Source organism: Apium graveolens, chromosome 5 (assembly GCF_009905375.1).
Source record: "Apium graveolens cultivar Ventura chromosome 5, ASM990537v1, whole genome shotgun sequence".
In the NCBI taxonomy this organism is placed as follows: Eukaryota; Viridiplantae; Streptophyta; class Magnoliopsida; order Apiales; family Apiaceae; genus Apium; species Apium graveolens.
Genome location: NC_133651.1, coordinates 140,177,299 through 140,249,387, shown reverse-complemented (window position 1 = coordinate 140,249,387; position 72,089 = coordinate 140,177,299). Strand labels below are relative to the sequence as shown.

General features: G+C 37.4%; 2 protein-coding genes across 3 annotated transcripts; one reads left to right on the top strand and one right to left on the bottom strand.

The window, feature by feature from the left end:
* The first annotated feature begins 41,471 nt into the window (after nt 1-41,471).
* LOC141724541 (O-fucosyltransferase 35-like) lies at nt 41,472-47,419 on the top strand. Its single transcript, XM_074526713.1, has 9 exons — nt 41,472-42,204; nt 43,104-43,271; nt 43,378-43,450; nt 43,534-43,604; nt 43,706-43,794; nt 45,219-45,351; nt 45,677-45,909; nt 46,239-46,715; nt 46,856-47,419. Exons 1-9 carry the CDS (start codon nt 41,761-41,763, stop codon nt 47,046-47,048), a joined length of 1,881 nt encoding a protein of 626 aa, XP_074382814.1. The 5' UTR covers nt 41,472-41,760; the 3' UTR covers nt 47,049-47,419.
* Nucleotides 47,420-47,654: 235 nt separating this feature from the next.
* LOC141724542 (MOB kinase activator-like 1A) lies at nt 47,655-52,735 on the bottom strand. Of its 2 annotated transcripts, XM_074526715.1 has the most exons (7): nt 51,622-52,735; nt 51,427-51,535; nt 50,006-50,099; nt 48,986-49,119; nt 48,731-48,894; nt 47,852-47,964; nt 47,655-47,755 (listed from the first exon to the last, which is right to left on the bottom strand). In XM_074526715.1, exons 1-6 carry the CDS (start codon nt 51,676-51,678, stop codon nt 47,893-47,895), a joined length of 630 nt encoding a protein of 209 aa, XP_074382816.1. In that variant the 5' UTR covers nt 51,679-52,735; the 3' UTR covers nt 47,655-47,755; nt 47,852-47,892. The 2 variants fall into 2 exon arrangements, with proteins under 2 accessions (XP_074382816.1, XP_074382815.1); XM_074526714.1 differs by having other exon boundaries at nt 47,655-47,964; nt 51,622-52,734.
* Nucleotides 52,736-72,089: the final 19,354 nt, after the last annotated feature.

The following is a 72,089-nucleotide window of genomic DNA, read 5'->3' as shown; positions in this document are numbered from 1 at the left end:
TGAAAAACAGCTAAAGTCAAGTCAGGCTGAAGAACAAAAAGAAATTGAAGACAAAAGTGAAGATGAAGCTATGGGGGACATGGTTGATACTGATATGGAAGAGAGAAGTAAGGAAAGAGAAGAATGGCAGAAAGGGAACAGAAAGAAGGCCAATGCAAAGAGAAAGATGGTAGATAAGACTGAAGAAACCCAATCAAAATCAAAACCACTACCCTCTATTCCTGAACCCATTGTGCCTAACCCCTTCATGAATATTCATGGTGAAACAATCATTCCCAAGGAGGAACCAATTGATTGGGACACCATCAAATTGCCTACCTTCCTAACCTCTTCTCCGCCATCAAAGAAGCAGAAAAGAAGAATCAAATCAACACCCTCTAAAGCCTCAATCAAATTCACACAGAAGCCTAAGCCTAAGCCTCAAGCCTCTAAGGATGATTATGTTCACATCTGTGACATAAAAGAATTTTCAGATATTAAACTCTATCTGGATGAGCTGGAGGAAGTAAGGGGAATAGGTGCCTACAGACAGCTACCAGAAAGACTAGTGTTCAAATACAAAGGAAGTGGGGAAAGAACTTGGCCTCTCTACAGGATTCTGAATGAAGGCTACTCTATCTTGAGTAGAGTCTACTTAGCCATACAAAGGGATTCTGGCTTTACCAGGACTGCCAAGACTGAGATTCTCAACAAGATTGCCAACATAAGGAAAACTTGGAGGGAGCCCAATGCCTTGCCTAGAACATTACTCATTCAAGAAAGAGGAATTACAGTTCATAAATCTCCTCATCTATTGATGGAGTTCAAAGATAACAAAGGAGTCAGAAGATTTTTCAGAATTGAAGATCAGCTCAAGATTGCCAGTAATGAAACTCTCAAGGATATGCAATCTAAGTTGGACATCAATGAAGAAGATGAAGTTGAATTCTACAGACAACTTCAACTTCAAATAGAGGAGAATGACAGGAGGCTAGAAAAGAAAACAAGGAATCAAAGGAAAAGAAACTAATCTGCTCAGGCTAAAGGAGCACCCTTGGAAACAATGTAATTCTTCAATTCCATCTCAGCAAACACATTTTTGCAGCACTTTTGAATTTCTGCTTTATTACAGTTTATATATTTGTCAAGTGTTTTGTTATCATCAAGCTAAACCCAAATTTATGCCTACAGTTCTAGTAGACATAAATAGGGGGAGATTGTTAGGAATATGTGTATTAGTTTGATGATAAGTTAAACAAAACACTTAAGTAGAAATCTAGTGTTCGTAGCCTCAACGGATAAGACCATCTTGGCTATCCGTTGAAGGAGTAGCTTTACTTAGCAATAAGTTTAGTATTGTAGCACATTTCATTCTCTGGATTCAAGTTGTAATTCTTAGATCTTGTAGGAAATTATCAGTCATGTTGACTACTAGTGGATATGCAAATAGGATGGCTAATTATAAATATTTCATGCCTTGTAATTTTGTATAAGTGAAGAAGTATCAACGGATATTGAAGACCTTCAACGGATAAGAAACAAAGCTTCAACGGATGTCTCTAATGCTTCAACGGATAATATCCATCAACGGATAAGTGCTTCAACGGATAAAGACTTCAACTGATAATGCATCAACGGATAAAGCTTCAACGAATAAAGCCTCAACGGATAAGGCATCAACGGATGAAAGCTTCAACGAATGCTTAGTTCATTAGCAGTTGATAGTGACAATTTACAAGCTGATAGAGGCACATGGGTTGACAGATACAAACTGGAATGTGGAAGCCTCTAGGAGGAATCAAGAAAATGCAGCATTTCCATTCTGATGCAAACAAGGAAGTATTCAAAGATCTACAGCCAAGCCTAAATTGCATTTGATAGAGAAATGAAGAAGAAACATGTGAAGAATCTTTTTAATTGTATTTTATAGTTTTGTCTTCACTTGTAAACTTGGTGATATATAAACCAAGTAGCAGCTAGTAATTAGACATGAATTTTCCTGAGCTGTTTAGAAATATCCAGAGAGAAAATCATCTAGTTTGTACTAGGAAGCAGCTGTGATTTAATTCTTTGAATCACAGATTTTCTGAAATAACACATCTCTGGTGGAACAACAAATCCACCAGAAAAGTTTTTAAGTTCTTTGTGTTCTTTACATTTGTGTTTGAATATATATCTGTCTGTATTAGCTTCAAGCAATTCACACACTTGTTCTCAAAAACACTTAGCCTTAGAAACTGCTCAAAACTTGAAAAAGTTTTGAGATTTACATTCAACCCCCTACTGTAAATCTCATTGTTAGTCCACTGGGAATAACAACTAGTGACTATTCCCCATGCAAGTACTCAAGAATATTAGTTTATTTTAAAGAGTAACTATTCCCCATGCAAATAAGCGTGTACTCCCTACACGAAAAAGTAACTCTCTCTATCAGCAAGCAATCAGATAAAATTATCACTATCAGCATACGCAAAGCAACATAAATAATGTACTAGTCTACTAATAATGGACTAACATATTTCCACGTAAGCAAGAAATCATATAAGCATGTAAATGTGTCAATAAGTCAGAGAAATTTAGAGACTAAGTATGTCAAAAGTATTTTTATGAACAGAATTTTATGAATTAAATTTGTTCAGTTTTTCATACTTTTTGCTTCTTTTGATATGTTATTTATTAAGTTCACATACTGAAGATATGACGTAATAAATATTCCGTTTACTTAAAATTTTGAGAAATTCCAAGTTAATATTAATGGAGAAGTCTGGGTATTTATAGAAAAAGTAAAATACTTATCGAGAAGTCAAATAAACATTTGATATTAAACTTATCGAGAAGTAATTTTAAATATGAAAAAGGTACATTCGAGAAGTCAAGTGACTTATCGAGAACTCTGATAAATGCCCAGTTTGTCCAAAAAGGACTGAAATAATTCTAATTTATTTGAATTGAATCAAATTAAAATCAGAATAAATTTTCCAAAAGTATTTGTCTAAAATAATTCATTGAATTAAATTATTTTAGTTCTGAGTTATTGATAAGTCTCAAAATATCCTTGTCGAGAACTCTGTGAATTAACACTATTAGAGAACTCTACATGGTCTTATCAATAAGTCATAATAGAGCTTATCGAGAAGTCATTCGAGAAGTCTGTAAATTGACTTCTCGAGCACTCACTCGAGAACTCCAAAATGACTTGTCTATAAGTAATTTTGACCTATCGAGAACTCAGTTCTCTATACCTTTGAGTACTATTTATCTGCCTTGTACTAATTTTTACACATTTAAGATGTAAATTAACAACTAAGCAGTCTACTTAGAATTTGAAATATTCTAAGTTAATTTTTGAGTTTTTAAAGAAAAATAAATATACAGAGCTTCTGAAATATTTATAATTCATATTTCAGTTAATTTCCAATTAAATCAAACTGGGTTGATTTATTAGAAATTAATCTGCTACAAAACATTAGCTGAGTTCTTGCCTTAGGATGAAGAATTGAGCATTCCAATTTCACTCACAAGTCTAGTGAAGGTTGCTTCATCCAAAGGTTTAGTAAAAATATCAGCTAATTGTTTTTCTGTTGGAACAAAAATGAGCTCAATGGTACCATTTGCAGCATATTCCCTGATAAAATGGTACCTAACATCAATGTGCTTTGTTCTAGAATGATTAACTGGATTAGCTACTATAGATATGGCACTAGTATTATCACACATAATAGGATTTTTGTGTAACACTAGACCATAGTCCATCAGCTGATTTCTAATCCAAAGCACTTGAGCACAACAACTTCCAGCAGCTATATATTTAGCCTCAGCTGTGGAAGTTGACACAGATTGCTGTTTCTTACTGTACCAGGACACAAGTCTTTGACCAAGAAATTGACAGCTTCCACTAGTACTTTTCCTATTAACCCTGCATCCAGCAAAATCTGCATCTGTGTATCCAACAGCTTCAAAGCCAGTTCCCTTAGGATACCATAATCCCAAGTTTGGAGTTTCCTTTAAGTATCTGAAAATCCTTTTGACAGCCATCAAATGTGATTCCTTTGGATTGGCTTGAAATCTGGCACATAGACAAGTAGCAAACATGATGTCTGGTCTACTAGCAGTCAAATACAGCAATGATCAAATCATCCCTCTATAGCTTGAAATATCCACACTCTTGCCTTTCTTGTTTTCATCCAACTTGGTTGCAATAGACATTGGTGTAGATGCAGGTGAGCTATCCACCATACCAAATTTCTTCAATAAGTCATTCACATATTTGGTTTGGCTGATAAAAATACCATCACTTCTTTGACTAACTTGAAGGCCAAGGAAGTAACTCAATTATCCCATCATGCTCATTTCATACTCACTCTGCATTATCCTAGAGAATCTTTGACAAAGCTTTTCATTTGTAGATCCAAAGATGATATCATCCACATAGATTTGAACTAGGATCATATCTTCACCATGCTTCTTGTAGAAGAGAGTCTTATCAATAGTACCTCTAGTAAAACCATGTTTGAGTAGAAATTCTGACAGTGTGTCATACCAGGCTCTTGGTGCCTGTTTCAATCCATATAAAGCCTTAAGTAATTTGTAAACAAATTTAGGAAATTCAGGATCTTCAAAGCCAGGTGGCTGTTGCACATAAACTTCTTCTTCTAATTCACCATTGAGAAAAGCACTCTTGACATCCATTTGATACACCTTGAAATTTGAGTGTGCAGCAAATGCCAGAAAGATTCTTATTGCTTCTAGTCTTGCAACAGGAGCAAAAGTCTCATCATAGTCAATTCCCTCTTCTTGTGAGTAGCCTTTAGCAACCAGCCTTGCTTTGTTTCTAGTAACAATTCCATTTTCATCCATTTTGTTCCTATACACCCACTTAGTTCCAATTATGCTTCTATTCTTTGGTGCAGGGACTAATTTTCAAACTTTGTTTCTCTCAAACTGATTCAGCTCCTCCTGCATATCACATATCCAGTCAGGATCCAATAGGGCTTATTCAGTTTTCTTGGGCTCTATTTGAGATAGAAAATATGCATGTAGGCATTCATTAGCAGTTGCACTTCTAGTTCTCACACCAGTTGAGGGATCACCAATAATAGCTTCTACTGTATGACTCATATCCCACTTTCTGGTGTGTGTCTGTTGACTAGTGCCTTCATCATTTTCTTCAGTATTACCATGACTGTCATTTCCATTTTCTCCTTCTCCCCCTGAGTTTGTGCTATCAAATTCAGGTGTCTGAAGAGAGCTTTCATTTCCATGATTTTGTTCAGAGGTTTCTTCATTTGTCACTTGTTGTGTCACAACTTCATCTTCCTCATCAAAATCACTATCAATGGTTAGGTTTTCAAATGCAAGGGCTTCAGCATCATTTACATCAAGGCATTTTAAGCCTGGACACTTGTCATCATCAAAAGTCACATCTGTGCTTTCCATAATTTTCTTTTAATCAATCACATAAACTTTGTAGGTTGTTCTTTCCAATGAATATCCCAGAAAAATTGCTTCAAAAGCTTTAGAGTCAAATTTTCCCACATATTCAGAGTTGTCTTTTAGAATATAACACTTGCTTCCAAACACATGTAGATGCTTCACTGTAGGCTTCATGTTAGACATGATTGAGTAGGGTGATTTGCCATGAGCTTTGTTGATGAGATATTTGTTTTGAGTGTAGCATGCAGTATTAACAGCCTCTTCCCAAAAACTAGTTAGCAACTGAGCATCTTGTAGCAAAGTTCTAGCAGCTTCTACCAATGTTCTATTTTTCCTCTCAACTACTCCATTCTGTTGAGGTGTTCTAGCTGCTGAAAATTCTTGAACAATGCCTTTGCTTTTGCAGAATTCACTTAATGTTGAGTTTCTGAATTCTGTTCCATTATCACTCCTCAATCTTTTCACACTTACTTTTCCTTCAGCTTGCTTCTCAATTTTCTTGATGTGCTCAATTATAATGTTTGGAATTTCATCTTTAGAGTACATGAACTCAACCCAAGTGTATCTTGAAAAATCATCAACCATGACAAGGGCATATTTGTTCCTTGAAATGGATAAGACATTTACTGGCCCAAACAAGTCCATGTGAATAAGTTGCAGAGGTGCACTTATGGAATTCACAGATTCTGACTTGTGACTTGATCTTTTCATCTTTCCTTTCTGACAAGCTTCACAAACTTCCAGTTGAGTAAATTCCAGACTGGGCATGTCTCTCACAAGCTCCTTCTTGACTAAGGTGTTGATTGCTTTGAAATTCAAGTGAGATAGCTTTTTATGCCACAGTTTGCTTTGCTATTCTGATGCCTTGGTATAGAAACAACACACTCCTTCCTTATTTGTTGAGTCTAAGTCTGCAACAAATAAGCTTCCCTTTCTTACTCCCTTAAGAGCAATTTCACCAGTCTTTTTGCTAATAAAAGCACAATCTTCTTTGTTGAAAACAACTTGAAAACCTCTGTCTGCAAATTGACTAACACTTAAAAGATTTACTTCTAATCCAGCAACTAGTGCTACATCTTCAATGACAATATTTCCAGAAATAATCTTGCCATATCCCATTGTGAATCCTTTGCTGTTGTCTCCAAAGGTCACCAAAGGGCCAACCATCTCCTCAAATTATGATAGCAGGGCCTTATCACCTGTCATATGCCTGGAACATCCACTATCAATGATCCATATGACCTTCTTCCCTTTGCCCTGCACACAATGAGGATTAATTGTGTTTAGCTACCCAAGCTGTGTTGGGCACTTTCTTCTTGTTAACTGATTTGGCAGAAGTAGAATGAGAATTTTGAGATAAAATGGAATTCATAGACTGTTGAGCATTTTCCCTTTCAGATATAGAACCAAATTTTGATTCTATGAGATCAATTCTCAACTTGTAGCAACTCTTCATCACTTTCATGTTGCAGGGAATGCAGTCAAACTTGTCACAGAATGAATAGGGATCATTTGCCTTAGCTTCATTGTACTTGCAGACTCCTTCAGGTGAATTGCTAACAATCTTTTTACAAAGATGAGTTAGGTGATTCATTGATCCACAATTCTCACACCTCTTTCTAGGAGCATCTGCAACATAAGCAAAATTATTCTTTTGTTTATCCCAATCTTTCCATTTTTATTCTTCTTTTTCTTTTTGACCTGTTTAGCTTTAATCTCCTTCACTGGCTCCTTAGTTCCTTGATTGGCTTTTGGTGTTTCAACAGAGATGGAAGACTGAGTTGTCTCATCATTTTTCTTTTCCTTGTCCTCATCAGCTATCTCATGTTTGATGATCAACTCTTCTTCACTGAAGTTCACTTCACATGCCTTGAACAAAGGTGATTAAACTTTTTTCAAAATAATTGGAACATCTTCAGTTTCAGTTGATTTCCCTTTGTCACTGACAGACTTCCTCTTGTTGTTCAAATCCTCATAATCAAGACCAATGGCAATGTTTGCACATGGCTTGTTCTTTTCATGATATTGGCCAGTCAAATCAGAAGCATTTTTGAAGGATTTCAGCTTCACTTCATTCTTCTCCAGCTTTTCTCTCAATACTGCTTCAATTTCACTTGCACACTTTAATTTGTTCTTTTAGTATGCATTTTCTTCCTTAGCAGTATCAAGCTCAACGAGCAACAATTCAGTCTCTTATTTTTCACTCTCAAGTTTTTCATTGATCTTTTTCAATCTGCTAACTTCCTCATTTGCAGCAACCATGCTTGTATGAATGTGGAATATTTATGTGCTCATCTTTTCAACAGTTTCCTTATATTGACTCACATTTAAATTAATTGTGGTAAGAGTTGGTACCTGTGATTTAGATGATGAAGAATCTCCTTGCTCCAAGGCCATGAATACATAGTTTCCAACTTCTTCATCTTCATCATTATCTGAATCATCCCAGCTCTTGCCCTCTGCAATATAAGCTTTCCCTTGTTGCTTCTTTAGAAGAGCATCATACTTTGCTTCCAATTGAAGATAGGCTTTGTCTTTCTTTGCCTTCTTGGGTTTTCTACATTCTGTAGCAAAATGGCCCAACTCATCACAGTTAAAGCACTTTATTTTTTGTCTATCAACAGATCCAGTTTTGTAGCCAGTTTTGCTATCAGGAGTGTACTTCCCTTTTCCTTTCCAGCTGTTGTCTTTGTTGAAGGACTGTCCTTTGCTCTTGAAAAATCTTGGTTTCTTTACTCTAATATTAGAGAATTTTCTATCCAAGTAAGCCATTGATTTGTCTAGCTCATCAAGCTCATCAAGAGTGTAGAACTCATCTTCTTCATCCAATTCCAGTATGACTTGCTCTTCAGTGTCATTGACTCTTTTCTCACTTGTAGAAGTTGCTGGAGTTGGGAATCTTTGCTCATCATTAGAAGTTTGGCCATCATTCACAATCAATGCACTTGAGCCATCCATTACATATCCTTGACCAGCCCTTAATGACTTCTTTTGAATCATTTCAAGTTCATAAGTTTTCAGAACCCCATAGAGCACTTCCAGTGTGATTTCACTCAGATCACTTCCTTCTCTGATTGCAGAGATCTTTTGTTCCAAATGGTCAGGGAGAGTGAGCAAGAACTTCAAATTCACTTCTTCAATATCATAAAATTTATCATGAAGCTGCAAGTCATTTATCAGCTTATTAAACCTTTCAAACACATCAGTAATACCCTCCTTTGGTTTAGCCAAAAAACCCTCATACTGAGAAATTAATATCCTTCTTTGATTTGACCTAACCTCCTCAGTTCCTTCACAAAGTATTTCAATCTTTTCCCAGATCTGTTTAGCAGTGTCACTGTAACACCCCCAGATCCGGGGTCGGGGATCCGGGTCGTCACGGTCTTTCTTTCCACAATATCACTTCACTTAATTAATAATAATTAACCTTATACTGTGACCCCACACTAACACACACCACAACCTGTTATAGTCTCAGAGATCAAATTGAAATAAGTACAAGTCTTTGAATCCACAATTTAAAAGTTATTACAACCCAAAATGATTACTTAATAAGTTTACACTTAATTGCCATTATCTGCCACAAGTTATAATTATACATAATTGATTCTCAAAAGTAGAAGATCTGATCTACCAATAGATCTACCTCTGCAGCTGTAGCAGCTATGATCTCAACGGGAAGGCGCGGGGCGCTTCCCACGCTCTTGCGTTGGGTCTGCTTGAGTCTGACCATCCTTCCTAACTGTTGTTGTGTGATGAAGAAATAAAGCAAGAGTGAGCATTACAGCTCGCAAGATAATATATAGTGTAAACAATAATGCAAGCATCTAAATGGATAACTTGCTGGAAACCTTTATCAGGTGAAAGATAATTACTTACTGGATATAAGCAAAAACAAGGGATGAAGTTACCAATTACTTCACTATACTTATATAATTTATAAGGCTACTTGAACTACCACTGTTCAAAGTATTATAGGTTTAAAAAGGTCATCCCATAGATGAGACCACAAGTTAAGACTTGAATAGATTCAATCTTTGAAATATTATTGAATGAAATAAAGTTACGAGATACTTTATTTAGTCCCGATATATATCCACATATATATCTCTTAAACATTTCCTGGAACCTCTGTTATGTAAAGTATGAACAGAGTTTGTAACATCCAATGAATTTTGGAAAGGAAACGAATTTTGGCATAAACCCGATATCTTGCTGATCAGGCAAAGATACCAATAAGTAACCTTTTCTACTAGTAGATGGATGAATCCCCCACCGGTCATCACCCTGGTCGTATTAAGACCTTGTGCTGGACCGCCACCCGGCCTCTTACACGTTGATGGACTGCCACCCAGCCACTTACACTTTGATAGACCGTACCCCGGCCTGTCGCTTATGCCGACTCAATTAGATGGGCTTACTTCCCAAACGTTGGGTAAGTAATCAATTCATTTGTTTTCTCAAAACAGCAACCACGTTGCGAATGTAAAATACACCACAGAGCTGGATCCCCCAGGTTTTGAGCGAGTATTTAAATCCCCTTTGAAAGGAAGATCTTAAATATAAAAATGAGTTTTGGGGTCCACTCTAACTTTAAGAATCATTCTGAAGACTCGAAAACATTTTTAAGAATGTTTGGAGTACTGCTGATTTATTAAAATAAATCAGTCCCGATATATTCGAAATATCTGAATATTATTATTTAAATAATATTCTCATAAAGATAATCCTTATTAAAAATATTCGAAGTAGAAGTTTTAAAACTCATACTTGAAATGAATATTAAATAACAAAAGATATACTTATACGAAAGTACTATCTTTATTTGAATAATCGAAAATAAGTTTGATTATCGAAACATTATTCCTTGATAAAATAAAGAATATTATTAAATAATAAGCGGAGTCATAATACCTCGAATGAATATTATAAATAATATTCATTAAATAAAATAAACGGAGTCATACATCCTCAAATGAATATTCAAATAGTATTCATTAAATAATATAAACTGAGTCATAAGCCCTCGAATGAATATTCAAAATAATATTCATTTAATAAAATAAAAGTTATCAAGTAAACCTTATTCGATTAATAGTTTTGAAAACTATATCAACACATATATATATATATATTTAATATATATATATATATATATAATATACTCGGGAACATCGACTCCCGGTTTAGAAATATGTTCACCTTTTGATCCCCTATACTAAGGGTAAACTCAAATACCGCTTATCTCTAGCATAGGTATTATGCAACTATAAGCATTGAACCAACAGATATATTAATCAAGAATATGAAACAGGCATACATATATACCATATCACATGCTACAATATATCGTAAGAATTTTCTAATAACAAATATGCATTTATCGCAAGATCATGCATATACACATATACATCACAACAACAGTTATACGGGTAGAAAACTTGCCTGAGCGACTGGGGGTTATAAATGGCTCGGGACGAGTCTGGTAACCTATAAACAACATGTGAGTTGGAATTAAACCAAAGTCACTTGTAAATCTATACTTTAACCAAATTAGACTCTCACGCTCGCTTTGCGCTTACTGATTCTCTTAAGTCACTCGAGTACCCTCGGCTCCACCATTTTTAATAAATTAACCATTACGAGTTTTAAGGCGATTCTTTCGCGAGTGTCTTACTAACTTCCTAACACACTTAACATAATTGTTTCATACACTAATTAACCCTATTTAGGTCTTTAACCTATGTTTCAAAGTAAGGTGAGGGGTAATGTTTCGTTCGCGAAACGTCGTTACTTAAAACGGCCGTTTCTCCTAAACCGTACATCGGAATCAAACGAACCACATATCAAAACGAAGCTCGTAACATGAACTATCTAAAAATGGCAATGGTCAAAACCTAGCAGGGAGTTCTCGGGTCCTAATGTTATGAACAAAAGCAGTCTAAAGTAAATCGGACATTACGACGACTATGTTTACGCGATTTCCCAATTTTATACCATTCCAATTCAATCACTAATCAATCCCAATTCATTCATACAACCAACATCCATCCACAATACATCATAATAGCGCCAATCAACTCAAGTTCTTCCAATTTATGTTGTTCTCATCATGAATTTAAACTATACTTAATTCCTTTAACAAATCAACAAGATTCAACATTCATTTCACCACTATTTCAACCCAAACTCTAAACCAACAAGCATTAAGCTACTATATTACCATAACAACCAAAATCATCCTAATATACAAAGTAAAGCTAGGGTTTGGAGATGATATACCTTCCTTAAAGTGATGTGAGTAGCTAGGAAGCCTTAAGAAGCCTTGAGATGTCTTAGGGATGCTAGGATCTTAAAGGAAAACAAGAAAAAATCAAGTTAAAAATCTTGAAATCACTATTCATTATCTTCTTCATTGATTTCTTGAAGAAGATTGTGAATGATTTGGAGGCTTAAACTCATAGGATAGCCATAACTATGCATAAGGAGTACTAGAGAATTATCTTACCAATTTAGGAAGCTTGGAACTTGAATTTTGAAAATTCCTCTTCTTAAAAATGGAAAAAGCCGTGAGGAAGCTTCTTGGTGAAGAGAAATAAAATTTTTGTTTTGATGAAATGATTTTTTTTGGCTTGGTGGATGTAGTTTTGTTTGGAGTTTTGGTTAATTACCTTATTAACCTTGTCTTTGTGTGGTTTTAATTCAACCACATCTCCTTCCCCTTATGTCATGCTTATGTCATACTTATGATGTCATCATCCCTTACTTGCCCTCTTCTTATTGGTTGGATGACCTCATCATCCCTAACCTCCTTGATTAACTCCCTAATTGTTTGCCTAATGACCGATCTGTTATATGGTTCGCTTAACTTTCGTTCTCGTTTCTCGTTTGAGGGATCATACCCGGGATCTTATTACTTGGGTTTCCTTAACCTTTCTCAATACATTATATTCCTTTTATGATCCTCTCTGATAATCCTTTAATTTAAATCCTTTTTATCCTGTTACCTTATACTCAATTCTTTCTGTATCTAGTGGATTTCCGGGAAAAATCAAAGTGTTCGGAATTAGATTCTGACGATCTTTACATACACTTATATACCATATAGAGTACTAATAAAATCTCAGAATATCCATAAAAGAAACCCTACACAGTGTGGCATGAACAGTTTTCTTATTCAGCAATATCAGCAAAAACACTATTCATAAGGGTTACAAAGAGTTCAAAATTTTGGGGTTATTACAGTCTCCCCTCCTTAAAAGGATTCCGTCCCGGAATCAAATAGAAAACAATTGGGGGTACTTTTCTAGCATTGCGCTCTCTAGTTCCCAGGTTGATTCTTCCACATTATAATTCTGCCATAGCACTCTGACTAGCTTGATCACTTTGTTCCGAAGCACCTGCTCCTTCTTATCCACAATCTTTACTGGTTTCTCCACGTAAGTCAGATCTGGTTGCATATCCACATGCTCATACTCCACTATGTGTCTGGCATCCCGATGATACTTCCTTAGCATTGACACATGGAACACATTATGAACTTGTTGTAGGTTCGGGGGTAAGGCTAGCTCGTAAACCAACTTCCCAATCCATCTTAGTATCTCAAAAGGTCCAATATATCTTGGGCTTAGTTTTCCTTTCTTTCCAAATCTCATTAATCCCTTCCAAGGGGATACCTTCAGCAGTACTAAGTCCCCTACTTCATATTCCTTGTCCTTTCGGGCTAGGTCTGCATATTTCTTCTGTCTGTCTTGGGCTACTACAAGCCGCCCTCTGATAAGATCCACTATGTCTTTGGTCCTTTGGACCACTTCGGGTCCGAGCATCTTCCGCTCCCCTACTTCATCCCAGAATAAGGGAGATCGACACCTTCTTCCGTACAGGGCCTCATAAGGCGGCATTCCGATGCTAGCATGAAAGCTATTGTTATAAGAAAACTCGATCAATGGCAAGTGATCATCCCAACTCCCTTTAAAGTCTATTGCACAGACTCTCAACATATCCTCTAGTGTCTCGATGGTCCTTTCACTCTGCCCATCCGTCTGGGGATGGTACGCGGTACTCATATTTAACTTGGTCCCCGCACATTCTTGAAAGCTCCTCCAAAATCTGGAGTTGAATCTGGGGTCTCGGTCTGAGACAATGGACGCTGGGACTCCATGTCGCATCACTATTTCCTTAAGGTAAATGTCCACCAGTCTATCGATGGTGTATCTCTCATTGATAGGAATGAAATGAGCTGACTTTGTCAGTCGGTCTATGATCACCCATATGGCATCGTGGTTGGCCTTCGTCCTTGGTAAGCCGATAACAAAATTCATGGCTATCTGTTCCCATTTCCATTCGGGAATCTCCAGGGGTCGTAAAAGTCCACTGGGTCTCTGGTGCTCTGCCTTTACTCTTTGGCAAGTCAAACATTTGCTTACCCATTCTGCTACGTCCCTCTTCATGTTGGGCCACCAGTAATACTCCTTCAAATCCCTATACATCTTGGTGCTTCCCGGGTGAATGGAATACCTTGAACTATGGCTTTCATCCAAAATCTCATCTTTAAGCTCTTGAACGTTCGGAACCCAAATCCGGTAGGAGTACCTCATTATCCCTTTATCATCTTTCTCAGTATGGATCTCCTCTCCAGTCATTGACTCTCTACCTTCATTCATTATATTCTCTTGGCACAATCTGATCTTTTCCAATAACTCTGGCTGCATTGAGATCTCAAAAAGCTTTTCGATTTCGGTTCCGGTTACCTTTACTTCTATTTCCATTCTCTCAAAATCCCTTATCAATTCTTCCGAAGTCATTATCATTCTGAGTCTTTCCTTTCTACTAAGGGCATCAGCCACCACATTGGCTTTCCCCAGATGATAGAGAATCTAACAATCATAGTCCTTGATTAGCTCTAACCATCTCCTCTGGCGCATGTTGAGCTCTTTCTGCGTAAATATGTACTTGAGGCTCTTATGGTCTGTGAAAATCTCGCACTTCTCTCCATACAAGTAGTGCCTCCAAAATTTTTAAGGCAAAAACTATTGCCGCTAGCTCAAGATCATGGGTAGGATATCTAATCTCGTATTCCTTCAGTTATCTCGATGTATACGCAATCACTTTACCGTGCTGCATAAGCACACACCCTAATCCTTTGTGCGACGCGTCACTATATATCACAAAATCTCCTTTTCCGTCTGGCAATGCCAACACCGGGGCCGGTACCAACCTTTTCTTTAATTCTTGAAAACTGTTCTCGCATTTCTCCGTCCATTCAAACTTCTCTGTCTTACGAGTAAGTCGTGTCAAAGGGGCTGCGATCTTCGCAAAGTCCTGTACAAATCTACTATAGTAGCCGGCCAATCCTATGAAACTCCTTACCTCTGTGGGTGTGGTTGCCCTTTCCCAATTTGAGACCGCCTCTATCTTGGAGGGGTCGACCAATATTCCTTCTTTATTGATCACATGTCCTAAAAACTGTACTTCATTCTGCCAGAATTCACACTTCGAGAATTTGGCATATAACTGTTCCTCTCTGAGTATTCCTAGAGCTATCCTCAAATGCTCTGCATGTTCTGCCTCAGTCCTTGAGTAGATTAAGATATCATCGATAAAAACTATCACACACTTGTCCAAGTACTTCTTAAATACTCTGTTCATTAAATCCATGAAAGCCGCTGGGGCGTTGGTTAATCCAAAGGACATTACCAAGAACTCATAATGCCCATACCTGGTACTGAACGCTGTCTTGGGAATATCTTCGGGTTTAATCTTTAGTTGGTGATACCCAGTTCTCAGGTCAATCTTGGAAAAATAAACAGCATCCTTTAGCTGGTCGAACAGATCGTCTATTCTAGGTAACGGGTACCTGTTCTTTATGGTTAGCTTGTTCAACTCTCGATAGTCGATGCACAGTGTCATGCTCCCATCTTTCTTCTTAACAAATAAAACCGGTGCTCCCCATGGAGACACACTGGGTCTTATCATACCCTTATCCAAAAGTTTCTGCAATTGGATAGCTAATTCCTTCATTTCTAACGGGGCTAACCGGTAAGGTGCTTTTGAAACTGGCGCCGTCCCTGGGGCCAACTCAATCACAAATTTAATCACTCTATCGGGTGGTAATCCCGGAAGGTCTTGTGGGAATACATCTTCAAATTCATTGACTACTGGAATATCTTGTAAGTTGGGCACCTCCTTTTGCGTGTCTACCACATAGGCTAGGTAAGCCTCATTTCCTTTTCGTAGCATCCTTCTGGCCTGGGCCATGGTCAAAAATTTCTGCGTCTGCCTCTTTCCCCTAAATATGACTTCTTTCTTTCTTGGAATATTCAACTTAACTTTCTTCCCTTTACAGTCTATCTGAGCATCATTGCTAGATAGCCAGTCCATTCCCAAAATTATATCAAATTCCCCTAACTTAAAAGGAATCAGATCAACACTGAAAGATTGTTCCCCTATGCCTAACTCACAGGCGGGGTGAATCAGATTAACAAGAATAACTTCATGGTTGGCTACTTCTACTTGTAAGGGCTCTATCAAGGGTTCAGCTTTAAGTCTTAATTTACGCGCAAAGTCCCTTGATATAAAAGATTTAGTTGCTCCTGAATCAAATAAAACGTTTGCACTGACTGAATTTAGAGAAAGGGTACCTGCTATCACATCTGAATCTTTCATAGCATCCTGGACTGTAATGTTGAAAGTCCTTGCAGTAGGTGGCTTATTAGAAGCAGCCCTGCTTGCTCCCGAAGCTGCTGGTTTGTTCATTTGGCATTCCCTCTTCCAATGAACCGGGCGTCCACACTGATGACAAGTGGTGATTGGGCGGGTAATGGGGGTTGGCGAAGTGCACTTGTCCGAATAGTGACCCTCTCGACCACACTTGAAGCAGATTACCGGCTTTCCTTTACACTCCCCAGAATGCATCCTTCCACAAGTGTTACAGGCTGGCAATGGGGGTCGAGACTGGTTGGAATAGGACATTCTTGACTTCTGGCCGCTCTAGCTCACATTCACGCTCATTGGCCGCTTAAACCCAGTGTTCTTTCCCGGTAGGGACACTGCTCCTCGATTAAATCTAGTTGGGAAGCTCCTTCCTGCGGAACCCCCACCCATGCTCATACTTTTCCTCTTTATTCCCTTCTTCTCCCTTTCCTTCTGCATCTGTTCACTTTCGGCTTCTACAATTGTTGCCTTTTGTACCAGAGTGGCATAATCCGTAAGCTCAAGGATTGCCACCCTATTCTGAATCCATGGTTTCAGTCCCTGCTGAAACCTCCTAGCTTTCTTTTCCTCGATGCTCACAAACTCCGGCACAAACCTTGATAACTCAGTAAATTTCGCTTCGTATTCTGCTACAGATAAGTTATTCTGCTTTAGCTCCAAGAACTTGAGCTCCATCTGGTTTTCCATAAACCTCGGGAAATACTTCCCCAGAAACAACTGACTGAACCTCTCCCAGGTTATGATAGCATCTGTCTCCATGTTTTTCTTGGCCTCCCACCAGTAGTTGGCCTCTCCTTTCAGAAGGTAGGTAGCAAATACAGTCTTCTGTGCCTCATCGATACTCAAAATCTCAAAGGATTTCTCCATTTCCTTTAACCATGCCCTTGCCTCAACTGGGTCGGCTGATCCGTGGAACTCAGGGGGCTTAAGGGACTTAAAAGCCCTGAAAGAGTTTGCCACAGCATTGTTATTTCCTTGAGGGGGTGAGTTGGGTTGACGTTCCAAGTTCTGCCTTAGTAGTTGCATGAACTGGCCCATGGGATCCATGCCTGGGTTTGGTACTGGTTGCTCAACCTCAGTTTCTCCTTCTTCAGCCTCTATCTCAAATCCCTCAATATCATATGTTTCCTCTTCCTCTTCATACAGGGAGTCATCCTGTTCCACATAATCCTCGTCTTCCTCTTCACTGTGTTCCTGGTTCCTATCATCCTGGTTATGGCTTCCCTGGTCCTCAGATCCAGGGTTCGCCCTAGTTCCAATCTTTCTTGGCGACATGCTACTGATAAAAAAAAATTATTGGGAAATTCAACGTTAGGTCACAATCATACACAACATTGTGCCTTGCACAGCTCTATAATGGGGAGAATGTATCTCGTAATTCTAATGTTTTATGACAGTTCTAATAAGAAGTGCAGTAATAATAATGATAAAAATAGTGATCTCGTCACTAAGGAACTGAACTGAAAGGAAACAAATATATACATAATGCGAGAAATACATAGTTTGATCTGGTCAAAAGTACAACAGTGCTACAGCCATCTGTCCCAAAAGTGATACACAAGAGTCTATCTGTCTAGTCAGAAAAAGGGATGCTATATACAAGTCAACTATCCCGGAAAATTGGCTCTTACTAAGGCCTCGATTAACTAGACAACTAGACTATCCCATCGTCAATCCTGAATCACACACCGGAGCGGGTCAGCTCCCATACCCTTTCCATCGCACGACGGAAGATATAGTCGGCCTGCCGCCTGGAGATCCTACCATGTCTGTCCCCCTGGAGCGATCTGAGTCTCGCTCGGGACTTGAGCTCTATCCCCGTCAGCTCCCTCCTCAAGGATCGGGGTATAGCAGCCCTGGTCTCATAAGCTCGGGTACGCCTACCCGCCCTCTCCACATCCAACTCCCTCCTGGCCTCATCCAGCCGGGCCTCAGCAACAGCCAATCGGGTCCTCAGTACATCCTGAACATAGCCGTGGGCTAACAAAGACTGCCTATGGGCAGGGTCGAGAGGTGGTGAATCCGGAGCCGCTGGGGGTGCCTCCTCGGTCTGCCTAGGCTCGGGAGTATCAGTCTCAGAGCTGTCATTATAAGTGCTCCAGGATGGTAGTGAAGGGGTAGGAGCTCTGACCACTGGGAGTGTGGGTAAAGGGGTACCAGTGTACACTACCATAGGTCCAACACGCTCCTCAGCTACTGGGACCTCATCCGGGTCCTCCTCATCTGAAATAGTAATGACCTCTGTCTCTAACTCCTCTGAGGGGTCCTCCTCATCTTCCTCCATCTCAGGCTCCTCCTGATCCTCGACATCTAGCAGTGCCTCATCATGCTCACGCTCGAACATCTCAGGGTCCTCTATCTCATGCGCCTACACATTAAATGAGCTAAGTTACTATCATGATAATTATAAGGGTTCCCGTAAGGGTTTTAACTGTCAGTGCTACTTTAAGTAGTCCGACCATGAACTTGGCAAGAGTTCCTATTATCTTTGCGAGTTGGTTATTATATCGTCGCATCAACTCTGAGGTTTATAACGCTTGGCTCTGATACCATTTCTGTAACATCCCCAGATCCGGGGTCGGGGATCTGGGTCATCACGGTCTTTCTTTCCACAATATCACTTCACTTAATTAATAATAATTAACCTTATGCTGTGACCCCACACTAACACACACCACAACCCGTTATAGTCTCAGAGATGAAATTGAAATAAGTACAAGTCTTTGAATCCATAATTTAAAAGTTATTACAACCCAAAATGATTACTTAATAAGTTTACACTTAATTGCCATTATCTGCCACAAGTTATAATTATACATAATTGATTCCCAAAAGTAGAAGGTCTGATCTACCAATAGATCTACCTCTGCAGTTATAGCAGCTATGATCTCAACGGGAAGGCGCGGGGCGCTTCCCATGCTCTTGCGCTGGGTCTGCTTGAGTCTGGCCATCCTTCCTAACTGTTGTTGTGTGATGAAGAAATAAAGCAAGAGTGAGCATTACAGCTCGCAAGATAATATATAGTGTAAACAATAACGCAAGCATCAAAATGGATAACTTGCTGGAAACCTTTATCAGGTGAAAGATAATTACTTACTGGATATAAGCAAAAACAAGGGATGAAGTTACCAATTACTTCATTATACTTATATCATTTATAAGGCTACTTGAACTACCACTGTTCAAAGTATTATAGGTTTAAAAAGGTCATCCCATAGATGAGACCACAAGTTAAGACTTGAATAGATTCAATCTTTGAAATATTATTGAATGAAATAAAGTTACGAGATACTTTATTTAGTCCTGATATATATCCACATATATATCTCTTAAACATTTCCTGGAACCTCTGTTATGTAAAGTATGAACAGAGTTTGTAACATCCAATGAATTTTGGAAAGGAAAAGAATTTTGGCATAAACCCGATATCTTGCTGATCAGACAAAGATACCAATAAGTAACCTTTTCTACTAGTAGATGGATGAATCCCCCACCGGTCATCACCCTAGTCGTATTAAGACCTCGTGCTGGACCGCCACCCGGCCTCTTACACGTTGATGGACTGCCACCCAGCCACTTACACTTTGATAGACCGTACCCCGGCTTGTCGCTTATGCCGACTCAATTAGATGGGCTTACTTCCCGAACGTTGGGTATGTAATCAATTCATTTGTTTTCTCAAAACAGCAACCACATTGCGAATGTAAAATACACCACAGAGCTGGATCCCCCAGGTTTTGAGCGAGTATTTAAATCCCCTTTGAAAGGAAGATCTTAAATATAAAAATGAGTTTTGGGGTCCACTCTAACTTTAAGAATCATTCTGAAGACTCGAAAACATTTTTAAGAATGTTTGGAGTACTGCTGATTTATTAAAATAAATCAGTCCCGATATATTCGAAATATCTGAATATTATTATTTAAATAATATTCTCATAAAGATAATCCTTATTAAAAATATTCAAAGTAGAAGTTTTAAAACTCATACTTGAAATGAATATTAAATAACAAAATATATACTTATACGAAAGTACTATCTTTATTTGAATAATCGAAAATAAGTTTGATTATCGAAACGTTATTCCTTGATAAAATAAAGAATATTATTAAATAATAAGCGGAATCATAATACCTCGAATAAATATTATAAATAATATTCATTAAATAAAATAAACGGAGTCATACATCCTCAAATGAATATTCAAATAATATTCATTAAATAATATAAACTGAGTCATAAGCCCTCGAATGAATATTCAAAATAATATTCATTTAATAAAATAAAAGTTATCGAGTAAACCTTATTCGATTAATAGTTTTGAAAATTATATCAATATATATATATATATATTTAATATATATATATATATATCTAATATACTCGGGAACATCGACTCCCGGTTTAGAAATATGTTCACCTTTTGATCCCCTATATTAAGGGTAAACTCAAATACCGCTTATCTCTAGCATAGGTATTATACAACTATAAGCATTGAACCAACAGATATATTAATCAAGAATATGAAACAGGCATGCATATATACCATATCACATGCTACAATATATCGCAAGAATTTGCTAATAACAAATATGCATTTATCGCAAGATCATGCATATACACATATACATCACAACAACAGTTATACAGGTAGAAAACTTGCCTGAGCGACTGGGGGTTATAAATGGCTCGGGACGAATCTGGTAACCTATAAACAACATGTGAGTTGGAATTAAACCAAAGTCACTTGTAAATCTATACTTTAACCAAATTAGACTCTAACGCTCGCTTTGCGCTTACTGATTCTCTTAAGTCACTCGAGTACCCTCGGCCCCACCATTTTTAATAAATTAACCATTACGAGTTTTAAGGCGATTCTTTCGCGAGTGTCTTACTAACTGCCTAACACACTTAACATAATTGTTTCATACACTAATTAACCCTTTTTAGGTCTTTAACCTATGTTTCAAAGTAAGGCGAGGGGTAATGTTTCGTTCGCGAAACGTCGTTACTTAAAACGGTCGTTTCTCCTAAACCGTACATCGGAATCAAACGAACCACATATCAAAACGAAGCTCGTAACATGAACTATCTAAACATGGCAATGGTCAAAACCTAGCAGGGAGTTCTCGGATCCTAATGTTATGAACAAAAGCAGTCTAAAGTAAATCGGACATTACGACGGCTATGTTTACGCGATTTCCCAATTTTATACCATTCCAATTCAATCACCAATCAATCCCAATTCATTCATACAACCAACATCCATCAACAATACATCATAACAGCCCCAATCAACTCAAGTTCTTCCAATTTATGTTGTTCTCATCATGAATTTAAACTATACTTAATTCCTTTAACAAATCAACAAGATTCAACATTCATTTCACCACCATTCCAACCCAAACTCTAAACCAACAAGCATTAAGCTACTCTATTACCATAACAACCAAAATCATCCTAATATACAAAGTAAAGCTAGGGTTTGGAGATGATATACCTTCCTTGAAGTGATGTGAGTAGCTAGGAAGCCTTAAGAAGCCTTGAGATGTCTTAGGGATGCTTGGATCTTAAAGGAAAATAAGAAAAAATCAAGTTAAAAATCTTGAAATCAGTATTCATTATCTTCTTCATTGATTTCTTGAAGAAGATTGTGAATGATTTGGAGGCTTAAACTCATAGGATAACCATAACTATGCATAAGGAGTACTAGAGAATTATCTTACCAATTTAGGAAGCTTGGAACTTGAATTTTGAAAATTCCTCTTCTTAAAAATGGAAAAAGCCGAGAGCAAGCTTCTTGGTGAAGAGAAATAAAATTTTTGTTTTGATGAAATGATTTGTTTTGGCTTGGTGGATGTAGTTTTGTTTGGATTTTTGGTTAATTACCTTATTAACTTTGTCTTTGTGTGGTTTTAATTCAACCACATCTCCTTCCCCTTATGTCATGCTTATGTCATGCTTATGATGTCATCATCCATTACTTGCCCTCTTTTTATTGGTTGGATGACCTCATCATCCCTAACCTCCTTGATTAACTCCCTAATTGTTTGCCTAATCACCGCTGATCTGTTATACAGTTCGCTTAACTTTCGATCTCGTTTCTCGTTTGAGGAATCATACCCGGGATCTTATTACTTGGGTTTCCTTAACCTTTCTCAATACATTATATTCCTTTTATGATCCTCTCTTATAATCCTTTAATTTAAATCCTTTTTATCCTATTACCTTATACTCAATTCTTTTCGTATCTAGTGGATTTCCGGGAAAAATCAAAGTGTTCAGAATTGGATTCTGACGATCTTTACATACACTTATATACCATATAGAGTACTAATAAAATCTCAGAATATCCATAAAAGAAACCCTACACAGTGTGGCATGAACAGTTTTCTTATTCAGCAATATCAGTAAAAACACTATTCATAAGGGTTACAAAGAGTTCAAAATTTTGGGGTTATTACAGTCACAGTTGACAATGTTATTATACATTACATTGTCAAGTGACTCAATTAGTATCAGTTGCAAAAAACTGTCTAGGGAAACTTTCTCTCTTTCAGGTTCAGTATACTCAGAAGGATCCTTGGGAGCATAATGAGCTGGAATAACCATATCTCCATCTGTGGTTTCCTCAACTCTAACTACAGGAGTGAAGGGCCCATTCTTGAGGATACCAATGTAGAGATGATTGTGAAAGGCATATGTCATAGCCTATTTGTTTATTCAAGGATTTAACTCAACTCAAATAAGAATGTAATAAGTAAATAGTGGATCTATCGTCAAAAAGATCTCACAGAGTAACATATGTCAAAGGATTAAGAAGCATTGTTCATCTACAGACTTGATTACTTAATTCACTGGAAGAAGCTCAAGAAATTGATCAAGCCTCAGTGATATAAATCAAGATTGTGGATTTAATCAAGTGACAGAGATCTCGTCAGGGTATCAATTAATTACAAGGATTTAGTCTGAAGAAAATCAAGAGTATCAAGGTCAAGGCTTGAAGAAACTTCACGGAAGTTAGTCACTCATGAACCAGACAGTACATCGAGTGTCAACATTGAAGTGGTGGAATTGATTCATAATTGACAATGATTTTCAGAAGATTTTCAGAAGAATGGTTGCTGCTCAAGATTAGTATTAATTCTCTATTAATTAATTAAGTCATATAATTTAATTAAGAAAATAAATTATATCTGCAAAGATTAATTTATTGATTAATTGAATTAATTGATTAATTAATTCAGAATTAATATTAAGGATTTTCAGAATTTTTATTAGATTAAAATCTATTAATAATTCAGTAAGACAATATGATTTGAACTACTATGACAATCGGTATGACAATTGATAGTCATACCGAAAGTCTTGCTAGTTCATTCTGATTGTCTTGCTAGCTATTGGGATTGTCTTGCTAGTTCAAAAGGATAGCCTCACCGAAAGTCCTACCAGTTCAAATGGATTGTCATGCCAGTTCATTTGATTGTCTTGCCGAAAGTCTTGCTGATTCAACTGGATTATTTTGTTTACTTAAACAACAGAAAGCAGAAGACATTCAATCTATCAATCAAACAGAACACACAAGTCAAGAACACAGCAGAAACAAAAGCAAATCATTTCATTTTTCATCTGCTCTATTCAAGATCAAAATTCTAGATTGTAAAGTTAAATCCAAACCACTAGAATTATTTATCTTGTTCTTGTGTAACAATCTAGCGGATCAAAATCCCTAGAACTTAATCTCAAATCGCATTTAGCATTTGATCTTTTCATTGCAAAAATAGAAAAAGTTCGTGTCGAATTTATTCTAGATTTGTAATAATTGATTTGAGATTAATCCCTTGTAACAGATACCGTTGTTGTAACACCTTTCAAGTTTAATAAAAGTTTTATTTAACTTGAATTTTGTTTCACCTTTTTATTCCGCATTTTATTCGATTAAACGGTATTGTTTGCATTCAACCCCCCTTCTACAAACAAATTGGGACCTAACAATTGGTATCAGAGCCTTCTGATTAACGTACAAATCAAGATCCTAGACTTTTGTGTTTCTTTCACTCCTTGAATTTTTTATTCACTCAAAAAAAATTCATAATGACTACACAAAAAGTTGGAACCGTTAAAATTCCACTATTCGATAAAGAAAATTATGTTATGTGGAAGAAGAAGATGCTATTGTTTTTACAAGTTGCTAATTCCAAATATCTAGAAGTGTTAAAGAAGGGTCCAAAAATTCCAATGGTTATTGAACCAGAGGTAATAGAAAATGATGTGGTGATCACCAAAGCTAGAACTTATGTGAAAGATCCTGAGGATTTCTCTCCTGCTGAAAAAGAAGAAGCCTCCCTGGATGCTAGCCTTCAATTAATTTTAGTAGATTCCCTTGATCCCTTGATGAATAGACATGTGATGAATTGTAAAGATTCCAAACATATCTGAGAAACTATTGAGGTTATTAATGAAGGCACAGAGGAAGTTAGGGAGAATAAGTTAGAAATCCTAACCTCTGAGTATGAATACTTTAAATCTAATCCAGGAGAAGGAATCACTGAAGTGTTTGAGAGGTACAATGCATTGATCAACAACCTGAACATTAATGGTAAATACTATTCCATCAGGGAGGTCAACAAAAAGTTCCTTTTAACACTGCCAACTCATCTCGAACATAAAATCACTGCCATAAGAGAAGCAAGAGATCTGAGTGAGATTTCTTTGGAAAGGCTCTATGGTGTGTTAAAGACTTATGAGTTGGAGCAGATTCAGCAGAAGGAATTTTACGGGAAAGGAAGAGTGGTCAGCACGTCTACTGCTCTAGTAGCTGATGAACAACAACAACAACCACAATATCAACAACAATCTCAACAGTCAGAAAGAATGGTACAGTCTTCCAAGGTTGAAGAAAATGTGATAGTAGCAGAATTTGATCCTCCTACTACAAATTAATCAGGAGATGATTTTTATTCCTTGGAAGAACTGGAGCAATTGGAGGATGAGTCAATGGCCCTGATTGTCAAGAGATTCTCAAATGTCAGATTCAAAAGGAATCCCAAGTTCAAGTACAAGTCCAACTACAACAGATTCCAGAAAGGTGGATCTTCATCCTCTAACATCAGCAGTGGTGGGTATAAAACAGGGATGGTTGATCGAAGCACCATTCGATGCTTCAACTGCAATGAGTTGGGACACTTTGCCACAGAATGCAGGAAGCCAAAATAAGTTAGGAAGAACTCTTACGATTCTAATCAGAAGAGTAAATCTGAAAGGGCTTACCTGGCAAAGGGAAGAAGCTGGGATGGTACTGACAGTGAAGATGAAGAAGTTGGGAATCTTGCTCTCATGGCTAGTGATGCAAACACCTCATCGTCAAGAAAAGAGGTAAAATTTACTGATGCTGAATTAGTTTATCATCTAGGAGGTTCCTTAGATTGTGCTCGTCGTGATAATGAATTGTTAAATCAACAAATCAAAGACCTTGAGAAAGAGGTCAATGAATTAAGACTTGTGCACATTAATCAAGATAAATTAAAAGAACAAGTATCTTTTCTAGAGAATAGAGTTGACTGTTATAGACAACTTGAAACTATTCTCAAAGACAAGATCACCGGTCTTGAGGCTAAGGTTAAAGCTTACTTTAATTCTTGTTCGAAGTCCAAAGAGTTTTACAATAAGCAAGTTGTTAATCAAACATCTGGAATAGGTTATGATTACAATGCTGCTATTGGAAAATTAGGCATAAACTCCCCTCCTCATGTCTGTGCTAAAGGCAGGGAAGTACCACATGTGCTTAAGGGTGTTGATGAACCCCTCTATAAAGAATCAATTGTTGAACCATTTGATGAGACCTCATTTATTATTCAAGAAGAAATCCGTGCTGAAGATAATGCTAATGAGAAAGATGTCTCCAAGTCAAGTGTGTCAAAAGTTCCAGTCAAGGTTGTGAAAGCAACTGAGACTAACTCAGACACACATGAGTTGGATAACACAAATGCCATGTCTACCATGAATAAGTTGCCTATTGTTAATCCCTCTCATAAAGCATGTGGTGTTCCTGATTGTATGTCTTGTGCTTTTAATCTGATGTATGCTTATTTTAATGGTAAGCATGTTTCTAATGATAAGACTACTCCTCGTCAGCATGTGAATAATAGAAAGCATGATAGGTCTAAGACTGCTAGTCCTCCTAAAGCTAGAAAGGAGACATTTGTGCCTAAGCCTAAACAGAAATTTGTCAAGGCTGTTCATAAGGTCAAATGTCCAGTCATTGAGAAAGTTGAGAATATTAAAATTAAGAATGTTGTTTTGCCTGATAAAGGCCAATTTTACAAATATGCCGGACCCAGCCAAGCTTGGGTTCCGAAGAAGGTCTAATCCATTTGTATTACAGGGCATTAAACAGGTACAACCGGTAGTGTGGATTCTTGACAGCGGATCGTCAAGACATATGACCGGAGATAGAGCCCTACTATCAAATGTGGTTGAGAAAGCTGGCCCAGTGGTTACCTTTGGAGATAACAGCAAAGGTTTAACGGAGGGATATGGTTGTTTGCTAGCTGGAAATGTTATCATTAAAAATGTGTATGTTGTGCAAGGACTTGAACACAATCTGCTTAGCATTAGTCAGTTATGTGACAACGGCTACAATGTTTTATTCGACAAGCTGAAGTGTCAGATTCTGCACAAGAAAAGTGAAAAACCCTCCTTGATGGGAATCCGGAAAGGAAATCTGTTCGTAGCTGACATGAACTCTGGAAGCAATCCTGAAGTCAATTGTTTCTATGCAAAGGCATCGTCAGATGAGAGTTGGCTATGGCACAAGAGACTTTCTCATCTCAATTTCAAAACAATGAATTCTCTTGTCAAAAGAGAATTGGTCAGAGGTCTGCCTCAGCTGGAATTCTCCCCAGAAGGACTATGTGAGGCTTGCCAGAAAGGAAAGTCAAAGAAAGCAAGTCACAGAGGCACTGACACATCTTCCATAACTGGTGTTCTGCAATTATTGCACATGGATTTATTTGGACTAGTTAATGTCCTTTCGATGTCAAAGAAGTGTTACTGTCTTGTGATAGTTGATGACTATTCCAAGTATACGTGGGTTTTATTTCTTCACTCTAAGGATGAAACACCACAAGTTGTGATTGATCATATCAAGATGATTGAGTTAGATTCTAATGTCCTTGTTAGAGCAATAAGGTCAGATAATGGAACAGAATTCAAGAATTCACTTCTCAATGGATTCTGTACAGACAAAGGGATTACCAGACAATTTTCAGCTCCTAGAACCCCTCAGCAAAATGGAGTGGTAGAAAGGAAGAATCGTACATTGATTGAAGCTGCAAGAACGATGTTAAGTGAATCAGGTCTTCTAATGTACTTTTGGGCTGAAGCTGTCAATACTGCATGTTATACTCAGAATCGAACTCTAATCAACAAAGACTTCATGAAAACTCCTTATGAGATTTTGAATGAACAGAAACCTTCTATCAAATACTTTCATGTATTTGGTGCCAGATGTTTCGTGCTCAAGGATGGAGATGATCGTCGTGGTAAATTTGAGGCAAAGGCATATGAGGGTATTTTTGTTGGATATGGAAGAAGATCATACAGAGTGTATATCATTGATCAACACAAAGTAACTGAAAGTGTCAATGTTACATTTGATGACACTAAACTCCCTAGTATCCAAACTGAAGATCCTTCTGAGAAACTGAAGTTTGATGATATGTCAGATTCAGAATCAGAACATGGTCAAGAACCTGAGGTTGTTGCTGGTGAAGAACCTGTTAATCATGATGATACTCAAGGTAATAGTGATGGAAACTTTGGCAACAATGGAGATACCACCTGCTACTGACGGAGAATCTTCAAGTCAACATGGCAACAACTCAGGGGGAGATGCTGAAGGATCATCTAGTAGGACATAACATCCCAATGAATTTCAAGGCGAATCATCAAGATCAAATCTTCCAAGACAGACTGTCTGGAATAAAGCTCATCCTTTTGAGTTGATTATTGGTGATCCAGATGTTGGACTCAGAACTAGACGTGCTACTCAAAATGAGTGTCTGTTCTCAGGATTTCTTTCTGAGATGGAACCTAAGAAGATTGAGGAAGCACTGACTGATCCAGATTGGGTGATTGCTATGCAAGATGAACTCAATCAGTTTGAAAGTCAACAAGTCTGGAAACTGGTACCTAGACCTACACACAAGAAAGCTGTTGGTACTAGGTGGGTATTCAGGAATAAACTAGATGAAGATGGTGTGGTTACAAGAAACAAAGCAAGACTGGTAGCTAAAGGGTATTCTCAAGCTGAAGGCATTGATTATGATGAAACCTATGCTCCAGTGGCTAGACTAGAGGCCATCAGGATATTTTTGGCATTTGCAGCATTCTCTAACTTTAAAGTTTATCAATTGAATGTCAAGAGCGCCTTTCTGAATGGAAAGCTGGATGAAGAGGTATATGTAGAGCAACCTCCTGGTTTTGAAGATCCAGATCATTTGGATTTTGTCTTCTTTCTTTTCAGGGCTATCTCTGGGCTCAAACAGTCTCCAAGAAAATGGTATGACACTCTCTCTGAATTTCTTATTGAAAATAGCTTTATTAGAGGTGTCATAGACAAAACTCTCTTTTCTAAAAAACATAAAAATGATACTATATTAGTCCAAGTCTATGTGGATGATATAATATTTGGGTCTACTAATGATAATCTCTGTAAGAGATTTGCTAAGTTAATGCACAACAAGTTTGAAATGAGCATGATGGGAGAGCTGAAGTTCTTTCTTGGATTACAAGTAAATCAAAGGTTAGATGGAACATTTATTTGTCAATCCAAGTATCTCAAGGAACTCCTCAAAAAGTACAATCTAGAGGATTCTGCATCAGCAAGGACTCCATCAACTACAACTGTCAAGCTTGGACCATGTGAAAACTCCATTAAGGTAGATGTCACAAGCTACAGAGGTATGATTGGCTCGTTACTCTATCTTATTGTAAGTAGACCAGATATTATGTATGGTACATGCTTATGTGCAAGGTTCCAAGCGGATCCTAGAGATATTCATCTCGTTGCTGTTAAACGAATCTTAAGATATCTTAAGGGAACACCAAATCTAGGTATTTGGTACCCTAAAGAATCTGGTTTTAACCTTGTTGGATATACAGATTCAGATTACGCAGGAAGTGTTGTTGATAGGAAAAGCACCTCAGGGAGTTGTCAATTCCTAGGTAGCAGGCTAGTCTCATGGTACAGCAAGAAACAGCAAACAGTTTCCAACTCAACGGCCGAGGCTGAATATATTGCTGCTGGAAGCTGCTGTGCTCAGATCTTGTGGATTAGGAACCAGCTACGAGACTATGGCTCTGTATTGAACAAAATTCCTATTTTATGTGACAATACAAGTGCAATAGCTATCACCAACAACCCTGTGCAGCACTCGAGGACAAAACACATTGACATCAGGTATCATTTTATTAGAGAGCATGTCATGAATGGTACTGTTGAACTATTTTTTGTTCCAACAGAAGAACAAATAGCATATATTTTCACTAAACCTCTTGATGAATCCACATTTACCAAATTAGTTGGTAAATTGGGTATGTTGAATAGCTTTAGTGATTAAACTTGTGAATATCTGAAATCTGTTCTTGAGTGAATTTATAAATGAATTTTTCATAAATGAAAAATTCATTTGCAAATTTATTTTATCATTTTCCAAAATTTTTTGCTTAATTCTATGTTATTTATATTATCTTATCTGTTTTACTTACTCTACTTGTTAATTTCAAATATCTCAGAATATTTTATTTTCTCTAAAAATATTTTTCTATGAATTTTATTTGCTAAAATTCAACAGAAATCTATTTTTGGAATAAAAATAATTAATTCTGAAATATTGTCTTTGTTTTTATAAATATTTTCTGTAAGTATATAATTGTCTTTCTACTGGAATGACAATCGGCAAGACAATTAAAATTGTCTTGCTGAAAATCATTTCAGTACATATATATATAAATATGTACATACTAATTCTGTTTATAATTGTTTTATTTCCAGAATGACAATCGGCAAGACAATTGAAATTGTCTTGCTGAAAGTCATTTCAGTATATAATTGTGTTATTTTGGTTATCAGTATAGTTTTATACTGGCAAGACAATCGGTATGACTATCAATTGTCTTGCCAGTTATAAACCTTATATATAAATATTTTCCTTTTATTTTATACTGGTATGACAATCGGTATGACTATCAGATTGTCATACCAGTTATATATATTTAGTATTTATTATTTTTATTACTTTTATTTCTTCTATTTTCTAATGTGATTTTGCCTTGTAAGACTATCAGTATGACAATCGGTAAGACTATCCCGAATTGTCATACCGGTTGTCTACTTATAAGTTTTTTTTGTTGTTGTTTTGTTAAGTCATTCAGTCAGTTTTTTGTTTTTCAAAAATTCCATCAGTTCTCTCTCTCTCTCTCTCTCTCTCTTCGACCAAACACCAATTCCATCGCCATTATCTTCCTTGCTCGAGTTTTTACTCAGCAATCTAAAACATCACTCCTGATATATACACACACGTATATACATACAGGAGTGCTGCCAATTTTTTTTTAAAATCTTTTCCACTTCATTTTGTTCCCCTAAAAATCGAGTTGGGTTTGTTGATTTTGGGTATTTTTAATTTTAATTTCTGTTTTGTGTCTTTTGGCTTTTCAAATCTGCGTGTGTGAGTTAAGAATTTTAACGAGATACATTTCTGTCTAAATTTTTCGATTATAATTAATTTAATTCGAATTATTAAATTAATTTAATTAATTCGAATTTTCTTAATATTATTCTTAAAATTCTGAAAGTGTGTGTCTTATTATTATTTTTAAATGGCCCTCAATTTCCAAATTGTTTCGCATAATATTGTTGGTTATTTTAATCCAGATAAATGTGATGTAGAAAAATTTAAGCCGTGGATTAGATTTTTAAATGACCATTCGATTGTTAGCTCTGCTATTAAATCAAATGTGATTTTAAATGTTGATCTGCTAAGACTGATTTGCACAACCTCTACTGTGTCCGATGATTTTAAATCTTTTTTATTCACCGTGGCAAACACACAGTATGTGGTTGATGAAACAGTCGTCAATCGAGCTTTAAATTTTCCTATGGACAATTTCTGTAATTTGCCCTCTGAAAATGATATTTCAAACTTTTTCCATGCTATTCACTATCAGGGGGTAATTAATTTAACCAAGTTATCAAAATCTAATTTGGTGTCTGAATGGGACATTTTCTTCGATACACTTTCTAAAGTGTTTGCCAACTGCACTAAATCCAACTTTCACAACATCACTTCCACTCTGCAGTATATTGGTCTTGCGGTTGTTTTCAATCAAAGGATCAATTTTGGCAAACTACTTTTACCCATTCTCTTGAGACGTCTCACTACTGCTTTACGTGATCATTCTACAAATCGTAGGGTCTCGTGTTACTATGCTCGTTTTCTCATGCTTATAGCAGATCATCTTCTCACACCTGAGCACAAAGCCCTTTTTGCTAACTCCGCAGTAACCGAACCCCCTCCTGTAAGCAAAAAGATTTACACCCGCCAAGACACAACCTTCAAATTCATGCAAGTTCCAGTACTTGTATCTGCTTTCATGGCCACTTATATTCCCTTACCTATTTTCAATCTTCCTGGTCATGAACAGCAAGCTCAACCTCCAGTGGTTCAAGCCACCCAGGCTCCTCCAACATCAGATGCTCTTCCATTACAGGTAGTAATTCCTCACTCTCACTCCATTCCTACTTATATTGAAAGACCCCCAGTGGTTGATAGGACTAACCATGAAGTTGTAGAACCACAGCTTCAATCCCAGGTCATAGAGCCAAACACAAAGTCACAACCTATCTCAACCTCTCCCCCACTGTCTAAAATGTTACCCAGAAGGTTAATAGGAAGTAGTGTATTGTTGAATGTGAGTGAACCCTCAGCTCTGCCTCCTCCCAAGAAAAGAAGAACATATACTGAGGCATCAGAAAGCCCATCCTTGTCCTCCCAACAGGACATGGACTTTGAAATGGCCAATGAACAATTACTAGAGACATTCTCTCAACAGGATGAATCTATTGAAATTCGCCATAGGGCCATGACATCCTGTACTGAGTCAAGCACAATTCCATTACTCACAATGGAACCATACATACCAGTAGATGATACTCAGGACACGGAGCGAGGAGTGCACATAGAATCTGTTACAGTGCCTGCCATAGTTACGGCAGAAGAGCAGTCACATGCTTCTGAGGGAAAATCTGACTCTCAGCCACCCTTAATAGAGTCATTTTCTCCCCTCCCAGATCCAACACCTCTGGCTCCCTCACGGGATTCTCCACTCGCAGATTTATCTGGAGAAAGTGGAGGGCAACTCAGTCAATCTATCCCTGAAGTAATTCAGACATCTATTTCAAATGAACTGATAGTATTGACTGAGGATAGGGACTCGCGAATTCCCATTGCACCACCACTGACCTCTCTTGAAGAGGCTAGGGTGATTTTAATTGTAGGTACAGAAGAACAGCAACAGGAAGACTCCTCACGAGTAATTATATTGAGAGAAACACAAGCACGTGAGGTGTGTGAACCAAACACGAGTGAAATTCAGGTGAGAGCACACACAGACACAGACACTGAAAACCTGTTAGCTCAAATTGCTGCTTTAAAAGAAGAACTTGCTAAAAGCCAAGCTGAACCTAAATCATTCAAAGCACAAGTGGTTGAACGGTCTTCTTCTTCCACCTCTGTCAACAATCAGCTGGCACTCATCATGAATGATATCTCAGATCTCAAGACCACTGTCATACCAAAGCTCAATTCCATTCAGGAAACTCCAACTTTATCAGCTGATGACATTTCTAACTTCTGCTCTCTACATACAAGAATGACTTCTCTTGAAGACCTGGTTGAAATGAATCATGCACTGAACTCCTCCAGATTTCTAAAGATAGAAACGGGCTTGGAACATCTTAATGAAGGAATGAAACACTTGTATTTCATGATCAAGAATTCTCACTGCCCTAATGAAGAACAAAGAACTTACTTTGAAGGGCCGTCTGGTGGAGGCTCAGGCTCTGGAGGTGATGGAGGTTCTAAAGGAAAGTCAGTAGAGGATCCCTCAACTAAGGGGGAGAAGAAAGGGAGTAGTGGAAAGGGAAAAGAAAAAGATACCTCTGCTGGAGACAAAGGAAAGGCTGATGATGTCTACTACAGTGGAGAACATGATGACTTTGATATTTTTGACATTCCCACTGAACCAGTCTTGGAAGATAAAGATGGTTTCTTTGAAGCTGAAGAGGAAAGTGATTTTGGAGAATGGGAAGAGAAAGCTACAGTGGATCCTATCTTTGAGAAAGAGTTTCAGAAGCAGCAGTCAGAGATGAAAAGAAAAGAAGCTGAACTCAAAAAGGTCTCCCAGATCATTGACATGAGGAAAGACATACAAAGAACAGAAACTCTTCAAAAGCAACGTCTTCATGACATTAAGGCTCAAGAAAGGAGAAGAGATGTCAGACTGAAGATTGGTGAAAAATGGGATGAAGCTAGGAGAGTACTTGATATGCCTCAGCTGAGCACTAACATTGATAGGCAGTTCCTACATCTTCTTGACAAGCTGGAAATCTCAAATCCTAACAATGACATGTACATGAATGCTATCAAGACTGAAGTCTCACGAATCACAGCTGCTTTTGACAGATCCCTAAATGAGATGAGCATTTTTGTATATTGTCAGAGTGAAGGATCTTTCAAGGTGTCACTTCATCTGTTTGAGAATCGTTCTTTGTCAGAGATTTGGGTTCTTCTCAACAAAGTAAAAAGAAGCTCAGAATTGAATGAAGTTCTTCGAGAAAGACTTAAAGAGTTTGTCAGCAGGGCTAGTCCTCAAATGGTCAACAATCCTCATCAGGTGAGATTCTTTAAGTCTGATTGTCTTCAAATCTGTCAGCTAGATGCATAATCTCTTAAAGACTACTCAGCTAAGCATCTGGTCTGGATGGAACATCATTTAAGAACTGCTGGATACTCATCCATGTTGAAGACTCAAGCTGCTTATTTGATTCAAGCTTATTGTGAAAAGAATATTAAAAGGTACAATCAGTTCAAGAATAAGCTGAAGTCAGTTGGAGTTCAACCAGTCAGACCAGCAAGCTTCACTTCAGAAAAGGATCGTGTCTTTGACAAGGAGTTGCTTCAAGATTTAGAAGAAGGTGAAGTCAGAAGAGAAGACAACTGAAGTCAATTAGCTCAAAACTCAATGTAATATGATTAGAGCTTTATGAATCAAGATAGACTAATGTAGTTATATGTTCAGGCTAGAGGAACATCTATCTTGTATTCTCTTATAAATTTCTTTTGGAATCTGGAAAATGTTAAATATAATCCAGAACTTTTCTGCTATTTACTTTGCATTACTGTTTATATCTTTTTCTTATTTGTTAGTTGAGTTATCCTCTAGGTATTTTTTGTTATTGTCTAACAAGCAAATAGGGGGAGATTGAAAGGCATATGTCATAGCCTATTTGTTTATTCGAGGATTTAACTCAACTCAAATAAGAATGTAATAAGTAAATAGTGGATCTATCGTCAGAAAGATCTCACAGAGTAAAATATGTCAAAGGATTAAGAAGCATTGTTCATCTACAGACTTGATTACTTAATTCACTGGAAGAAGCTCAAGAAATTGATCAAGCCTCAGTGATATAAATCAAGATTGTGGATTTAATCAAGTGACAGAGATCTCGTCAGGGTATCAATTAATTACAAGGATTTAGTCTGAAGAAAATCAAGAGTATCAAGGTCAAGGCTTGAAGAAACGTCACGGAAGTTAGTCACTCCTGAACCAGACAGTACATCGAGTGTCAACATTGAAGTGGTGGAATTGATTCATAATTGACAGTGATTTTCAGAAGATTTTCAGAAGAATGGTTGCTGCTCAAGATTAGTATTAATTCTCTATTAATTAATTAAGTCATATAATTTAATTAAAAAAATATATTATATTTGCAAAGATTAATTTATTGATTAATTGAATTAATTGATTAATTAATTCAGAATTAATATTAAGGATTTTCAGAATTTTTATTAGATTAAAATCTATTAATAATTCAGTAAGACAATATGATTTGAACTACTATGACAATCGGTATGACAATTGATAGTCATACCGAAAGTCTTGCTAGTTCATTCTGATTGTCTTGCTAGCTATTGGGATTGTCTTTCTAGTTCAAAAGGATAGTCTCACCGAAAGTCCTACCAGTTCAAATGGATTGTCATGCCAGTTCATTTGATTGTCTTGCCGAAAGTCTTGCTGATTCAACTGGATTGTTTTGTTTACTTAAACAACAGAAAGCAGAAGACATTCAATCTATCAATCAAACAGAACACATAAGTCAAGAACACAGCAGAAACAAAAGCAAATCATTTCATTTTTCATCTGCTCTATTCAAGATCAAAATTCTAGATTGTAAAGTTAAATCCAAACCACTAGAATTATTTATCTTGTTCTTGTGTAACAATCTAGCGGATCAAAATCCCTAGAACTTAATCTCAAATCGCATTTAGCATTTGATCTTTTCATTGCAAAAATAGAAAAAGTTCATGTCGAATTTATTCTAGATTTGTAATAATTGATTTGAGATTAATCCCTTGTAACAGATACCGTTGTTGTAACACCTTTCAAGTTTAATAAAAGTTTTATTTAACTTGAATTTTGTTTCACCTTTTTATTCCGCATTTTATTCGATTAAACGGTATTGTTTGCATTCAACCCCCCTTCTACAAATAAATTGGGACCTAACAGATTGGCCATTCTTATAAACAACAACATTTTCTTTTTCCATATAGTGTAATTGGCCTTATCAAAGGGAGGAATCTTGATACTACTGATTTTCTGTGTATTCATTTTTCCAAGATCTAATCTGTTTACTTTCAGATTTTGCTCTGATACCACTTGTTAGATATGAATATAACACAGAGGGGGGGTGAATGTGTTTTGGCTTAAATGTTTGATTTTCGATCGACTTAGGCTTTAGCAATTGGTTGTTGTTTATGATTTAGTAGAATAGATGTTAAACATAAATAGCTGTGCAAATATGTAAAATAAAGATCTTCAAAACTCACTTAATTTTATATTAAAAATCAAGCAGTGTTTTGCTACAAAATCTCTAAGTTCTTGTTTTAGAACTTAGCTTCTTTCTTGAGAGAGAACACACACGCTTCTATTCTGATTGTTCTTCTTAACTAGAGGACCAGTGTTAACTTTATAACTCAGTTAACTGCTGGTTTACACGGTGGATAATAAACATGCTATTAGCTTTTTAAAACTGTCATTTGTCATTTCTATTTATAGAAAAGCAAATCTTCCATTTCTGGCTTAGCATATCTTTAGCTTCCCGTGATTAATTTAATCTCCTCTGTCAGTTAATCTTTGCCATTGATCTTGCACATCTCTCAAGCTGCTTTTTGTAGACTTGTCAATCCAGCTGTGTGAATTGTTTGTTGATTTGCAACCTTGGATATTAAACTGTTATGCAATTCTGTACTTAATTCGAGATATCCAATTAAGCTGTAGAGAACTCGACATCTCGATAGGCATGTTGGCTTGTCGATATCTCTGAAACTTCATTATTAACTTGACTTATCGACAACTCTGAGTTCTCTAGTGAATTTTGGTTTATCGATAACTCAGAGTTCTCTCATGAACTTTGGCTTATCGATAACTCAGAGTTCTCTAATGAATGTATACTTATCGATATCTCTGAGTTCTCGAATGGGCAATTCCTGAGTTCTCTATACCCGGTGGATATTGCTTATCCGTCGAGTAGTGATGGCTTATCCGTCGAGTAGACATTGCTCATCCGTCGAGTAGTGAAGGCTTATCCGTCGAGTAGACATTGCTCATCCGTCGAGTAGATATTGCTCATCCGTCGGGTAGATGTTATTCATCCATCGACACTCTCTGGAGTTTAAATGACTTCTCGATAAGTCATTCTGGAGTTCTCGAATGATTTCTCTGTAACACTAATTCTGTGACTTGTAGAGATCTTGACTTAGAATATCTTACACCAAACAGATTTATTCAACTCCAAGCTTCTTCATAATTCTTCTGAGGCATGATCTTCTTGATCTTCTTCCAGATAGAATTCTTAGGCTTGACAATGTTTAGAGAAAAATGCTCCAGTCTGCTCCATTTACATTGTACAGACATTAAGTGTTACAAGTATGAATTACAGATTAAGGTTACAATACAACTAATCTTAGGGTTGTCAGTATGACTTAGTCTTGTTATGATACAGGCATGTCTTGCACAACAAAAGCAGAATTCATTTTTATTCTACTCTTTTATCATTCTCAAGATTCAATTGCTCTAACTTCTTTCTTCCTCAAAAGCAAATTCTCTCTCTGCATATTTTAAATCTTTAGCCATGGCCCCTGTAGTAAAAATCATGTCTCAAAATGGATATATCTATGAAAAGAACAACTTCACAGCTCTAGTGAACAAGGAGATTCAACAGTCTGGAGATTATCACAAAATGATGGATTTTGTGAAAGGCTGTAAACTCAACTATGCTATGCTGGAATCTCCCACAATTTATTGTGAGGTTGTAGAAGAGATATGGACAACTACAACTCAACTAACAAGACCATCACTTTCACTTTCAAAGGTAAACAGTTTTGCATTAATATTGACATTGTCAAAGCATGCTTTAGAATTCCTGATAATACTGCTACTATTCCACACACAAACACTGATATAGTTAACATGGTAAATTCTATGGGCTATGTACTTTCTACCTCTAAATTAAGTAAAATTAGGAGGTTGGGTCTTAGAAAATAATGGAGTTATCTGTGTGATGTAGTAACTAAGGTATTTTCTGGTAAAATTAGCAATTTTGACTCTGTTAACATCTCCATGTTTTACATGCTAGTTACTGATAAATACTTTAATTTCAGTGACTTGGTCTTGTTTGAGTTAGGTTTTAAGTTAGAAGAACTCAATAAAAGAGGTAAAAGTGTCTATTATGCTAGATTCTTTATGATGCTTTCTAACCATCTTATTGAGAACATTGTAATTGAGAACCCAACCAACAAGTTAAACTGTTGGGTTCAAGAAAGAAGAATTATTGAAGATCTTAATAGAGCAAATAACCATAAAGAGGTGCCCTTATTCTATTTTCCATTAATGGAGGGACCTCAGGTAAGTGAGGTAATTTCTACTGTCTCCACTCTCCCAACCTCACACATTTCTTTGCCTTCTAGTGTAGCTACATCATCTGTGTCAATGACCCAACAGATGCCTACCCAAGCTACTAAACCATAAATTTCAAAATCCAAGTCTAAGAAAGCCCCCTATGGTTTCTTTCAAAAGAAACCAGTTGCAAAATCCACTAAAACCAAAGAGGGGAGCGTGAAGGAGGGTAAGTAAGGTGAGGGACAGGGTGAAAATCAAAGAAGCCCTAAGAATAAGGTTGGAGAGGTGAGTATTTTCCAGCCTAGCCACACTAGCAGCTTCTTAACAAACTGCAGTGCTTAAAAAGGACTTAAGCTCATTACTGGTTGCATCCTCCCAAAAGGATGTGACTATTGAACAAATCTCTCAGCCAAGGGCACGGGCCAAGAGGGCAAGGGACACTAGCTCACCCCAAACTTATGCCAGAAAGAAGAAATCTAAACCAACTGGGGATACACAGGGTGCACACACAATGCAAACTGAAGCAATAGACTCAGTCACTGCACCTTCTCAAAGTCAGTTTGATGTGGCTCCAATAAATGTGGAGTCACAGCCAAAATCTCTAGTGATTGAAGCACCTGAAACACCAAATCCACCCACACACTCACTGGATGTTGACATGATCAATACATCACTTCCAAATTCTCCATCTTTAACTCTTGTGGAGAAGCCAAAAATCCAAACAAGTGAGCATCATCTTTTAGATGATTTGTTGGATCACTTGCCATTTCTTTCTAAGTCTGTTGAGACATCTGTGCCTAAATTTTTATCAATCTGCACAGAATCTACAATAGTCTCCACTCCAAACTTATTCATTTCTTCTATCCCGATGGATATTCATCATCCATCGAGTAGTGATTGTATCCCGAAGGATAAGCCTAACAACAGTCATCCGTCGGATAGCCATACTACTGTCCCGATGGATATTCATCATCCGTCGGGTGTCTCTGCACAACTTCAAATTTCTTCAATTCTTACAAGTGCAGAAGACTTAGTGGTAGTGCAATCACTCTTAGGACTGAGGGAAGGGAGTGAATTGAGTGAAAGTCTGGGTTGCTCCCAGGAAAAAGGAGAGAAAATGAGTGAACAAATGCAGTCCATTTTTTCACGACTGGAAAAAGTGAGTGAGAGGAGTCCCACCTTAGATGGTGAAGGTGAGGGTGTGAGGGTGGGAAGCCAAGGGGAGCTCTTGATGCAAGAACATAGAGATCATGAGAGAAATGCAGGTACAGGAGAAATAAGGGTGAACATCATTGTTAGTGAGTCAATGAATGTAAATGAAGCAAACAGAGAGGAATTATCTCAGCATAGTCAATTTGTTATAGATTCCACCTCTTTGGATGCTGAGACATTTACTCATCCTGTTCCAGCATATCAACTTTTGGCTGGACATGGTAATGAAAATGCAATAAGGATGCTGAATTTGGTGCACATCACTCAATCCATGCAAAGAGCAAAGGATGCCATCATAACTATGCCTTCTACAACTGGTGATGACATAGATTATGAGACTGGTGGGTCAGAAGAATTCTTTGATGATGATAGTGAAGAGGGATCACTGGACATAGGGGAGAAGTAGGTCCTAGTTCCTAATCTGGTATGCCAACTTGGGCATTTTCAAAGCAGTGATGAACATTATTTCAAGACCACCCTCATTCAACTCATCAGTCAGACACAATATGCTCTTCAATCAACAATAAATGCCAGCACCAAGAATCTCCTACAAGCACACCTTCTTCTCTTCAATTACAACAAATCCAAGGCTTTCAACACAGTCAGAATGTCACTTCTATCAAAAATAAGGTTGATCAAATGAAGAAGGATATTTCTGAAAGATTGGATGCTAAAATTCCAGAAGTAACTATGATTGATATTAAGAGACAGCTAAGGAAGAACTCTTATCTTGCTACTCAAGTGTATTCCTTGGATAAAAGGATGACTTCTATGGAAGCTTCTCTAACAACTATTCATCTACATCAAACTCAACAAATAGACTTGCTTCAAAAGCTAGTGGTAGCACAAACCTCTTCCTCTACTCTACTTGCTGATAAAAAAAAAGGGGGAGAAAGAAAGCACTATATTCCCAATCAGTCAAGAGGGATCAAGGAGTGAGGGGGAGCAGAAAGTGCTAAACATCCAAGTCAGCAAAGTAATTGTGCCAACAATTGCTTTCACAAAGCCACCGACCATGGACATCATTGACATAATAAATCTGGCAGCAGCAAAACTAAACACAGATGACAAACTGTTAAAGATTGATATAGCAGCAGCTCAGAAGGAGTTAAAAGAAAAATGGAGGAAAATAGATGCAGAAATTCAACAAAAATTTGGACCAATTCAGAAGCCAGACAAAACATTCATTCATCACTCTCAAGTCAAGAATATTTCTGTGAAAATGAGTATGAATTATCTGGAAAAAGGCCAAACATCTTGCATCAAAATGAGGTTGTGCTTATTAATAAACGGGGTTACGCTTATTAATAAAAATTATTTATGATCAATTTCTCCGAAAATTATGACTCCTCTTTTACACCCAAAAATCTTCATCAATAAAAATCAAACAACTCGTAGAATCAATCATGGCACAGAGTGAACAAAGCCTAAGAATTTTTTTTTCAAAAATCTCTTCGAGAACACCTTACTTATCTCACTACCCATCAATAACTTGTATATTGTTGATCATTTTGTGTGTACATAAAAAGTAAATGTTTATCATGAATTTATATTTATGAACAACTTAAAAAAAAATTGAAAAAAAAAACTCTGCATCCACAATCTAAGAATATATACACGTACCCATCAACTCTTGCTCCTCTCGCAATTCGAATGTTGCGAGTTTGTTTAACACTAAAAAAAATTAATAGCGGGGCCTCTACATTCTAAAAAGAAAAGTTTTGCTGAATATTTTTCAATAAATTTTGGAATAAAAGTGAAAGTACTGTTTTCCGAGAAAAACGCGTCCCCTTGTGTCATGGACAAAGTTAAAAGAAAATGAATTTAAGGTTTGCTGAAAAAAACGAGTGTAAAAACCTACTTCTTAAAAAGTAAAGCGTGTCCGGTAGTTGCTTCCGTCGCCGGGGGGGGGGGGGGGGGGGGGGTACCGTTCCTCATTTGCCATGTACTACTACAATTCAATCATATAATTCTCCTGTCCCCGTAACCATCTTCACTTTACTAACTGTAATAATTCCCATATAAATTCTTCGCTCTCTCTCTCTCTCTCTCCAAGATAAGTCTTGATATTCTCTCTACGACCAAAAGCACAAGCCCCCCCCCCCCCATCCAATCACTAACCCATTTATACACACAGCCAATTTTATTAACATAAGCCTCATACTATATGGTAATAATATAACATGGGTCATCCAAATCACCATCAATCCAATGCCACCACCGATGGCGCCATCTCTCAACGAGTCAATAGTCCTCGATTCTCTGGTCCGATGACTCGCCGTGCTCAATCTTTCAAACGCAATAACAACAATAATAATACTAACAATACTACCCAATACGAGATCGACTTGCCCGTCAACTCACCCAGATCTGAACTCGCTGCTGATGGGTTTGATACTAATGCTGAAAAGAAACAACCCCATCATCACAATTTGACTCAAAGACTTCATACTAAGAAGCAGCTTGATGGAGGAGCTATTACTGTTGATTTGATTTTGGGCGGGAAGAAGAAGCTAGGGCAATGGATGTTCTTTGTGTTTTGTGGGGTTTGTTTGTTTTTGGGTGTTTTTAAGATTTGTGCTAATGGTTGGTTTGGATCTGTTATTCAAACTGTTGGGTCTCATCAGGTAATTTCTTTTCCAAAAATTACACCCTTTATCAAGGACTCTTGTACCAATTTTTTTATTGCTTTTCTACTTGTTTTCTTCTGTTATAATATGAGAGAGAGTTAAATATATTGATTAGGTGTCTGAGTAGTCAATATTACGTTTTCAGATAAAGCTTTGTTGGTAATTTATATAGTTATCAACCTGATTTATGCAAAAATGCAGGGCTTTAAGTTGTTAGGAGTTTTCTATACAGCATTACTTTTATGTCGTAGTCTCGAACTTTCTTGAAGGATGAAAGCTTCATTTTGTGGATAACTAATGTGTATTTTCAAGTTAGAAAGGGGGTAGTTGGGATATAGAATGCATTGTCATTTTACCATTTTTGGGGCGGGGAACGTACAGTATGGTTATTCTTGAAGTCCTAATTTTCTGATTAAGGTTAGAGCAAGTCCAGTATTCTTTTAACTCATTCCTTATAAAAAAATATAAACAATTAGCTCTAAGTAGTTTACGAAATAGATAAGTAGCTTTGTCTCCAACCGTGCACCGTGCTTCTTAGACCAATCCCTTATTGAATATTTTATTGTTAAAAGTGCTTTCTTTCAATTAAAATATAACATACAAGAGAGAGAAAGATAGCAGTTTTCACGTTTTATAATAAAATTTTAGTTGAAACATCCTTAAAAAGAAGGAGATGCTACTTAAAAAATAAGTAGTTAAATGTTTCTATTAGTGATTTAAGGAATTATTAGGAGATTTTTGGAGCACTTTTTTTTCTCACATTCCCAAATTTTAATGTAAGGGCATCATTAGCTAGCCTATTGGACTTGCTCTTAGGCTTTGTAAGCAAATAACATGCATGTAGTATATGAGAAATATTTCTTCTCTTGTTTATGTATCTTTTTCTTTCCAAGTAGGATTCATTTTACTCTATGGACACTGGTATGAGTAGAATGGATAAACACTCCCATATTAATGGTTTAAAGGAGCACGATAATGAAGCTGGAAGTGAAGGCTTGGATGTTGAACGAACTTTGAAAACGGTAGCATCAAGTTTTGTTGGCACCAAAGACAGCATGGCCGATGTAAGTGTCAAATGTCTTATATTTGTAATCTATCTTGCTCACTATTCTTAAATTTGTGCGAGGGCGAGGAAATCCTTATTAATACTTTTTATGATTATTTCAATAGCATTCAGTTATCTGGTTGAAACCAAATAGTGAGAACTTCACTCAGTGCATTGAGCAGCCAAAAAGTCATCAACGTAAGTCTGTGCATGTATTACGTGTACCAATGTACTATGTCTTTACGCGACCCAGTTTTTTGATACCTCTCTTGTCCTCACAGATATAGATGCAAATACCAATAAATTCCTTCTCATAAATGCGAACGGTGGCTTGAATCAGATGAGATTTGGGGTCTGGTTCTTGTATCTTTTTTAAATGACATATCAGGCTGTTATTGAGGTGATTTAATTAAATTTTGGTAATTGTCTAATAAACTAAAATCTAGAGTGCAGATCTGTGATATGGTTGCTGTTGCGAAGATAATAAAAGCAACACTTGTCCTTCCTTCTCTCGATCACACTTCTTATTGGGCTGATGAAAGGTAACTTCTTTACCCCTGGTAATTTTTTAATACGTGAAAGTGGTATTGTGTTGATAATAGTGCCTCAGTAAGATTAAGTGAATAGCTTTAGTAATCTCTTCATGTCTCTCTAGCATTTATATGCTTTATTTAGATAATGCTATCTGCCAGTAATAGAGATTTTGCGTGAATATTGCGCATCTGGAAATATTTCTCAAATTGGGGATGAATAATTTGTCTGCTGGTGTTTACTACTACATTTCGCCCTTATAACTTATAAGCTCTGTTCCCGGACCCTTTATATTGCTTCAAGTGCCCATGTTGGACACTCGCAATTCGACATGAGTATAGACACTTGAATACTTTTTATTAAGGCCAAAATTATGTCAAATTTTTTCTATACAATAGAGGTCCACATGAGCATTGTTGTAGAAGCGCACTTAACAGCGCATAAGACCAAGGCCCGTCAAAGCACTGGTGGGTTTCCACATCGGCATAACTCCCCACCACTTCTAACAAGTTGGTTTGCACTTTGTCTTGAAAATCCTAACCACTTTCAGGAAGTGCCTCTTAACCATTATTTTAAGGGGTACAGCCAGATCTGACTTATTTTTTTTGCTGTGCCTTCAGTGTATTCAACGAAAGTTAGAATCTTAAAGAAGATGTTCGAAGAATGAAAATAATTATTTAATTAATGGAGATGAGTCATGTATTGTTTTGACACTGTGACTTCAGTGTCACAGTGTTATTTGCTTTTGAACTGTGTTAATATTTGTTATATATTTAGATTTATTTCTGTAGCACACTTCTTTTTAGTGAGATGCTTTACTCTAATTGATTATTCTAGAACATAACCTTGAATTTTGGGAATTGTAGAAGTAAAGACAGTTTTTTTATGAGCATTTTCTATTTCACAAATATAATAGCAATAGAATCTTACATGAAAGCCACACCACATTATCGAACTTTTTGGCATTAAGATGCATTTTAGACGTGATATATCATTATATGATATTCCTAACACAACATAAGGTGTCTGTTCAGAAAACAGACAGAATTTGAGGCTTCTTCTTTAGGAAAAATACTATTATTCATATCCTAGGAGTAGGAAGTCCCTTGTGCTTTACTGCCCTTTTTGATGAACAAATATTAGAAAGAATTACGTTAACTGAATGAACAGTTTAATATTATTCGTGTTAGAATAGGAATTCCTAGTAGTTCAAGTGGTATCTTACAAACCTGTTAAAACAAGAATACAGAAGTACGATGTAACTGGTTTTAAGCAGACTAAGTGGGTACATTTGGTGGCTTGCTGTCCAGAACTTATGAACAGGGTAGCCACCATCTGGTGGTACCATGTTTAACGTGCATGAAGTTCTGATAAAAGCTTATGATTTGTAATGACCTTGTCCAAAGAACTAATTGTTTCTGGCTTCTATTGACAGTGGCTTCAAAGATCTTTTTGATTGGCAATACTTCATTGAGACTCTGAGAGATGACATTCATATAGTTGAGACATTACCACCTGCATATGCTGGATTAGAACCTTTCTCAAAGACACCGATATCCTGGTCTAAGGTGAATAATTCTCAACATTCAACTCTATGATCGATCTTCCTTTGTTATGATGTTCTCCTTTTTATAAATGACACATGTTTCTTCGCTACACACTATATTACTACTTAGGATAGTACAAATGTTACGAGTATTTTTTGTGGTTGGGTTCACACTAAATATATCATTCCATTTTTTTTGTCAAGCATATTGTTCCATTTTTATGAGGATGTCAAATCCATTATTTTAGCTAGCCATCTAATGCCTCTTTCAGAGTTTGAGATCTTGGTCAGCTAACCGACTTCTTTTGAGATCTTGGTCAGCTAACTTACTTGTTTGCTTTTTGTAGGCTAGTTATTATAAGTCGGAGGTTGCACCACTTCTGAAGCAGCACAAAGTGATATATTTCACCCACACCGATTCTCGAATAGCAAATAATGGTCTACCTAACTCAATTCAAAAGTTACGTTGCCGTGTGAATTACAGAGCATTAAAATATTCAGCGCCAATTGAAGATCTCGGGAAAGTCTTGGTTTCAAGAATGAGACTGAATGGAAGCCCTTATCTTGCTTTGCATCTAAGGTAGCTCTTGCAGTTCTTTTTTTTTCTGTTGCCCAAACTCTAGATCAAATTTGTTTCTGGTTCAGGTGCTTTTAGTAGTGGTTTGTAGGTGTTTCTTTTGTTAATAATGTGAAATGTTCCATGTAAAAAAATATGTTCAGCAGAATCAGCTAATTTTCAAACTGAAAGAGTAATATGTAATGTCTTTTGTACAAAAATGTAGAGAACAGCTAAAGATGTGTCAAATTATGTACAGATGAATACCCTTATAAATTAATAATATGCAATAAAGAAAGTAAATTTGACTTGTTGATAAAGCGGGTAGACTTAATGATTTTTCATGCTTGTAGGTATGAGAAGGATATGCTTGCATTTACAGGCTGCAGTCACAGTTTGACGCCAGAAGAAGATGATGAACTTCGTAGGATGCGGTACGAGGTCAGTCACTGGAAGGAAAAAGAGATTGATGCGTCTGAGAGAAGAAAGCTTGGTGGCTGCCCCTTGACCCCTAGAGAGACATCCCTTTTACTCAAAGGATTGGGATTTCCATCCAGCACTAGGATTTACTTGGTAGCTGGTGAAGCTTTTGGAAACGGAAGCATGCAACATCTTGTGGAAGATTACCCAAACATCTTCTCCCATTCAACTCTATCCACAGAAGATGAACTGAGACCTTTCAGGAATCACCAGAACATGCTGGCTGGTTTGGACTATGTTGTTGCCCTGCAGAGTGATGTTTTTGTTTACACCTATGATGGTAATATGGCAAAGGCAGTTCAAGGACATCGGCGCTTTGAGGACTTTAAAAAGACTATAAATCCAGACAGGTAATTCTTGAACAAGTTTATTATCGTTTAGTCCATATTTGGTGATTTGGTATACCTTCTATTCTTGGGAATTAAATATTACAGTTTAGCTGCTCTTAGCTTTATTTAATTTATATTACTTCATTTACTTCTCCTTGCAGAATGAATTTTGTGAATATTGTTGACGACTTTGATGAAGGGAAAATTTCATGGAAAAAATTCTCTTCCAAAGTAAAGAAGCTTCACGAGGACCGCATGGGAGCGCCTTATCTAAGGGAACCTGGTGAATTTCCCAAGCTCGAAGAGAGCTTTTATGCAAACCCCATGCCTGGATGTCTTTGTGAGAGAAGCTAAAGAAGGGCAAACTGTCACGACCAAGGTTGACGTTAATTGGCTTATGGATTGCTAGGTTGAGGTTCTCATCGAGTACTGGGTGTTTAACTTATGACAGAACTCTAGCTTCTCAATTTAATTGAAAATTTGATTTGCGGGAGAATATACACACATTATACTGAAAAGTTGGGGCATGAGCATGGAGATGCTGGGATAACTTCAGAAGTCGGACATATCTTCAAGTTTCACACATCAAGAAACTTAATGGTTTTGATGTTGAATTTATTACTTTTTGGAATAGACTAAGTACCAACTATACATGTTATATAATACAAGTGTATACAGATTATTGAAATGTCCTCATTACAGGAATTTTTTTTTACTTTAGACAACCTGTTCTTGTCCTTCATTCGTATGCTTATCTGTTTTGGTTTTTTCCTTCATGTTATTATGAAGTGTTTCGAAGTCAAGCTGCAGGATTTTTACTGTAGTGATAATCAAAATATTGTGTAGAAGTTTGGTGATAATGCAAGTCTAGAGACGGTCTATTTTCTAGGTCATTAGCAATTAGCCTTCTTTTCCATGATTCTTATCATCTTTGTTATTTGCTTTTTTTAAAGATTAACATATTGGAGTGTTCCATGTCTATAATATCTGCATTCAAAAGGTACATCAACGTTCAATGAAAAGGTAAATGAGCACGCAAAAGCTCAATAAAACATGTTCACCTACAATAAAAGAACAAATGAAAAAAATTAACTGAATATGAATGAACAATGAACTAATGGTTTAACGGCATTGGATACTTCCGTTCAACATTTTACCTTCCATACTAGAGAAGCCCTGAAAAGACTTACTGGAGGCACTACAGTTGCAAAATTGATTCAACAAGCTCGTACAGTGGTGCAAGTTCCCCCTTGTCAATCAAGCGAAATTCCTGCAGTAACAAGATGTTTGATGAACCGACTTCTTGTGCTACATCCATTGAAGGGGTGTGGCCATAAGAATGAATGTGTACAAAATGTCACTACGCATGAAATTTTCTTCTTTTTTAACAAGCTGTACATGAGATATTATTTATCTTTTATAAAGAGTTGTGGGGAAAACAATACTATGAAATTGAGGATGACCAATGAATATATCAGGTAACAAGCTAAACGGACAGATGGTCCCAGCTAACTACATTCCTTTACATAGTGACAACTAACAAGCGATATAGACATAGGAACAGCAGGTTTAAGTGTTGGGAAACCACTCCCATAGTCCCATGTGCTTATTTCCTCCCTGTTTCATGTATAGGGACATTTATTAATGTCTATTTAGGTGCAGCAATGAGATTACGGTAGCTGTGAGATGTGAGATGGATGAGTTAAGAGTATCATGGAGTTTGTTTAGAATGTAATAAAAATACTATGTTGGTTTTGAATTAACAGTGAACCTGGAGATTCTCTCTCAACCCAATTTATTTTTCCCAGATTTCTCTCTCTCAATCTTTTACATATCCCTGTCTTAAAAGTTTATCTCTCTTAGCAGTTATGGCTTTATGGGTGGATAGAGACGAGTAATATTGAACTAAAGAAGTTGGAAAACATACATTAGTTCACAACATATGACAAATAAACAACAAATTTTTTTCGTAAGGAAAGGAACAAATGCCTATTGAGACTCAGTACTAGAAACATCACAAGAAACTAAGTGCTTACCCATGTGAAGAGAACAAAATGCTTAAAGCATGTGTTTAGATGAGCTTCTTCCTTCAGGCTAATAATCTTCTGAAAATGTGAATGATAGATGTGAGCATACACACGAAACAACCTCTTGAATATTGTCTTTACAACATCCACAAAATTGGGTGGAAATGGTGTGCCTGCAGCAGAATACAGACATGATAAATTACATGTTCCTTTGACAGATTTACAAATCCAATGTCAAAAAGTACAAATAAAATATTGGCTCACCCAGTTTCTGAGGAAAAATTGATTCATCATCCAGTTGAGTTTCAATCCAGTCCATTAAATACTCTACATATTTAGGAGCAGATACCTCTATTGGTTTCTTTATAGTAACTCCATCAGCCCATCTGTATTCGTATCTGTAAAGAAATATTGGTAAGTCAAATCAAAGCATATGAATACATCATCAGACCTCAAAAAGAGAAGTGGCAAGTTGTAACTAATGATTGAGGACTAGACTTCACATTTCCAACAAGCCAAAAACTATATAAAATAGTGAAGTATTAGAAGTTACTTATGCGGATATGGTTCTAAAGCAAATCAAGCAGATATATCCAAATCTAAATGGGTTACACAGGGGTAAAAAAATTAAGTGAAGAAAAAAGAGTCAAACTTTTCAGAGGTCGAGCCCAACAGTCAAATTTCCTAACTTCAGGTAATGTTAATATTATGCCGATTTTTGCTCAAATATATGTCTTAAAATAGTTTGTACCAGGCCTTGTTTTTTTCAATAATTTTTCGACCATTTCTTCAACAAGAGACACCAAATGGCTATGCATCGTCCCTCTTCTCTCCCTGTCACAAGTTGTGCTAGAACAGATGATCCAACAATATCTTGGTAAAATGTAGAAATCTCTTTAGCCTTACTAGGAAATTCTTCTCTATGTGTTATGATGTACTCCCTCAGTCCCTTCCAATTGTTTACATTTATGAGGAATTGTCCGGCACGCATTTTAAGGTGCATAAAAAGTATAGTTATGTAACCTATTTTTACAATTTTTCTTTTTCTGAATAAAAGTTGAATGTTTTAATTTTTAGTCAGAAAAACAAAATTGTAAAAAAAATTACAGAACTATATTTTACATGCACCTTAAAATGCGTGTCGGACACTCTCTAAAAAATGTAAACAATTGAAAGGGACGGAGGGAGTATCAAATAGTACCATAACCCATCAACACACATGCAGAATTTGATTGCATAAATAGCATCAGGACTAAAGATTTCCAAAAGGATCAAGAAAGTTACTTTGCTCCCGCTGTCATTGTTGGGCAGGTTGATGCAGTACAGAATTCCGTAAGAGTGCCATATAGAATGTTCACCTGATTAAAGAAGTCAACCGCTGTAGGGGGGTGGATGAAAACTATATCACAAGAAAATCAAAATTGACATGCTATAATTTCTGTCATACATGTGCCACTAACACATTGTATATAACCAATACTGATGCATACAATCTCATGTCCAAATGGAAAGTACCACCAAGACACGACTAACACATCTAGATAATATAGGAACCCTCTGTTCTTTGAAAACGATGAGGACTATTTTGGTTAAAGAACATGAACCTAATGGCTCTGCATAAAACTGCCTCTTTGGAGAGTAGAGGTTTTAATTAGTAAAATCAAAGAAAAAAGTGGGTAGATTCCGAAATTTCAAACATTTTATATAGCCATCCTACAATTGATCATGAAAGATAAGCTAGTTTTTAATACTCACAAGAACAGCTAGAATTCATATGCACCTATCCTGATGGATTTATATATGACTGCGGTTATAGTGCAGCAGTGTCGTAATTTCATTTATCAATTGGTGAAAAGATAGTCACAAGTTTAACTAAAACAGTTGCATCGACTTTTCAATTTACTTTGAGAGCATTAGTGATTCCGTGGGAAAGTGGAAGGTGGTGCAGTTAAGGATATTTCAAATTTCGGAGAGTCAAAATATAATAAGTTGCAGTTTTACAAAGTTGTTCCACCGATTCTTTTTTATCATCGTCAAAACCCTTGTGTGAATACACATAAACTAAAACTCTGATTGACGTGTCATACCAAACACAAGCTGATTGGATAAGGCATGATGAAGTGTTTATAATAAAATTAAAAGTTATCACTGTCACAGAACTGATTGATAATAAAAACAACAAAAAGTTGTGTCGGGACCAAAAAGAGAAGATGCTGGCAAGAAGTTAAGCATTATGAAGCAATATATCCTTCATCTGTCCAGATTACATCCAGTGGCATGAAATTTAATAATTAGGTAAAGTTAAGGAGAAAATATTCTAAATTTAGCATGAATTGCTGAGGGAAAAATTGGGATCAGTATCTTTTTTTTGTTTGAAAGATAGAAGTGAATGGGTGGTTTTCGGGAAGGGAGACGGAGAAAGCAGCATCTTTTCAGGGTTATGGGGAGTATAAGAACTTTGAGTTATTAGTCATCTGCATACCAGAAAAAGGCTTGTAAAATATAGTTCCCCCATTAAAGAATCTTAAGGATTGAGGATTGACGGTACGTATGCAGATTATTGTTTTTATCAAAGTATTGGAATATTACTAGCATGCTGGAAAGATGTTGATAATTTTGAACTCTGAGACATAAGATATTCAAATGATGACTTTGCAAGTTGCTGTAGTAACATGAGATTTTCATAATAAAGTATAGATACTTACTATTTACTGCCAGCCATTCGTTGAGATCTTCTCCAGGAGGGAGACGCACAGCTTCCTTCAAGTTGCCACTACCCAAGGTAGCATCAATGTGCTTTTGAAGTTGTGCACCCTATGATACAGATAGCAATTAGCACCACAACAGATAAATACTAGAGAATTGACTCCTAACAATAACATGATATAAGTAACACTCACCTTACTCCCAGATGGAGCACTCTTTTTGGGACGGAATGTCTTTTGGTTTCTGCCCATATATCATTGGGAAAATCAGCAATATTGAATGTAGATAGCTATTACCATGAGGCATTTGATAAAACGCATATATAATAGGATAAAGTAACATATGTCTATGTATGTTTACGTCAGGAACATGAAAATGCAGTAAAAAAGATGATTTAATGTACAACTTAACAGCTCTCATGTCTGATTTCACATTTGAACACAAAAGTCAGTCTCCCACATTTTAGATTAAGATGGCCAACTTTGGCTTTTTCCATGAAAGCAGAATCATGAAGCATGGTCATATTCTTTGAACGATTAAATGCTGGTGTACTAACAAGATTTATCTAACTGTTTCTGAAAATTATTCCATAGCAATCATCCGTCCAGATTTTATTTTATTAATTGGAGTCCTCCATTTTTCACGACACGTGGGGTGCTTAAGTCAGCTGACAGAACAAGTACATGCAGTAATAAAATTCAGTGCCGAGGTAAGACACCCCTAAAACAAACTTGAGTACAAGTGTACAACTCTTATGACTACATAATATATAATTATGTTTCAAAAATTTGTCATGGAATTCCTTTAGGAGTTCAAGCAATGACATCTTCCTAAAATAGAAAGACCTGAATATATCGCCCCTCTCTTTTTGGCAATTTGAAATAATCACATTATGAGACAAGTAATATATTAAATCTTAGTAAAATCTATGCCTACGCGAAAGTATCAGATATGTAAAAACAAATGGATATAAAAAATTTAGTACCATCCCATTCTGATGTGTGCATTGTATGCTGATGTGAGCCATTTTTGTGCAGTGATCAAAAGAGCATGCCATGAAAAATCTTCTAAAAGAATTGACAACTGATAGTAAATTACTGGTTCCGCCAAAATCATATATTCATATCACATTTTAAATATTTGTTGTGTTCAGACAAAAATCTAACATGAAATCAAGTTCTTGAACAGCGTTAGCACCGTCAGCAATTTAATTCATGTTTTATATATTCATAGCCAATGGGCCTATAAAACACCATTGATATTAAACATACAATTTAAAGAATCACATAGTAAAGTACTACATCTAAAATTTTCTACATAAAATTTTCACTATTTCCCTCATTTTCCGCTTGTCGGCCACAAAATGTCAGAAGTACTAGATTTTAATTAACATAGAAAGACCTGATATATCGCCTAAAATAGAAAGAGCTGATATATTCCTCTCCCTCTCTTTTTGGCAATCTGATATAACAAGATTTGAGACGAGTAACTATCTACTATCCCATTCTTATCATCTGATGTATGCGTTGTACACTGATGTGAGGCAATGTTTTGCAATGATCAAAAGGGCATGGCCATGCAAATCTTTTAAGTAAATTGACAATTCAATAGTATATTACCAGTTGCACCAAATCCAAATATTGATATCACATTCAAATAATCACTGTAATCATTGTGTTCAAACAACTAACTACCATGAAATCAAGTTCCTGAACAGAGCTAGCACTGTCAGAAATATATTCACAGTCTATATTCATACGCCAATAAAAACACCATGATGTTAAACATACAATCTACAGAATAACATAGTAAAGTACTAGGCATCTGAAATCTTCTATTTAAAATTTTCATCACTTCCCTTTTTACCGCTTGTCTACAACAAAAAGCATGAAGTAGTAAATTTTAAGATCAAATTATACTAATCCATCCTACACAACAATTCTAACTAAAATATATTAACCTTTACTTAACAGGTTATTACAAAATGTTCATTCATCCACTATGATGTTTTATCAGTACAACCTAATAAATATGATAAACAAAAAGCCATCACACAAAATTACAAGTTTGACATCATCATCATCAACAATGACAATCAACACCTAAAAACATAATCTTGATTTCTTGAATGAACAAATTCTCAAGCAAACATTTCAAAATCATCCAAAAGCACAGAAAAATAATCACTAGGAAAGATCCCATAAAAGAAAAAATTAAAAGACATGCAAATACAAAAGAAAGACCAGATAATTTGAATATACAAGAGAAAAGAAGGGTATGATTGTTATAGATAAAAAACTAAGGTTATTACCTGCTGTATTTAATACTAAGATTCGGGAGCTCAAGGCCTTTAATGGCTGCTCTCGTGTTTCGTGACTCAATCTGCCTTTACGAGATGCCTACGTATCTCTGTGAATTAGAGAATCAAGCCAAAAAACGTAGTTCTGATTGGTGGGGGTGAGACCCCTTATATAGATGTTGGGAGTCCTTGAATTGGACTTGGTATAGGAGACTTGGTGGGCAAGTCTCATAATTAGAATGGACTTTGGAGTCCTCGATAGTAGGAAACTGATTCCTTATCATTTTAGGTCCCCTTGAGGCTAATCTCCAAGGATTTATATCCTTATCGGGACTCTTTTCAACATCTGATTTGTCCCTTATTAATTAATTACGAAATTAATTAATAATCAGGACTTTTGGGCCTTTTTTATTCCATCAGGCCTGATCTGGTCCATCAGGCTTAACCTTTCTGGTCTGAGTATCATATATCTTTTTATTGGGCCTAGCAGCCCACAGCTTGTACAATTAATGCAGTATTTAATTATACAAGCATAATTTATTTATCCCTATCATTTGCCCCCCAACTTTTGGGAAACATTGATTAGGTTTCGCAGAAGTTAAGTCTATTCGTTCCCTTACAGGGTTTCATTTTTCCGTAAAGTGTGGAGCGACCTACACATTTATAATGAATTTTTCCTTTTATTCAGGAATTATCTTAATTTCCAGGAATTTTTTCCTTATTTCCGGGATTTTTTCCTTATTTTCTGGATTTTACCCTAATTTTCTGGGATTTTCCCTAATTTTCTGGAATTTTTCCCTAATTTTATGGGATTTTTCCCTAATTTTCTGGGATTTTCCCTAATTTTCTGGGATTTTCCCTAATTTTCTGGGATTTTTCCCTAATTTTCTGGGATTTTCCCTAATTTTCTGGGATTTTTCCCTAATTTTCTGGGATTTTCCCTATTTTTCAGATTTCCAGCCCTTTTTCGACCAGGATCCTAGTCGAAATTTCGACCTGGATCCTAGTCGAAAATAGGGGTCAGCCTTGCCATCCTGGTCGAAAGAATTCGACTAGGATCCACGACCTGGAACTCGACCAGGATCCTAGTCGAAATTTCGACCTGGATCTAGGACCTGGAATTCGACCAGGATCCTAGTCGAAAATTCGACCTGGATCTAGGTCGAAAATTCCACCTTTTTTTTTTAGCTTCCTGCCATGAGCCTATCGACTAGGATTTCGACTAGGATTCTAGTCGATATTTCGACCTGAATCCTGTTCGAAAATTCTTTGATATTCTTGCTTCCTGGTCGAAGGATTTCGATTAGGATTCACGACCTGGAATTCGACCAGGATCCTAGTCGAACTTTGACCTGAGTTTTTAATCCCCCTTTTTTCTTTTTTTTTGAAAGATGCTTGGTTTATTCGACCTCATTCCTGGTCGAAGTTTCGACCTCAATTCAGTCCCGTTATTCCAGCTTCTTGCCATGAGCCTATCGACTAGGATTTCGACTAGGATTCTAGTCGATATTTCGACCTGAATCCTGTTCGAAAATTCTTTGATTTTCTTGCTTCCTGGTCGAAGGATTTCGACTAGGATTCACGACCTGGAATTCGACCTGGATTCTGGTCTTTTTTACCCATTATTTTCGGGTGTCTGCTCGAAAGATTTCGGGCAGGATTCACGACCTGGAATTCGACCTGGATTCTGGTCTTTTTTACCCGTTATTTTCGGGTGTCTGCTCGAAAGATTTTGGGCAGGATTCACGACTTGGATTTCGACCTGGTTCCTGGTCTTCCATTAGCCTTCTTTATTTAGCTTTAATTTAGGGTATTGTATTTTCCAAATCCTAATTGGATTTGGGCCTGGCCTTTTTTGTTGGGCCTTATTAAATTTTACTGAGCCTCTATTATTGGGCTTTTCCAAATCTTATTGGGCCTCTTTTATTGGGCCTTTTCAAAATCTTATTGGGCCTCTTTTATTGATCTGGGCTTAATACACCCTGTTTAGAATGCTCTAGAATTCCTAGGAATATTCTGGAATATTCTTTTTTCTGGGCTTTTTCCTATGGGCTTTTGTCCTCAATGGGCTTTTCGTCCCTTCAACTTCCTTTTCCTCTTATATAAAGGAATGAGGAAAGGCTATTACTCCTCACTTTCTCATTTCTTAGTTTTCTTCTTCATCTTCCTGCTAAGATTCTCAGAGGAATAACAGCAAGTCGGAGCTCAAAGCCTTTTTCAGGAGCGCTTCTTCAGGTAAGATTCCTCCCTTTGCTTTTCGTGTCTATTTTTCCATTATGTGCCACTTTAAGATAGCCTATTTACGTGCCCCTTACTTTTTTTCAGATGGCTGACAAAAGAATGACCCGTTTGGCCAAGATGAACGTGGCTAGAAAGTCCAACGATTTTCCTATTCGATCGAGGTATACTTCCTTAATCGACATGATCAACACTCGAGGGGACGAGTATCCGTCTGATGCGCATCTGGACGCGCACGATCATATCAGTGCTTTACGGGATCCCAAGGAGCTGGAAAAGTTGAGCAGCTGCTTCAAAATCAAGGAGCCTTTTAAGCTGGTTCTTGCGGGTCCGGCCGACAGGGCCTGTCAGTGGAAGAGGGACGCGCTATGCGTCTATAGGGATACTCTAAGGGCAGGTATTAGACTCCCTTTTCATCCATTCATTCCTTTACTACTGGCTGGTGGGCATCAGCCCTTGCCAACTTCCCCCTAATTCCTGGAGGTTGATTCTGTGCTATCTGTCGCAATGCGCCAAGCACAACGTCCCCACATCTGTTGCTGTCTTCAGGAAGATTTTTCAGTTCAAAAACAGCCCTGATAAAAGTCCGGGTTGGGTTTCTATCAACCAGCGCCCCACTATCCCCCATATCGTGAATGGGAAGTCCATCCCTGACAACAACTTGGGGTGGAAGAAAGATTTTTTGTTTGTTATTTGGGAAGGTGGAGATTGGGGCTCCCTGTTTCGATCATCCTTTGGGCTGGCCGTGGACGGGAGCCCAAATGACATAACTTTGTCTGAGGAGGAGGCTAGAGGTTTCAACCTCCTTACGCAAGACAACGGCACTTCCCATTGTTGGGACCTTATCCGGGAGACCGTCCTGGTAGAACGCGGCCTTTCGCTTGTTAATAAGAAAAGTAAGTTCCCTTTCTTATCTCCTTTATTTCCTGCACTTTATTTTCATTGATTTTCAACTGACTTTGTTTGTTGCAGTGGCTGAGAAGATTGAGGAGGCTACCAAGCCGAAGGACCTGGAGACAACCAGGATGAAGAGGGCTGGGAAGGTCTTTAAAGACCCTCGACTTGGTGATCGCTTCCCTGTGTTCCTCCTTCAGGCAATGGAGCCAAGCGAGGAAGGCCCCAGCCAAGTTTTGCGCACCAAGCAGAGGCCAGGGGCCTATTTTCAACCTGCATGGGGGATCCGGGGCAAGGACTCTATCGTGGGCAGCACGGCGCTGTCCAAGGAATGGTCTAAGCATTCCATCTCCCCGGTGGACTATCAAGATTTTGTCCTTCAACAGGACTTAGAGGGGAATGAGCTATTTGGAGCCCAGGCTCTGGCGACGGTACGTCCTTTACTTATGCTCTTCTTACTTATTTTTCCACGTTTCTTTTCTGAACTTTCGCTGTTTCTCTTGCAGGCTAACGCCCATTTCCAGGGGGCAATCCACCAAGCTAAAGCTTGGAAGGTTGTCCTGGAAGATGCCAACAAGAAGTTGGAAGAGGCCAACCAAAAAATAGAGGCCCTTGAAGCTCAACTGGCCTCTTCCACTTCTGACCTAGAGATGGCCCGGGCCGAAAATGTCATTCTGAAGGCGCAGAAGGACAAAGCCTTTGATGGCTGGATGGACACCCAAGAATTCAAGGACTTGATGGTGGAGCATGATGCCCTTCTTCACCCAGTTAGCTATAAAGAGGGCTGGGATGCTGCTGTGGAGGCCATCCAGGATGAGTTTCCCGAGGTCCTTGAGCAGTCTCCCTTTCCTTGCCCTGTGCGGGTTCCAGAGCTTGGAGGGGTTACTGAGAAGCTTGCTGTTATGATCAAGGACGGAGAGGAGGAAGATTCTTCCGAAGAGGAGTTTGAGCCTGTCGCTAAGAAGGCCAGGGTGGAAGAGCCTCCAAAAGCAACGCCTCAACAGCCAGCATCTCCTGCAGAGGGAACTTCTACAGGGACTTCGGAGGGGACAACCGAGACGTCCGAAGGAACGACCGAGACTTCCGAGGAGACTTCAGATAGTGGTTCTGAGGAATCTCAGCCTTCCAAGTCCTAACTTTTTGTATATCTTCTATTTGAACTTCATTCATATCTAAACTTGTCACCCTTCGGGGTTATATTTCATATGTTGCTTTTCTTCTTTCTGTTTTAACTTTACAATCTTAATACGCATTTGAACTTTAAACATCCTTAGATAGAAATAATTTCAAACTCTTTAATATGAAGTCTGGTTTTCCAAAACCTTACACAGCATGGGTTCGACCCTAATCAACAATAACTAGACAATGTAAATTCTACTGGAATATAAAATCCTACGCAAGCAAAGCTTCATGGTGCTTTTAAACCTACTTGTCAATGTCAAGTGAGAATCGTACTTCACCTATCTTACACGTAGTAAACCTTCAGGTTTTGTGCGTGCTAGGTCCTCGGGACTTCAAAACCTTCCATAGTTTCCAGCTTGTAGGTTCCTCTACCCTGAACGCTCTTGACTCTGTACGGCCCTTCCCAATTCGGGGCAAGCTTTCCTTTCTGTCCAACACCAGAAGCCTCTAATTTTCTCAAGACTAGATCTCCTTGTTTAAAAAATCTCTCTTTAACCCTTAGGTTGTAATAGAATGAAGCCTTTTTCTGATATTCTACTATCTTTGCATGTGCCTCATCTCGCACTTCATCAATTAGATCCAGGGCTAACCTCTGCCCTTCCTCATTTTCTACAGCATTGAAAGTCTGAATCCTTGGAGAGGAATGCGATATCTCCACGGGAACTACTGCTTCTGCCCCATATGCCAACATGAAAGGAGTTGCTCCTGTCGTGACTCTACAGGTAGTCCTATAGGCCCATAATATTGGAAGTATCTCATCCACCCAATTATTTCTTGACTTCTCGATCCTCTTTTTTAGTCCATCCAGGATTATCCGATTTGCTACCTCTGCTTGCCCATTGGCTTGCGGGTGAGCCATAGAGGTGAATCGTAACTCAATTTCATTTTCTTCACAATACTTCTTGAATTCCTCATTGTTGAATTGTGTTCCATTGTCAGTGACGAGGATACGGGGAATTCCATATCGGCACATAATGTTTTCCCACAGGAATTGTGCAACCTGCTTAGTTGTGATTTTGGCCAAGGGTTTGGCTTCGATCCACTTGGTGAAATAATCAATGGCTACAATCAGAAATTTCCTTTGTGCCGTGGCCATAGGAAAAGGCCCTAGAATATCCATCCCCCACATGGCAAAGGGAATAGGCGAGTTGATAGAGGTCAGCATCTCGGGGGGTTGTCTAACAACTGGTGCATGCTTCTGACAGCGATCACACTTCTTCACATATTCTTTGGCATCAGCCATCATTTCTGGCCAATAGAAGCCTAAACGAGTTATCTTATGAGCCAAGGCCCTGCCCCCCAAGTGTTGTCCACAAATACCTTCATGCACTTCTTCAAGAGCCAAGCGTGCCTCATCGGGCCTGAGACACCTCAAGTAGGGAACCACGAAAGATCTTTTGTAAAGAATCCCATCTATCAAAGAGTACCTTAGTGCCCGAACAGTTAACTTCCGTGCTTCAGTTGCATCACTTGGCAACCAACCGGTCTGAATGTGAGCCTTGATGGGATCAATCCATGACGTCCCCAAGCCTATGGGAGCCAGAAGCTTAACATCTATGCTTCGTGTCTTCAAAACACGGAAGTACACACTTTCTGAACTTTCTTCAATCTCAGACGAAGCGAACTTTGATAGCGCATCTGCCTTAACATTTTCTTCCCTTGGAATGTGTTCAACATGGCACTCATTAAATTGGGTCATCACAACCCTTACTAGGCGGACATACTTAGCCATCGTATCATCCCTTGCCTCAAATTCTCCCTTTACCTGGGATATGATCAGCTTCGAGTCTCCACGGACCTTTAAGTTTTTGACTCTAAGTGTCCCAGCTAGACCAAGGCCAGCTATCAGGGCTTCATACTCTGCCTCATTATTTGTGGTTGGAAAATCTAGCTTCATCGCATACTCAATTAAGAACCCATCAGGGCTTTGCAAAACCAACCCTGCTCCACTGGAATTTGTTTTTGATGCTCTATCAAAATAGAGAACCCAATATTCTTTCTCCTTGTCATTCTTCTCCCTGTCCCCATTGTCGACTCCCTTGTCTTGAGGTATGGTATCTTCCTGCCCCCCGACTTCTTGGTTGGGTATGGTACATTCCACCACAAAGTCAGCTAGTGCCTGGGCTTTTATAGCCGTACGTGGCTTATACTTGAGATCAAACTCTCCCAACTCTATTGCCCACTTAATCAGTCTCCCACTTGCCTTGGGACTGTGAATGATATTTCTCAGTGGCTGATTTGTTAGCACTTCAATCTGGTGAGCTTTAAAATAAGGACGCAGCTTTCTTGAAGCCATTACCAAGGCTAAAGAGAATTTCTCTATAGTTGAATAATTCAACTCAGCACCATGCAAAATTTTGCTGACATAGTATACGGGTTTCTGGACTTTCAGTTCTTCCTTAACCAACACCGCGCTCAAGGCGCTCTCTGAAACAGCCAAGTACAAGAATAAAATTTCACTCAGAACTGGCTTGGCGAACCACGGGGCCTGGGCCATATACTTCTTTAACTCTTCAAATGCCTTCTGGTTTTCCTCATTCCATACAAAGTCTTTGATGCTCTTTAGCGATTTGAAGAATGACAAACACTTTTCCCCCGACTTGGAGATGAATCGTCCTAGCGCAACAACCCTTCCTGTAAGCTTCTGAACATCCTTAACAGTTTTTGGTGGTTCCATGTCCAGAATCGCCTTTATCTTATCCGGGTTAGCCTCAATTCCCCTCTTTGAGACCATCAGTCCCAAGAATTTTCCAGATCCAACTCCGAAAGCACACTTCGTCGGATTCAACATCATCTTGTGGTACCTCAGGACCTCAAAAGCTTCCCTTAAATGGGCTATATGATCAGTCTTTACTAGACTCTTAACTAACATGTCATCAACATAGACTTCCATAGTCTTACCAATAAGATCCTTAAAAATTCTATTCACCAACCTTTGATAGGTGGCTCCTGCATTCTTGAGACCAAACGCCATAACAAGATAACAATAAACACCAAAGTCAGTGATAAATGATACCTTTGGAATGTCATCCTTATGTATTTTGATCTGGTTGTATCCGCTAAACCCATCCATGAAACTCAGCATCTCATGTCCAGCGGTGGCATCAATCAAAGTATCAATTCTAGGCAGCGGAAAACAGTCTTTGGGGCATGCATCATTCAGATCGGTGAAGTCTATACACATCCTCCACTTTCCATTAGCCTTCTTCACCATTACAGGGTTTGCTAACCACTCCGGAAATTGAATCTCCTCAATGAAACCAGCCTCTAAGAGCTTTTCCACTTCCTGCTTTATAGCCTCTTGTCTTTCCGGGGCAAAATTTCTTTTCTTTTGTTTCACTGTCTTCCGGCTTGGATCTACATTTAGCTTGTGAGTAATTAACTCCGGGTCTATGCCTGGCATATCAGCTGCTGACCATGCAAACATATCACTATTTTCTTGCAAAAATTTCACTAACTTCCCTCTAAGGGGCTCCTCTAATGTGGCTCCAATGAAAGTCGTCCTCTCAGGATTCTCGGGGTCTAAAGGAACCGAAACCAATTCTTCTACTGGCCTTCCTCTATTCTCATCATTTTCTCGAACATCCATATCTTCAATAGGAAGAACCTGCCCCCCGACTCCATCTGCCCTCAAAGAGGCCACATAACAGCTTCTAGCCATTTTTTGATCTCCTCTCTCTTCTCCAATCCCATTTCGGGTGGGAAACTTCATGACTGAATGGTAGGAAGAGGGGACAGCCTTGAAGGCATGTATCCCTGTTCTCCCCATGATAGCATTATAAGTTGAACTAGCCTTTACCACCACGAAATCCAGCATCTGCGTTGCTTGCCTTGGCTCCGTACCTATGGTGGTTGGCAATTTGATTATCCCTTCCACAGGACATTCTACTCCAGCAAATCCATATATCGGCATATCGGTTGGTGTTAACTGGGAGTCGTTATACCCCATCCTTAGAAAGGTGTCGTGGAGCAAGATATCCACAGAAGCACCATTATCCACAAGGACCCTCTTAACCGGGCTATTTCCTATTATTGGTGTTATGACCAGCGGGTCGTCATGGGGAAACTTCACACCCTCTAGGTCGGAATCATCAAAAGCCAATGTTACTTCTGTCCTGGCCCTCTTCGGGGCTTCTCCAACAATATGCATAACCTCTCTAGTATATGCCTTTCTGGAATTTTTGGACAATCCAGCAGCAGTTGGACCTCCAAAGATTGTGTTTATCACAGGCCCTCGAGGTCTCGGCCCTCCATAAATGGTGTTTATAACTGGTCCTCTAGGCTGGGGGTTTCGCCCCTGATCGTCTTGGTCCCTCCTACGATCCTCAAAGTTCTTCCTTCCATTATTATTCCTATCCCCTCCTTCTCCAGTGTATTTGTTCAATCTTCCTTTTCGAATGAGGAACTCAATTTCATCTTTCAATTGCCTACACTCATCGGTGTCATGGCCAACATCTTTGTGAAACCTGCAATACTTGCTCTTATCTAGCTTGGCAGGATCAGCCTTCAAGGGCTTAGGCCAGCGAACATCTCTGTCTTTCTCAATCTCCATCAAAATCTGACTTCTAGGAGCATTAAGCTTAGCATATTCAGTGAACTTTTGCCCAGGTCCTCCCTTCTTGGGGGTTGAATCAGGGTTTTGCTCGATTCTAGGATATTTGTCCTTTGCAATATATTCCAAATCAGTTTTTCGCTTCTTGCCTCCAGTGGGCTCATTACTTACTATGGTCTTCCTCATGCTTTCTTCAACCTTGATATACTTCCCTGCTCTCTCTTGGAGTTGCAACATGTTTTCAGGGGGACGTTTGGCCAAGGACATCTTGAAAAACTCATCCCTGGTTCCTTGTTGTAGTGCTATCATGGCTACCTTATCATCAAGGTCTGGGACTTTTAAAGCCTCTTTTGTAAAACGATTCAGGTAATCTCTCAAGGATTCCTTAGCTCCCTGCACAAGACTCATAAGGGATGCTGAACTTTTCTCATGGACTCTTCCACTGATGAATTGCTTAATAAAAGCCTGACTTAATTCTCTGAACGATCCAATAGAATTTGGGGGCAGGCGACTGTACCATCTTTGAGCCATGCCCGACAGGGTTTGAGGGAAGGCCCGACACTTTATAGCATCATTCACGGGTTGCAGCAGCAGTGCATTAGAGAATGTCCTAACATGATTAGCGGGGTCTCCCGTGCCATCATAGGCTTTGATAGTGGGCATCTTGAATTTCCTTGAGATATAGGCATTCATTATCTCTTCTGTAAAGGGTGGAGTTGGATCATCAGGATCTCCAAGGGGAAGGAGATTGATTGGATCAGTTCTTGGGACAACAGCCCTTCTTCTTACCAGACCATCCAGGTCTATGACAGGAGGAGGATTTCTCCCCCTAGGAGATATCTGGGGTCTGGTGGCCTGGTGAGCCTCCAAATCACGCCTCAGCCTTTGGATTTCAGCCTCATGAGCCCTGATCCTTTCCTGCACTTCTTGGGGATTCGCCCCTGGGGTGCTTTGGGGGCGTTGCCTTCCATCGGCCATTGGCTCTTTTCCAGGACGCCTCCTTCTCGGGGCCACTTCATCATCCGAAGATTCGGAGTCTCTCTCAGTATAAGGACCAGAAAATTCCCGATCCTCAGGAATAGGACCCAAACCTCGTATATAGGGGGGTGACTGCCCTCGTGCTTCGCCTCGCCCAGCATATCCGCTTCCTCCAACCTCAGGGCGAAGGGGCATCCCATAAGGGGGGTTAGTAGTAACAACAGTTGAATATTCATACCCGACGGGTCAAGAATTCATAGGTATATGTACTTGTTGAACTTGAGGATTCGTACCTTGAATAGTCGGGGGAGTTGTCCCTTGTGGCTGAGGTTGAGTTGCCCCTGTCTGGGCTTCCCCCTGAGTAGATGCATAAGTTGAATGGGGAGGAACCTCCACGGTTGATGAAATCACCTGGGTTGTCTCTGATGGTGTTCCTTCCTCTAGAGCTCCAATTGTTCTCCGTGTTCTCGCCATGGTTGTTGTTGCGTTTTTTCACAGACGGTGCCAAATGTTATAGATAAAAAACTAAGGTTATTACCTGCTGTATTTAATACTAAGATTCGGGAGCTCAAGGCCTTTAATGGCTGCTCTCGTGTTTCGTGACTCAATCTGCCTTTCCGAGATGCCTACATATCTCTGTGAATTAGAGAATCAAGCCAAAAAACGTAGTTCTGATTGGTGGGGGTGAGACCCCTTATATAGATGTTGGGAGTCCTTGAATTGGACTTGGTATAGGAGACTTGGTGGGCAAGTCTCATAATTAGAATGGACTTTGGAGTCCTAGATAGTAGGAAACTGATTCCTTATCCTTTTAGGTCCCCTTGAGGCTAATCTCCAAGGATTTATATCCTTATCGGGACTCTTTTCAACATCTGATTTGTCCCTTATTAATTAATTACGAAATTAATTAATAATCAGGGCTTTTGGGCCTTTTTTATTCTATCAGGCCTGATCTGGTCCATCAGGCTTAACCTTTCTGGTCTGAGTATCATATATCTTTTTATTGGGCCTAGCAGCCCACAGCTTGTACAATTAATGCAGTATTTAATTATACAAGAATAATTTATTTATCCCTATCAATGATCATAAAACCTGCTGCCAAGGCCAAAGAGACTCATGATTACAGAATCTTCCTCCTTGGGTCTAGCTAAGAATGAATTATGTATGTGTCTCTCTCTAGAAAAAAATGAATATGTTTATATATAATATGGTGGGGACTATATGAATGATTTTATGTAGTGAGAGAAAAGAATGGGGAAGTTACAGAAAAATGACAGACTGGCATTGGAGAGAGAGAGAGAGTCTCTCTAAAAAATGGGCACAAGCAGCCAAGTCGTCTTCTTCTTTGTTTGCCATTGCCCGCTTACCAGGCCGATTCTCATCACAGCCTATTCATTAATACGGATGCGGTGCGTTTGGGTATATATATATGTTGGACAACGGGTGATGCCAAAAATAACAAATCTTTTTAAATTATTAACCTTAATACCAAATTTGAAATACTCATTCAAATATACCAGCAAGATTATTTGAAATAAGACCTCGAATTAACATAATTTTGATTATATTTTTAAAGTTGAAATACGTTTTATGAGATCGGTTATATACCCGAATACTCATTTTCAGACTCGATAATATAACCATTTTTTTTAAAATAGTATATTTTAACACAAGAAAATTAGAAAATAAATTTTTTTGAGATACCTAATGTAGGGATATTTTTTTGATAAAAATGATCAAAATATTAAAAATTTGTATTCTTGTCACTTAATCCACAAAGGAGTTATTTTTGTCATGTTTTCTAATACAATCCACCTGTATCATTTATTTGTCTTTATGCCATTTTATTACAAGCATTCAAATTGCATTTTAGAGTTTTTACTCTTGGACGGAGCAAGAATTTTCTACATCAATCAAAATTGGCCGATACAAATCGTTAAAATTGATATTTTTGATTTATTAAAAATTTAGTATAATGATGATTTGAAATTTTAAAAAATCGAATATTTTTGTTCAGTTTTGGTTTTTACAAACCGGCTGAAATTACTGTGTCGGATATTTATTAAAACATTAATATACATGTGTGAATAAATATATTATAATAAAAATAAATTCTATTCTATAAAATATGTAAATGAGTTAAACATATAAAAGTATCAATATAAAGACTTTCTTAAAATATATAGAGATTTTAATTTTTATGTATTTATCATGTTTCTATTCTTTTTATTCTTATTCATAAAAAGTATAAGAATCGCATTTTTATAATCTTATTCTCTCTCTTTTTATTTGTCAAGTTCTTGTAATTTTTATGTCATATTTAAAAATATAATTAAAACTTAAACGATAGATTCATAATATGATTTAAAATTTCGATTCGTATTTTTCAAGTTTAAGTTCAATTTAGTTTTTGAATTTTTATATTGATAAAAAACGGTTTAAATCGAAACAAACCGAATTAAACCGTTTTAAATGAATCGGATCGATTTTATTTGTTTTACTAAAAAAATTGGTTCAGATTGAAATTTAGGGATGAATTCGATTTGGTTCGGTTTGAACCCTTAAAATCGTCCAAACGGTCCGATGCTCACCGCTACTTTTTAAGTCTCGGGATATGCTACAAATAAAGCTAAGAAAATTACATGTACATTGTTAGATATATTTGTGATGTCATGTCTAATATGATTTGTGTTTAGTTTTCAAATCTTACTTATACATGACAAATCAGTACTTAAATGGAAATCAGTACTTATACTGAAGTCAGAACTTAAGTTATCAGGAGATATTTATCAGGAGATAATATCAGGACTTAAGGAGACTTTCAGATAAGGAAGGCGACTGATTGAAAGGAAAGAAGATCAAGACAAATACAAGAAGAGATATGCATGAAGAAGGAATTCTATGAATAATAGAATACTTGGAAGAAAAGATAACTGATTGATATATATTAGGAAGCAGAATTATATTCAATATCAATTAGAAGATTATCTTGTAACTGTGTAGTATATAAACACAGACATAAGGTTTACACTATATGTGTTATCATTATCGAAAATATTATTCATTGTAACCCTAGCAGCTCTCGTGATAATTTTTTCATCACTGAGAGAGGACAGTTCCATATTGTAACAGAGTTTATTGTGTTGAATAAAATCTGTGTTCAATTACTTGTGTTCTTAATTCGATTTGATTGTAGTAAACACTGTATTCAACCCCCTTCTACAGTGTGTGACCTAACAAGTGGTATCAGAGCAATCTATTAACACACAAACAGTTTAAGATCCAAAATCAATCATGTCTGAAGAAACACAAACTCCAACCAAGCCCACCAAAACTGAAGAACCTCCAAAGACTCAAATCCATAATCGATATGAGACTATTAGGGTTCCCATACTAAAACCATCTGAATATCCCATATAGAAGGTAAGGATGTCTATATTTCTGGAAGCTACAGATCCAGAATACCTTGACAGAATCAATGAAGGACCACATAAGCCAACCAAGCTCTCTGTTATAGTTGCAGATCAGCCATCACAGACAGTACCAAAAGAGAAAAGTGAATATACAGCTGAAGATATCTCATCTATTGCTAAGGATGCAAAGGTACGACATTTGCTGTATAGTGCCATTGATAATGTCATGTCAAACAGGGTAATCAAATGCAAGACTGCAAATGAGATATGGAATGTCTTGAAAATAAGATGTCAGGGAACTGATTCAATTAAGAAGAACAAGAGGGCTATACTCACTCAAGAGTATAAACACTTTGACTCAAAACCTGATGAGTCATTAACTGGATTATATGACAGATTTGTCAAACTCTTGAATGATCTGTCACTGGTGGACAAGGAATATGAACTTGAAGATTCAAATCTTAAATTCCTGTTAGCTCTTCCTGAAAGTTGGGATTTGAAGGCCACCACTATAAGGGACAACTATGTTCTTGATGAAACAACTCTTAATGAAATTTGTGGGATGCTCAAGACTCATGAACTTGAGATGGAACAAAGAAGCAAGAGGAATGGAAGAAAGTCAAGGACAGTTGTTCTTAAGGCTGAGGAGGATGTCCCCAAAGTAGCTGCCTCAAGAAAAGGTAAGGGAAAAGCTCTCATCACAAAGTCTGATACTGAGTCATCAAGTTCTGATAGTGATGATGACTCAGAAACTGAAAGCTTACCTAAGATGGATCATGATGAAGAGATGATGAAGCTATGTGCTCTTATGGTGAAAGGAATCACAAGGATTGCATGTAGGAAATTCAGAAAGGGAAAGAAATTTTCCAGGAAAGGTGCAAGTTCTGATAAGAAGGGTTTTAGAAAATGTGAAGGCAAAGGAGGAAAGTCTGACATAGGAGATTACTCAAATGTTAAATGCTACAACTGTGGTGAAAAATGTCATATATCTCCTGATTGCAAGAAAGTGAAGAGTGACAAAGGTAAGGCACTTGTCACAAAGAAGAAAAGTTGGACAAATACCTCAGATTCTGAAAGTGAGGTGAACTATGTCTTAATGGAAAATGCTGATAGCAGTTCTGACGCTGCTGAGTTAAAGGTACCTCAAACTACTTATGCCTTTCATACTGATGATATTACTGAGTTGAGAAGATATCTTAAAACCATATTCATTAGTTATAGAGATCAAACTTTAACATGTGAAAGATTAACTTCAGAAAATCTTGCTTATAAAAAGAGGAATGATTATTTAGGAAAATAGTTAGTCATGTTCCATCAAACTCGTAAAGATAGAGATGATGCCTTTTATGTTAGGGATGAAGTACTTAAAATGAATGAATCTCTAAAAATTGAGTTAGAAAAAGAAAGAGAGATTGTCAGGACTTGGACTAACTCTGGCAGAACAACTCATAATTTGTTAAGTAGTGGAAACTGGAAAGAGGGTTTAGGTTATGGAGATGATAAGAATGATAAAGAAACTGTGGAAATTAAGCCTATAGTTGTTAAACAAAAGCCAAAAGTAAATCCTGTTAAGTGTGTAAGTGTAAAGTCTGATATTGATAAATCAGAAGCTAAAGAGAAATTAAATTCTGGCAAACCAAAACAGGATAAGCCAACTGAAGTTAACATAGGCTTAATGACTAAGAAGCAACTTAAGCACACGCTGAAAGATGTTAAGAATGTAAACAAGGTCAAGCCACCTAGGAAAAATAGGAATGGAAAGGAAGGTGTGAATAAAAGCAATGATTATAATCCTGTTCCTAATGCTCCTAGAAAGAAATGTTATAACTGTGGAAATTCTAACCATCTTGCTTCTTTTCGCAGGAAGAATAAGAACATAAACTCCTTACCTTCAAAGTCAGGAGTTAAGAGTCAGTCTGTTAGATATAGGCCACAAAATCCTTGTTTTCATTGTGGTAGTTTATGGCATTCTATTTATACTTGTAAGGAATATCATAGTTTATACTATGATTATTATCAAATAAAACCTTCTTTAAAGAAAGTTAGCATTGTTCCTTCTAGTGTAAATTCTGATGCAAAGTCTGATATTGTAAATTCTGATAAGAAAACTGTTAACATAAACTCTGATGCTAAATCCCCTGCAAATGTTAACAAACTTAATAAGGCCAAAGGATCCAAGCAAGTCTGGGTCCTTTAACATGTGAAAGATTAACTTCTGAAAATCTTGCTTATATAAAGAGGAATGATTATTTAGGAAAAGAGTTAGTCATGTTCCATCAAACGCAGAAAGATAAAGATGATGCCTTTTATGTTAGGGATGATGTACTTAAAATGAATGAATATCTAAAAATTGAGTTAGAAAAGAAAAGAGAGATTATCAGGACTTGGACTAACTCTGGCAGATAACTCAGAATTTGTTATGTAGTGGAAACTAGAAAGAGGGTTTAGGTTATGGAGATGATAAGAATGATAAAGAAACTGTGGAAATTAAGCCTATAGTTGTTAAATAAAAGCCAAAGGTAAATCCTGTTAAGTTTGTAGCTGTAAAGTCTGATATTGATAAATCAGAAGCTAAAGAGAAATTAAATTCTGGCAAACCAAAACAGGATAAGCCAACTGAAGTTAACATAGGCTTAATGACTAAGAAGCAGCTTAAGCACACGCTGAAAGATGTTAAGAATGTAAACAAGGTCAAGCCACCTAGGAAAAATAGGAATGGAAAGAAAGGTGTGAATAAAAGCAATGATTATAATCCTGTTCCTAATGCTCCTAGAAAGAAATGTTATAACTATGGAAATTCTAACCATCTGGCTTCTTTTCGCAGGAAGAATAAGAACATAAACTCCTTACCTTCAAAGTCAGGAGTTAAGAGTCAGTCTGTTAGATATAGGCCACAAAATCCTTGTTTTCATTGTGGTAGTTTATGGCTTTCTATTTATACTTGTAAGGAATATCATAGTTTATACTATGATTATTATCAAATAAAACCTTCTTTAAAGAAAGTTAGCATTGTTCCTTCTAGTGTAAATTCTGATGCAAAGTCTGATATTGTAAATTCTGATAAGAAAAATGTTAACATAAACTCTGATGCTAAATCCCCTGCAAATGTTAACAAACTTAATAAGGCCAAAGGATCCAAGCAAGTCTGGGTCCTTTAACATGTGAAAGATTAACTTCTGAAAATCTTGCTTATATAAAGAGGAATGATTATTTAGGAAAAGAGTTAGTCATGTTCCATCAAACGCAGAAAGATAGAGATGATGCCTTTTATGTTAGGGATGATGTACTTAAAATGAATGAATCTCTAAAAATTGAGTTAGAAAAGAAAAGAGAGATTATCAGGACTTGGACTAACTCTGGCAGAACAACTCAGAATTTGTTAAGTAGTGGAAACTAGAAAGAGGGTTTAGGTTATGGAGATGATAAGAATGATAAAGAAACTGTGGAAATTAAGCCTATAGTTGTTAAAAAAAAGCCAAAGGTAAATCCTGTTAAGTTTGTAGCTGTAAAGTCTGATATTGATAAATCAGAAGCTAAAGAGAAATTAAATTCTGGCAAACCAAAACAGGATAAGCCAACTGAAGTTAACATAGGCTTAATGACTAAGAAGCAGCTTAAGCACATGCTGAAAGATGTTAAGAATGTAAACAAGGTCAAGCCACCTAGGAAAAATAGGAATGGAAAGGAAGGTGTGAATAAAAGCAATGATTATAATCCTGTTCCTAATGCTCCTAGAAAGAAATGTTATAACTGTGGAAATTCTAACCATCTGGCTTCTTTTTGCAGGAAGAATAAGAACATAAACTCCTTACCTTCAAAGTCAGGAGTTAAGAGTCAGTCTGTTAGATATAGGCCACAAAATCCTTGTTTTCATTGTGATAGTTTATGGCATTCTATTTATACTTGTAAGGAATATCATAGTTTATACTATGATTATTATCAAATAAAACCTTCTTTAAAGAAAGTTAGCATTGTTCCTTCTAGTGTAAATTCTGATGCAAAGTCTGATATTGTAAATTCTGATAAGAAAATTGTTAACATAAACTCTGATGCTAAATCCCCTGCAAATGTTAACAAACTTAATAAGGCCAAAGGATCCAAGCAAGTCTGGGTCCTTAAAACTAATCATTAGTGGTCTTCGTGATTGCAGGGCAACATGAAAAACATCCTAGTTCTGGACAGTGGATGTTCAGGATATATGACTGGAAATAAAACCCTGCTATCAGACTTTGTGGATAAAGCTGGCCCAGGTGTTTCTTATGGAGATGGCAACATTGGAAAAACTCTGGGATATGGCAATATCAATCTTGGGAATGTCATCATTGAAAAAGTAGCTCTTGTCTCAAGACTTAAACACAATTTGCTGAGTGTTAGTCAAATCTGTGACAGAGGTTATCATGTGGATTTCTTTGAAGAACACTGTGAAGTTGTAAGCAAATTTACAGGCAAAGTTGTTCTGAAAGGATACAGGCATGGTAACATTTATGAAGCCAAGCTTTCAACAAGTTCTGATGGTTCTGCAATCTGTCTGTTAAGTAGAGCATCAATTGAAGAAAGCTGGAATTGGCACAAGAAACTCTTTAATTTAAATTTCAACAATATAAATGAACTAGTGAAGAAAGATCTTGTGAGAGGTCTGCCAAAATCAGTACTTGCTCCTGATGGCCTTTGTGATCCATGTCAAAAGGCAAAACAAAGAAAATCTTCATTCAAGAGCAAGACTGAATAATCAATTCTTGAGCCTTATCACCTACTACATGTTGATCTATTTGGTCCAGTGAATGTCATGTCTATTGCAAAGAAGAAATATGATATGGTCATAGTGCATGAGTTCACCAGATACACATGGGTGTATTTCTTGCACACAAAAAGTGAAGCTGCATCTATCTTAATTGATCATGTCAAACAACTGGATAAATTGGTCAAAGACTCTGTGAAAATCATAAGAAGTGATAGTGGCACTGAGTTCAAGAATTTGATTATGGAAGAGTTCTGCAAAAACCATGGAATAAAGCAGGAATTCTCTGCTCCTGGAACTCCACAGCAAAATAGAGTTGTTGAAAGAAAGAATAGAACACTTATTGAAGCTGCACGAACTATGCTTGA

Bases quoted from the DNA above. Each gene is read 5' to 3' on its own strand.
- LOC141724541 (XM_074526713.1), top strand. From the start codon at position 41,761: ATGGGTCATCCAAATCACCATCAATCCAATGCCACCACCGATGGCGCC. The intron at 42,205-43,103 runs GTAATTTCTTTT...CTTTCCAAGTAG, and splicing joins AAACTGTTGGGTCTCATCAG to GATTCATTTTACTCTATGGA. The intron at 43,605-43,705 runs GTCTGGTTCTTG...TCTAGAGTGCAG, and splicing joins TGAATCAGATGAGATTTGGG to ATCTGTGATATGGTTGCTGT.
- LOC141724542 (XM_074526715.1), bottom strand. From the start codon at position 51,678: ATGGGCAGAAACCAAAAGACATTCCGTCCCAAAAAGAGTGCTCCATCT. The intron at 51,536-51,621 runs GTGAGTGTTACT...TCTGTATCATAG, and splicing joins GTGCTCCATCTGGGAGTAAG to GGTGCACAACTTCAAAAGCA. The intron at 48,895-48,985 runs GTGAGCCAATAT...ATTCTGCTGCAG, and splicing joins AATTTTTCCTCAGAAACTGG to GCACACCATTTCCACCCAAT.